At 40.0% G+C, this 72,089-nt stretch overlaps 2 protein-coding genes across 3 annotated transcripts; one reads left to right on the top strand and one right to left on the bottom strand.

The window, feature by feature from the left end:
* Positions 1–14,439: 14,439 nt before the first annotated feature.
* CYLD (CYLD lysine 63 deubiquitinase) lies at positions 14,440–36,154 on the bottom strand. Of its 2 annotated transcripts, none has more exons than XM_066557191.1 (16): positions 35,578–36,154; positions 34,054–34,356; positions 33,078–33,183; positions 31,948–32,043; positions 31,486–31,602; positions 29,589–29,968; positions 28,007–28,172; positions 27,063–27,204; positions 26,442–26,564; positions 25,058–25,149; positions 23,923–23,989; positions 22,440–22,572; positions 21,925–22,033; positions 20,752–20,870; positions 19,932–20,148; positions 14,440–18,485 (listed from the first exon to the last, which is right to left on the bottom strand). In XM_066557191.1, the coding sequence occupies exons 1-16, from the start codon at positions 36,082–36,084 to the stop codon at positions 18,301–18,303; spliced, it is 2,862 nt and encodes a 953-aa protein (XP_066413288.1). In that variant the 5' UTR covers positions 36,085–36,154; the 3' UTR covers positions 14,440–18,300. The 2 variants fall into 2 exon arrangements, with proteins under 2 accessions (XP_066413288.1, XP_066413289.1); XM_066557192.1 differs by having other exon boundaries at positions 34,189–34,356.
* A 9,648-nt stretch (positions 36,155–45,802) lies between these two features.
* Positions 45,803–53,425, top strand: SNX20 (sorting nexin 20). Its single transcript, XM_066557557.1, has 4 exons — positions 45,803–45,924; positions 47,982–48,160; positions 49,779–49,930; positions 52,450–53,425. Exons 2-4 carry the CDS (start codon positions 47,995–47,997, stop codon positions 53,116–53,118), a joined length of 987 nt encoding a protein of 328 aa, XP_066413654.1. The 5' UTR covers positions 45,803–45,924; positions 47,982–47,994; the 3' UTR covers positions 53,119–53,425.
* Positions 53,426–72,089: the final 18,664 nt, after the last annotated feature.

The following is a 72,089-nucleotide window of genomic DNA, read 5'->3' as shown; positions in this document are numbered from 1 at the left end:
GAAGGGGTGCAAGAGGGGCCTGCAAACTCTCCTGGGGAAGCACCAGCCCTCTGCAGTTCTCCAGGAGCTCTAGTGCTGGAGCTGCTGTAAACAGATTCAGCCTCTCTCTGTTTGTAAGAATTGTGGACAACAGTGTTCTCTTCTGTAACCCATTCATACTGCCACAGCTGGACAACAAGCAACAGGGAACTCTGGAGATACACAGGGCAATTTCTTTAAACCCACTATTAATATCCTGTAGTTCCACTATTAAATTGTAGCAGACTTCTCCATTAAGGATGAAGAAATATTTTGGTTTAAATTTTATAATCAATGATCTGCTTAGAGGGCTTCAGTTAGCAGATATGAACTATTTATCACATCAAATCATCAAATCTGGGATCTGGGCAGATTTTGCTGCTTTTTTTTTTTTTTCTAGAAAAGAAACTGAATTTTAAAAAATAGCAGCCTAGGATACTTAGGGCTTGATCCAACCTTTGCTTACTAGGATTTCTCTGCAGTTGATATGGTGATATAACATTAGGAAATTTCTTAGGATCTGGTAAAGCACAAAGCAGTGGCTCTCCTGAAAACATGTGCTCATCATTACAGTGATTTGGACAAACTGAAACTCTGGGTGTTGCTGGGGGATGTTCCAGCAGCAGAGGTCCAGGACAGATGTCCATTGTCCTGTGATTTGTGCCATCACCTGCCCCAGTCAGTGCAGACATAACACAAGAACAGATCCAAGTGGAACAGGGGGCTGTTCCAAAGTGGGCTCTTCGTGTGTGCTTGGGCCCAGGTCAGAGAGGAGCAAATTGTGACTCACCTGTCAGCCAACACCACTTGTGAACCTGCCTTCCCAAGCCCAGCAGAGCCCTCCTGGTTTGTCACAGGTAATGGCAAGTCCATGAGATCAGCAAGTGCTGGAAATTGTTACTCCTCCAGCACCATTCTGGCTCAGGTTCTGCAGGCACAGACATGAAATGGTGAGCTGACATGGAATTCACTGACCTTCCAAAGCAGAGAGGAGTCTGGTAACAGTTACTATTTATTAAGTAATAATTAGCTAGTTTTAAGCCTTGACTATTCCAAAGCTGATCCATAGATTCAAGTCCAGCTCCTATAAATGGCACCTTATTTTAGCCAGACACTGTTTTCCAGTAGGGGAAAAGAATTCTTTTTCAGCTGATCCTTCCTTGGTTTAAAAGAATATTTATTCACAATACTTCTTCCTTTAATTATTTTTTCTTTCTTTTGTTTTTTTTTTGGTGTTTTTGGTAGTTTTTTTTTTTTGTAAAAAGAGGTAATTTTCTCAGTATGACGCTTTTCTGTATTCTTTGTCCTTTGGGAGACAAAATAATTGGAAAGACTTAGCAGAATTATTAATATTCTTCAACTTGTAATTGTTTAACATCTTAGTGTTCAAGATGGAAAATCAATACATTATGATGTGCCCCAAGCCAAATTAATATAATGTTAACATGGTGGCTTGAAACTGTTTGAAATCCTGCATATCTACATCTAGTGATTCAGAAGCTTGTAGCAGAGGCTGGTTGGGTGCTCTATCTTCCTGGATAAATCTGTCTCTTCCTGGCTCTTTGTTGTTTTCAGTCTGTCAGGCAGGCAAAAACTTCTGCTGTGACTCATTTTCCTTCAGTGGCCCAGAGCTTTTCAAAGAATTCTGAAGGAGACGAGAAAACACCATGCTTTGATTAACAGACCACATTCACAACACCTTTTTAAAATTATATTTAGCAGTTTCTTCTGTAATATAAACTTCTTTCAAAAATAGCACTCAGTACAGGATGGGGCATTGGGCCAGACAGTTCAAGCACTATTTTATAACCATAACAATTCCCTGCATCTGACATACTCTCCATGACAGCATCCACATTATCCACTGTACAAAAATTTTGCACAACAGAATTTACACCCAAGACCAACACTTTGAATTTTACTGTAATGTACTACTAATAAAACACTGTCACATTTTTTTTTAAATTTAAAATATGAAGTGCAGCATAGCAGGGGACTTTCAAATGTAATTAGCACTAATGCAGGTCTCTTTGAAATCAAGAAATCTGTTTTCCTATAGATCTGCTTCATCCCTGGTTGTGTTTGTGGACTTTTATAGAATGGAGCAAACGAAGCCCATGTCATGCTTTATATCATTTTCCTACTGCCATCAGGAAGTACAGTTTCATATAGGCTTGTGGACCATCTGTTAGATATGAAATGTGCTGAGGGCTAAAAAATCACTGTTTTTCTTGGCTTCTGTGCTGCTTTCCTTGTAGATAGCAGGCACTGTTGTGTTTTGTGCAATATGCTATAGTACCTTGCAGTAAGAAGAACAATTATTTTCCTCAGATATCATAGCCATGGACCCAAAGTGAAGACTTTTGACATTCCATAATAGGTGTTATGTATAGTGGGTGTCAAGAGCTGCCTAGATATGCTGATAATGAGCCATACTTTTGAGAAGTCATAATCCATCATTCTTCATTTAGAAAGTCAGATCCATCAGCCTGTCATCAAAATGTCATAACCCATTGATCTCACATTGCAATCAAGGAATCTTGACTCTTATTAATGGCATTCAGTTATGCCAAGAACATCAGCAATCATTTTATCTTTTATGATAATTTTATCATTTTAGTGGTATCATTTGAAACACTGAAGTTAGTGACTAAATCCATTCATCCTTTTCTTAATCCCCATTAATAGTTACTACCAACTCTAACATAGCTGTTTTAAAACTTCAAATTATTTTAGATCCAATATGATCTGCATATGGAAATAAATAAGAAAAAGCACCTGTGAGTCAGAAAGGCCTGAGCAGATTAGATTCCCTTCTGGGGGTCATTCTACCTCTGCTCTCATAGTTGGTGATGTCAACACAATCTTTTAAAGAAGTTACTTCCTGTTATCTCAGTGCTGCCCATCTGTTATTCCTGTATCTCCCGATGACATGTCACCAGTGGTAGTGACAATTTCTTATCCACTGCTGTCAGAAAAAGAATAGCTTAGGAGCTTGGAAACAAATTTCAAACTAAAAGTTGCTTTGAAGTTTGATCTGCTATTCAGTGAAGCACAGTGTAGAAGAAATAGTAAACATGTCAAGATAAAGGAAGGAGAAAAAGGGAGTGAGAACAGTAGAGCAGGATAGAGATGAGCTGCATTTGCATACATTGCCAATGTGCCTTTCAGGCACAGATACTTGAGAGATGCATAGCCCTGTTGCCACGTGGGATTTTAATCTGTGGTTTAGGAGCAGGGAACATACATTGTCTGGTTGAAGTAATTGTGGAAGACAGAGACTAATCTTTTTATTTTTGGGACATTTTCTGTGATACAGGATTTTACAGCAAAACTCTTCCAATACATGGGAATAGTCAGGACTCTTCTGTTAATGCTAAAAGGATTTGTTCCCATTTTCACTTTAAATTTTACAAATCTAAAATTACTATATGATTCAGAGGAAAAAAAATGGTAACAGCAGAACACTATACAGCATGTGATTATTTTCAAACACATTATTTTTAATAAAATCAAACAACCCCATGGAAAGTTTCATTTCTGATAAACAGTTATTTCCTAATAGGAAAGTATCCAAATGGGAACTTTTACCTGGTCTAATAATTGAAAATTAACTGGGATCAGGTTTGCAAAATCCTAGGAGCCCACTCTTGGCAGCCAGCTCCCTGCAAGGCTCTTCCTCACAGCAACAAGTTTGTGGAATCAAGCCCTTTCTTTGGATCAGGACTCATCCCTACAGGCAGAGCTAATTGGCTAATTCAATCACACTGGCTATTTAATTAATAAGGAAGCCCAAAATTCCACATGAGATGAAAGGATGAAGAGCCCAGGAATGACCCTTGATAATAATAAAAGATAATTACAACCAAGAATTGCATTATTCAGACTTTGTTATTGACATGATAAGCACTGCCATATGCCACGCAAGCTGTGATATGCACCCTACTGCTCTGAGGTGCCACTGCTCACTGCATTTCCATGAAAATGTGCCTTCAGGTGAGGAACTGAACACTATGAAACCAGAAAAAAACAAAATTTCCCAACAGTAATGAGGGGAAAGCAGCCTGGCCACTTGGTTACCTGTGTTCAGGTAGAGCAGTAGCACTTGCAAGATTCATTTTTCTGTTTAGAAAAAACAGGGATCTGAAATACCAGATACAACTTGAGGGCATCCGGGTGCTGCATGGGGAAAAAGCCCCAGTCTGTTGTATTATTTGTATTATTATGTTATGAAAACTAGGTTCCCTATAGAAAAATAACAGGTGTTTTTGCAGGACCTGCTGGGAAAGGGATGGGGAACTACACTGAAGAGCAGACTCCGAAAATATACAACAGAAGTTTCTGCCAGAATGAAAAATTTCCACAGAAATTAGGTCCTATTTTCTTTACACAGTGCAAAGAAGTGTCTGCTGATCCCAGTAAAGCAAAATGTATGGGGTGCCTGAAAGACACCTGGGCAGAAAGGAAAATAACAAGACTACATCACCTGCAGCACCACTTTCCTCCCAAATCATTATTTTTGTGTGCTAGTTCCTAAAGAAAACCAAGTTCTTGGGAACTTGAATTAGAAAATGTAGATAAGATATGGGCTTGTTTTCTGGCTCCACCTTTCAATTCTTGTGGAACTGGGGCACACATAATGTTGCAGTGGGTCCTGCTCTGTCTCCTGTGATTTATCTCTTCAGACTGTGCATTTCTACCATAGAGACCACGTCCTCATCTGGCTATAGCATAAAAAGTCCCCAGTATGATTAGGCTTTTTCAGTTAAAATTAAAAGTTTTATAAAATCTTCCCCTATTCCTAAAGAGTTCCAGAGTTTTATTGCTTGTTAAAAGTCCGTATCTGAGAAGCAGAAGGTGTTTGATTTGTAATGAATGTAACCCTTCAGTAAGATCACAGCTGTAATGTTACAGAGTCAGTCATGTAAAGAACAGTCACTGGAAGAAAACCTGCCTTCCTTTTTTTTCTCTTTAACCTCAATAGAGCAGTTCTTTTGTTAATTACAGTTACTGCACACTGTGATATTGAAGTGCTCTGTTCTCAAACATATTCTTATTTATTTTAGTCCTTTTTTTCCCAGGTAATGAAATGTCAGAACCCTACTTTTTCTGGTTTTGTAGTATGTTGATCAAAGTGACCTTTGCTTTGCGGCAGACACAAATCAATATCGCGCTCTGCGGTATTTGACAGATAAAGGTGCAACATATAATAAATGGCAATCACTGACGAGGAGAGCAAGAAAATACCTGCCAACTTCAGTTCATACCAGCAATTTTCAGACAATGCCACATGTTATGTTCAAAGTAAAATTCATTCGTCCATCTAATAACAGAGGTGGGGGATATTAAAGGACTCAGTTTTGTTAAAGAAATGTTTCAACTCACAGTAATAATTCAGAGTCCAGTCCAGGTCTGTAGTGGTTGGTTGCAAGTAAAGTTATTACATTTTGAAGACAGGTTAGAAGAGCAATTTTCCTTGCCATAAAGGAAAAGACACACACACACACAGAGCTTTTGCCCAAGAAATGAAATAGTAATTATATACACCCATACGAACACAGTCTCTTATTCTTTCTCACAGAAACATAGACACACACACACACATTGTCTTAATATCCTAAAGCAGCTCTCCAGTGCTGTGTTTCACAGCTGAGTATTTGATTTTCTCATATTCTTTGTAACCTGCTGATAATTTATACACAAATGGAACCAATTTCTATTTAAATGCTTAATTACAAGTAGTGTCAGCAAAGTATCTGCCAGAGATTTGAAGTCAAAAAAGCAGCTGTATTTCCTTCTCCTCACAGGAAACTATTTTTATATTGTAACTGAAAGGCCCTTTTATTTATCTGTTGTTCATAATATATGTAACTTTACAACTTGCATTTAATGTTTATTTTCACATGTGCTTTGCATGAAGCTGTTGATACACTTAAGGCAGAAAAAGGCCAATTCACAACATACTTGTGGCTGACCAGAGCCATTTGATGTGGTTCAGTGAAGACACAGCTAATTTATGAAGCCCAAGTGTCTGTGCAAGTGCCGTGTGTGTCTGTGAGTGCATCCCACCTTACCTGTGCAAAACCTAAGATTGAGATGCTGTGCTAACTTTTGATTAATATTGTCAGGATGTGCCCATTTATTAGTACTAATGGTCAAATTCAGTATTGAAGCTTAGAGCTGAGCCTGAACTGTAAAGCCAGCTGATGTTCCAAAAGCAGAGCGGCCGCAGGAGGGGGATTGCAGACACAGGGTCAGTTCAGGGGGTGACCAGAACACAGCACCTTGTACCAATATCCAACATGGAAAGGCCAGTTCCAGGGAATAAGTAAAGCAGCCCAAAACATTGTAGGAATCTTTTTTATCTGCTCCAGATTCTTTTCAATTTAGTGAACCTTTCATCACTTATCCTGGTCTTTTTCAATAGAAGTATTATATTAAATACTTATATTCTTCTGTGACAAAAATGAGAATTTCCCTCCTTCTGGTTACTACTGTGCAATTTTTTTTTACTATTTTCTCACCCTTTCTTTATGAAAATTGAGTTTATCTTTGCTCTTTTTTTTTTTTTGACAAGATATTGAACAGGAAGCAGATGTTTTTTGTCATTTGTCTGCAATAATGCCAGACCTTTCCCTAAGCTGCTGAATACATGATTAACTTTAAACTGATCCTGCTTCTGCATATCATTTTTCCTATATTCTCTTGTGTTAAACTGTACCCATCATTACCTGCATCTTGTACCCCAGTTCATGTTAACTCATTCTGAATTCCTCACACTCTCAAACTTGTGCAAAACAGATATTTCTATTATCATTATACATTTTGCCACACAATATATTTTCTGAAATCAGTCACTTAGTGCTGGTCTGTAAGGAACTATTGATAGCTGACCTCTCCAGCCTGGAAAATGGTAGTTATATAGTGCAGCAAAACTTTTTCCTCATAGAACATCCTTGTTATTTCAAATGATGATTCCATACTAAGTAATCACAGTGTGGCATGTTGTCAAGTAACTGACAGCTGTGAAAAGACCCAAAGTTGCATGCAGTTGTTCTGCTGCTGTAAAGTGTGGGTTTAGTAAGGACAGAGTCTCTGAACATCATAACTTTGCTGAGGGGGTTGCTACCCCAACTAGCAAAGGCTCAACTTGAGCAACAGATTTATTACCTGACATAATTAATGGCCTAGATAGTGACATTTCCCATATTATAGACAATCATGAATTATGAGCCCAGCTGCTAGCCTTCTCATTCACTGAAATCGGTTGATAAATATGTTTATTCGAGGTCAGCTTGGCCTCATCCATTAGAAATATTGTTTTTCTAAACATTACATTGATTTAATTTAACTCTAATCAATTTAAAATGGTTCTGACAATTAACAAAAGCTTCAAATATGACCTTAAAGTAATAGGATTCATTAGCTATGTTTGGGATTAAACTTATCCTAATAGGGCTATTTTTCTTCTGAGGGCATGTAGTAGGCCGACTGGTGGTCAGTCAAAATGAAATCAATTATTATAAATTATACAGTTTGGGTTGATTATGTCATGCCTGCTAATTTGTATAAATAAGGACCTCAAACAATAGAAGCCATTTATTAATAACTATCTGTGTCCCAACCTGTATCACCCTTTATGCTACAGCTGCAGGATCATCTGTTACCCATGAAGTATTATATTCTCTACTGCTAGGCATATATGCTAATTAAACCCATAATTAATTGTAACAGTTATAGTTAAAGTCAAAATGCTGACAGCCTTTTTGGCCTATTATTCATGGTAATCAACTGATTCAAAAGGCAACGCAATCAACGATTCCTGCACTAGCCAGGGGATCATGACACAATGGCAGCACCAGTGACAGCTGGCACCCACAGCTCTTGGGCTACAATAGGAAATATAAACCTCCAGAGCTGAAATGCCTCGCTATGAACAGTGCCCATTGTTTTTCTGAGGGAAAATAGGAGTGGAAGTCATATTCAAGAATTGCTCCCCAGTGCAGTGGGTAACAGAAGGCACCAGAGCCCCAGAGAGCCCACCCAGCCTTCCTGGGGCACCTGCAGCACTCGGGGCTGGCGCCATCCCTCAGGGTCCTCTGGCTGTACCCCTCACCAAACCCTTCCCCTGCAGGGAAGGCTTAGGTTAGGGATGAGAATTCTGGAAGTGTTTTGGAATACCAAGAAGAGATTTTGCTGGCCCTGTTCTCATTGAACTTGTGCCTGCTGGATAGTGGGCAGGGCCCAAAAGGTGTGTGCTGTCCCTGGGTGTGTTACCTGCAGAAGGAGAGAACATTCTCTCAGCCTGAGCAGGGAACATCTCCTTTCCCACTTACATCTGTCTGTGTAGCACCCTTTGAACCTGTAGGAAATGCCTTTTCTTTTGTTCCAAGACACAGTGGTGGATTCCAGCAGCCCTGAGAGGAGAGGGTGGAGAGAGAATGACAAGGGGACAGTCTGTCAGCAGAGATCCACAAAGACTCTTTTAAGACTTGCTCTGGAGCAAGTGCTCTGTGTGGGCACAACTTGGGGTGCCCCCAGAGTGACCTGAGCTCTTCAGGAGGCCACCAAGGGCAGAAGAGGGAGTAAAGGCCAAAGTAGTGGCCACTTTCAGCAGTGACACTTTGCCCAGATGAGGTGCAGTGCCAGATGGGCCACCTGAACCTGTTGCACCCACAAGGTACCTGTCTCTGTGAAAATCTTGTCTCACTTTCCTCCTCAATTTAATTTTTAGTCTGGTAATCTATTCCTGCATGGGGCCTCAGACCACAGTCTCTTCCTGAGCTGTTCCTTCCATGGTCAGGCCTGCTCGTGGCCCATAGCACTGCCAGGCCAGCAAGTTTATACATACACATCTTGAGATGTGCTTGCTGCTGCTGCTTAAACAAGGTTAGCCAGAGCCTCATTACTAAGATTTACACTGTCACTTACAGAGATGCCCATCCAATCCTATAACACATAAATTTATGGGCATCACAGCGAATTTTTTATTGTTAGAGCTCATATACAATGTGTGCCCTTAGTGACACATTTTTAAATAAAATATATTGTACTAGTGATTTCTAATGCTTAAAATAAAATAAAATAATAATCAACTTTTAGCTACAGTTTCCCCCTGGTTATTGAGCTGAACTTAATGACTGGCTGAAAAGTATTTGTCAACACAACAGCTGGAGAGCAACACTTTCTTGTGGCTTTATGTCACAGCATATGCCAGCCACTCAGAACATGTGATAATTCAACTGGAGCTGGTACTACAATAGCAGATGGGTTGAAGCATTGTTATTCTCACTCTAGCTCCCAGCCCTTGAGGGATCACTAAATAAAATCAAAGCAGATGGACCATTACAAGCTCATTTGTGTTCACTACAAGCACCTCAACCTCCAGTTGTGATATACTGCACCTTTGTATAAAATGACATGTATGGTAACATGGCCTAATGAAAATAGCATCAGACTTGGCAAGTGAGGAATGAGACTGGGAAATATGCACAGATCTATTTATCACTGAGTTCTTACCTTGCAGAAAGGGTTCATTCCTGTCCCTCTCTCCCTGGTGCCCCTCCCCACACCAATGTTTACCATAGTATTTTTCTCCATGTTTATAATTTAATTTGCTCACACTTGTTACAAGAACTCAGAGGTGCCTGTTGGTGCTGGCTGTAGGAGCCAAGCAGGGCCCCCAGCCTGTGCAAAGACAGGATGAGTGCTACTAACCTGGACTGTACAACTCATTCCTACACACCCCTGATGAATGTGCTAATCCAGGTGGCCCACAGGGGTCAAGGCTTTAGCACCTACTGGCACCAATCCCCGCAGGGACCAGGACACCCTGTCCATTTCTCAGCCCGCTCTTGCCATGAGGTGCTCCACAACTCTGCACTTTTGAGCTTATGGGGACTTGGTGCACAGAACCAACTGCTCCACTAAATCCCAGCACTTTTGTCTGTGAGGTCCCATTCAGCATCTCTGAGCAAGCTCCCATGGTATGGAAAGCATCTGCTCCCCAAGGATGAAAGACACTAAAATTGTCAGTTTCCAGAGGGGGATCCTCTGCTGACAGAGTTTGAACTGAAAGTCAGAGTTTGAACTGAAAAATTCTTCTTGTCATCCTCAGCAGCCCAACATAAAATCAAAGGCACATCCAGTGCCTGCTTAAAAAATATCTTCTGAGAACCTTGTACAGCAATACACCAACAAAGTCACCTAAAGGCTTTGTCCTACAGTTCCCACTCAGACCACCCTGATCCAGGGAGCTCCAGCAAGATTAAATATGGCAGGAAAGGTTTTGCTTCCCTTTATGGGTGCTTCTCAACCACACAGACACAAACACACACACAAAATACATGTGTCTGCAGTTAGTGACAATTCCCAAACTGAATTCCTCTCAAATGGGAGCTCTTTATATCTGTGTGTATCTTTTTTTTTTTCTTTTCTGCCAGGTTTTAAACAGCTTCTGCCCTGCTGCAGACACAGCTGCATTCAGTGCTAAGTGGAATATACTGTGAACTTATTCAAGGCTTTGAGGGTTCTGTTTTTTCCTGTATAAACAGGAAAAGTGGGAGTAGACAGTGTCTGAGGAGAGTTAAATGTATTCTGTCTGCATGAAAGACCCATATAAGACTATCAAACTTTAGCAAAAGCTCTGTAGGTCACCTGACTGCCATAGGGTCCCCTCATCCAGCTGCTGCTGGGCTTTAAAGAGCAGAGAGGCGCAGCAGTGGAAAGCCAAAGGAATCGCCTCATTTGGGTTGATAAATACAGCTGAACTTCAGTGACTGCAGCATGCAGTGAAAAGACTTGTCCAGCTTTTTCTGTGAAACAGCCTCTTCCTGAATGTCTGAATTGTATAAAATGATGAATGGAGCAGATAATATTTCTCACCTGACCCAGAAAGTTCAGGGCAGCTGGGCAGTGCAAGGACAGTGTTCCAGGAGCACACTGCCTGCAGCTCGTGCCACATCCTGCTTTGTTTGCTCTTGCTGAGCACTTTCTGCTCAGTGCAGTGACTCATCCTAAACTCAATTGGTGAAACTCTGTCAGAGGTATGTGCAGGTCAGGTCAGGCATCAGCACTGCTCCTTATCTGCTGGCCAGCTTCCTATCAGCCAAACTAATTTGCTAAGATAATTCTGCTTCCTGCCATCTATTACAATAAATCAACCACTGTAGCTCCATTGAATTCTCTGCCAACTGCTGCCCTTGAAAGTCTCAAACTGTGTGAGGGGCTGGGAGGGAAACCTGTACTCTTCTAAATACAAGAAAGCTGTGGATGAACAACTTGGAATCCTGGGCAATGCTGTATCACCTCAGCCCCACATTAATGGTGTGCCAGAGCCAGCTCAGACTGAGGCAAACCCCAATGCATCAATCATTCATTCCTTTGAAAAGAAGTTTTCGAAATTATGTGACCTCGGGTGGTAAAGCACATGTGGGTAAACACAAACAAGTGACACAGAGAGACAGAGAACATGAGCACATGCTCAGGAAAGAGACAGAGTAAAATGACAAGGGATTCACTGTGGTGGCTGTTGAAGAAAAAAATAAAGGTGTTCCAATGAAATGGTAATTCTCTGACAAAATTTGTTTTGAAGAGGAAAAAAATATTGAGGATGGGTGTGAACTGAAGAAACATGAAGCATCCCCAAGCATGCATACTACAGGAAAAGACTTCAGGGGGGAAACTGTATTCTGCTTTTCCTTATAGCAATATCAAATACTGAGAGTAGCAGTGGTATTACAATTCACAGCCATATTTAAAATCAGAAGATCCACTAGTTTATACCCTACTTGTATAGTTTTGTTTAGATTAGATATTTAATAATTCCAATTTGTTAGGTTTTTTTTTTTTTTAAAAACCTCTATCCCTCATGAAATTTCAGCATTTCTTTTGAACTATCCAGAAAATCAACACTGGTTTTGTAGCAGCTCTGCTGGGATAAAGCTCAGCCTGTACCAGTGTGGGTGCTGAAGGGAGCCAGCTCCTTCTTCAGCAGCATGGCTGGGTTCATTCAGTCAATCACTTGGCAGAAGGATGTTTAAGCATAATTGCATATCCCCCCCTGTCTTTAAATATTCAGAGGAAAAGTCACAGAAGAACTGATAATGTAACAATAATAATGGGGCTGAAGAACAGTATTATAGTGTGAACTCATCTATCCCTCGGTTTCATTTACATGTTTAACAGCTGCTTGTTTCTCTATTATAGAAAGATCATTACCTGACTTGTAAGAAGAGAGGGGGAGTCTGTTCACCTTTGGGCAACTAGCTCTGCATTTATTAATAGTTGTTGCCCATCTCATTATACATTTAATTGCTGCATTATAATTTATTTATTCATTGATTTATTGTAATAGATGAGTAGAAACAAAATTACCTTTGCAAATTACTTTGATAGGTGGGAAGTTTGCATAGTTAAAAATACCCCAACATGCAGTGTGGAATGTGAGATGTTACTCAGTGAATAAACATTTTCACACATAAGCACTAGCAGAGTCAAACTGGTCTCATTACAAAGTGAAAGTAAATGCAGCCAACTAACATACTGTTTAAAAAAATATATTATTGTAACTTCTGTACAATTATCCCTACCCTCCCAGATGTCTCTGCTTCATGGAACAGGGAATCAGCTGAAAAATGAAGGACAAAGAGGATGGAAAGCAAAGACTCATGAAAAATTAGAAAGCTCCAGGTGTAGGAAGTTTGCAGAGCGCGTGGTGAAGCCAGGCCTGCCTCGCTGGCAGCACGGGTGGGAGCCGAGCTGGGGCAGCTCAGCCCCAGCAAGCACATGGGGCCATGGGAGTTGGGCACAGCCAGGGACAGAAAATACACACACAGAATTATTCCCATTTTCAGTTATTAATTCATATTAATATAAAGAGTTAGACCCAGAAAGCCTCCAATTTTTTTGGTCAATTAATTAAAAATAATGATTCAATAAAAGTGATTGGTCAATAACAATATCCACTATCGAATTTCTGCATACACAGATCGACCAGGTGCAAAACTTGTCAGTTAGGGCCACAAAACGCAGGTTGATTTTTGGTGGGGTGGTGGATTTTTTCTGTCCTTAGTACCTGGGGGCTGTGGGACTCGTGCTGGCCCGGCTCCCGAGCGGGCAGCGAGCAGGAGAAGCCTGGGGAGAGCCGGGGGGAAGCCGGGGCGGGGGAGGCCGAGCTGCAGCCGCAGCAGCGGCTGGGCCGCTCCCCACGGAGCACCCGGCTCTCCTCTGTGGCACTTCGTTTCGCGTGGAAGCTTTGGGGTCATTACTACATTCGTGTTGTTGATACCATTACTACATTCGTGTTGTTGATACCATTTTTCATCACCTTTCATCAGAGTGCTGCAATCACCCTGCGATTTCCTTGGTATTTTGCATCCGCCAACAGTACCTGCTTCCCTCACTCACACACGGGCAGCACTCGGATCTAGCTTTCCTCGCTGGGCCCACAAGCGGGGTGGCCAGCCTGGCCTGGGGCTGTGGGCACAGAGCCCGCCAGCCCCGGGACAAAGCCGTGGGGACGGAGAGGGACACAGAGGGGGACAGAGGGTCACACAGAGGGAGGACACAGGGGGATAGGTCGGGCCACGGCAGCAGCACCGCGCGGTGAGCGGCGGGCCCGGCGCAGCGGGGCGGGCACTGCCCCCGTGTGGCCGCAGAGCGGCAGCGGCCCCAGCGCCGGCCCCGCCCGGCAGAGTCACACAGAGCAGAGCAGCACCATCGTCCTGCAAAGCTCAGCTTAAACAAACCCACCCTCTGTTTCCTAAAAATAGCTTTTGCACCTATTTTTACAAGCGTTTAAGTATTTTCAGTACGATAAATATTTTTAAATTGCTTAAATTGACATAATTCCTTTTGCATGCTCAGGATTTTATTCGCTATACTTACCGGTTTTTATTTATTTATTATTACTAAAATACTCAGGAAAAATAAATAGAAAGGTAAAGCTACTCCTACTGGATAGGAGTTAGTGTTTTCTAGACAGAAAATGCATAAAAAGTGGCAGCTGTGGATTCAGCACTGAAGCTACAGTATTATTCCAGGAGGAGCTGCTCACTAGGGTTACTAAGTGAGCAGGGTTAGTAAGGTGGTGTACTAAGAATTTAAAAATAAAATCCCCCAAGGAAAACTGCAGGCAGCTATAGCTGCTTTTCAGTGGCTTTCCCTTACAGCATTAGGTGTTAATTGGTAAGATACAAGTAGTATTCTTAGACTTGATTTTATACAATACAACAATTCCTAAGTTTCCTAGAAATGTTGAAGGACTAAAAGAAATATATATTTCTTATATATTTATGTTTATATAAGTATAAACCTAAAAGTGCCTGTAAGGATACAAATCAAGCTGGTTAGTTCACCTCGTCTTCATGCTTTTTCATTACACTCCCACATTTCCAAGCCCCAAAGAAATGCATAGAGCCATAAGAATAATATTTTTAATTAATATTAATACAGAAAGAGCACATAGTACATTCCTTTCCAGCAGCAGCTCATTCAGCCCTACCATTTGAAAAAAAAATAAGTTAAGGCTAGTTGAGGGCAACCTGATCCAATGGTTTGTTTCCCTTATGCCTTCTTGGAGACAGCCTTGTAAGCTTAAGAGACTATTTGAGCACAAAACATGGGATGTTTATTTAGCAAAACATCAAGAACAGATAAAAACATGCTTTGTTACAGTGGTAAAAATACACAGAGCTTTCAAGCTGCTTTTTACACCAGCTCAGTTGGGAAACCACACCAGTCTGGTATGCAGCAGGGTGGTGCCTCGGGATTGGATGGACCTGGCAATTGTCAGGGATCATGGTGACACGCTCAGCTACTCAATGGAGTATAAAGTGCACGAGAAAAATAAGTGCATTGAAATGAACCATTTATGATCAAGAGCAATTCTTGTTACACACAGTACTTGCTTAAAATGGGAATCTCACAGGCTGTTCAGTACAACACAGTACTACAATTTCCAAGAGCACAGAATCAGTATCACATATTAGAAAGACCTTTACTGAACATAGATATTTTTGTATTTTTTCCTCCAATTATCTCCCCTGCCCAACAACAAGCTTTCTGATGTAACTTACAGTGGGTTTGGTTGGGGCTTTCTTGAAGGATTGTGTTTGCTTGAGTAAATCTGTAAGGCATCACCTTTAGCTAATACCTCCTCTTTACCCTCTATGTTCAAAATAAGCAAGGATTTAGTGGCACAGTGATTTGTTCCATTTTGAACCCCTACTTCTAAAAGTGTTTAGCAGAGCAGGCAAGTTGCATGGGATGAAGGTTTTTTCCCCAGTTACAAAAGTTTGTCCTACAAAACTTTACATTTTTTCAGGCTGTCAGGAACCACGTTGTCAATGTATTTTCCTACTCACAGGTTAAGGCCATTGTTAGCAGTACTTATGAGCCAAACCATGAAGAATGATCTAAGTGCTATTAATTTGGGGGGACATTCACCATATTAAAAAAAAAAAGTAAATAATTGATTGGGAGGTTTCCAAATGCATTAAACAACATAAAAGTTGGGTGCTTAGTCACTGGACTCTTTGGGCATTACAGTTAACAGCAGTAGATGCTTAGAATGCAAGCTTCAAAATAGCTTATTCAAATCCCCTACAAATATTTGCTGAAGGCTAAAAAACACTCAGAAAACCCCACCTTTTTTACCCTTGCATATCAGTTATTTTACAAGTTTCCTTTCACAGTGAAATCACTTTTCTGTTTGTGTACTCATTTCTGAGAAAGGAAATAAAATTGGGGTTATTTCTGTAACATTTCATTTACATTGCCAGATCACCTCCAATGCAGTGCAGTACAGAACACAGCAATACATTTTAGATTAAAAGAAGACTCCTTGATTGCCAAAACTATTTTTTTTGCATGCTGTAGAAGATATCTCTGCCCTCTTAATTGGGCAACAAACTAACCATGTAATCATACAGTGCTTGCAAAACTATTTACCATTTTGCAACAATCTATGGTACAAAAGGCAGGCTGCAGAGCAGTGCCTGCCTTTCCCAACACAGTATTTGTCACCAAGAAGCGTGCACAGTAAATATTCCCTATGTGTCCCACAGGAAGAGTCCACATTTCTTTTCCTTTTCCATTGAAAGGCCAGGAGTTTGGAGGCAAGAAGCCAAGTTCATTTACACCCCTGTGTATTAATTCACTTCTGCCAATCGAGTATAGCTCCTGAAAAGCTGGATAGTTTCCAGCTGTATGAAAGAGTGGATATTTTGCTACAAGATTATTCACCTAGTAAACTTGAATATGGCTGCCAATTTCAATTCTCTCCTCTGGCCATAGCAGGTCCAAGGCTGTTCTCCAAGCTCAGGCAGGAAGAGGAAATGAGGCTGGGGGGGGAAGGTTGCAAAGATGACACCAGTGGAAGACACATGACATTAATGCACTAGGAAAGTCAAAAATAAATCTAGGGCTAGGGAAGAGAAAGAATCCAGACATTCAGACTGGTCTCCTGGGTGCAGGTTTGTGCTTGGGCCTGTGTTTGCTCCTTGTTCCAAGGGGTCACTGCTTGGACCTCCTTCCAGGCTGGGACACAAGGGCCTGGTTATAGAATCCATCATCTAAAACCTCACCAATTTTTTTCAGGAGAGGAGGTCAAGAGCTCTGTACTAAAACAAAAGAGAGTTTGGCCAAGGAGCACAGACTGGTTAAATAAGGCAAGGAACAAGAAAGCCAGGAGACTCTTCCAGGCCAAAGCAAGGGTGACACTTCTAACAACCCTGTTGCTCTTGAGAGTGAAAGGTGAGAGCACACTTCATGCAAAGGCTAATGGAACAGATCAACCCCCTCAGCAGCCCCTGCTTCTCACAGATTAGTCCTTCAGGCAGTTTTCAAACTTTCTACCCTCTATGGTAGAGTGTGTCCCAAAGAAAGATTCTAGGTTTTCCAAGAAAAACAAAGTAACCACACTTTCTACATTAAGGGATCAGTCTCCATTGCCTTTAAAACAGTGGCTTTTTCAATGTGGTTTTTCCTCTGTTAAATTTGTTATCTCTTCCCTTCTATAGACCTGATCCCAAAAAGGAAGTTTCCATATAAAACAGTTTGAGTTGAAAATGTACAGTTCATATAGATGCAATTTGTACGACCAGATGTTACTGTATATATAGAGTTGCATGTTTGCCAGTAGTGTAGACAGAAGTAGCTAAAAGGCAACTAAAACAACAGTATGTCATTGCAAACAGGAACCAACAGACTTCAAAGTATAATACTTTACATAAACACAGGTTTTGCAGCTTTTCAAGTTAGTTTTCATCAGGTACTTGGTATACAGTAAAACTCTGATATACCTTTATGTATAGTTTCATCTTTCCAAGCAGAGATTTTTAATATTCTCTTTATAATATTACTAATCCTGAAATGAAGAGTCAGATGTGTAACATTCCCAGGCAGTAGCTTAATGTACTGTAGAAAATTCAGTTCTATTTACCAAGGACTAGAATTCACTTCAGTAACATTCCCTGAGGCAATCCATGATTTTATTGTTTTGTCCTGGAATCATTTGTGTACAGTTGCTGTTCTGTTCCAGACTGCTTTGTTTCTTTAAAAATAGACACTTAGAAAAAGACATCTGTTAATTTTCATTGCTAATTTTATATTTTAGCAATTATGCTTCCCCTTAATGCCCTCTTTTTTTCCTCTCTTTCCCCTCCAGAAGTTGCATGTTAACAACACAGCAAGTCTGACAGGGATTCAGATCTTTAAATGAATGTTAATTTTTAGAACTGAAAAGAATGTAGTAGATAAGAGAACATAATATGCAATGAGCAATCTAAAATTTATCTTACTCAAACTGAAGTTATTCTCTCTTGGAGAGAGAATCTATGGTGCTAAAAAGATCAAGGGTGAGGAGAAAGGGTGGGTGTAGAGAAACAGATGAGAATCATCATCCCTGTCCACAGAAATGCACTGAGTTAGAATACTGAATCCTTACATTCCCAATGGACTAAGGAGATTTCTCCTGATATAATTCCACCTTTAACATTTTAAAAAAGCCTGTGTATCATCAATGCACTTAAAGCTTTTAAGTTTTAGTAACTTAACTTTGTTTATAAAACAAACACACACAAGCACACTTCCTAGAGTGCAAAATGCTTAAATACTTCAGTGACAGAACTCCATATGTAGTTTTTGGAACAGTAAATCCTCTGGATGTCATAGTCAACTTCTTCCATTGCCAGCAACGGTTGCATTGAACTACCCAAAACTGCAGCAAACCCAAGAGTGGGTGACTCTGTACTGTCTCCTCAGTTCTGCAGAGATCCTGGTTCATTTGTATAAACTCATTGTTGGACTTTGATACATGCACATGTAAGCATCACAGAGCAGTCTTCGTGCACAGCCTTGGATTTTCCGGGAATCCAGTGAGTGCAATTCTTCTAGAGACATCTTCAGGTATTCACCAACTTCTGGACACGGGGTAACTTGTGGAATGTTAAAGCCATTCTGACCTCCTTTTAAACCATTAGGAAAGAAGGGGAAACAGATTAGGAGAACATCTACATATATTTGCTATTCAAAATGTACTTTTATTATGACAGCCTCACCAGTTCTTGAAAACACCTTCTAAAAAACTTAAACATGCCAGACTGGACTGCTGCAGGGTAAACACCTATGAGAAGTGTATTGTTCAAGAAATCACTATTAGAATCAGAATATCCTGTAATGTTTACCAACAAACCACACCCACGTAAACACCACACAAAACCAGGGGGAACTCTGGGTTTTCATTAACACTAAAAATTCTGTGTGACTTTAGGAAAGTGACCTGAATACATACCTCACATGCACTGAATCTGTTAATAATATGACAACTGGTAACAGCTGATGAATTTACAAACCATGTCTGTACCTGACTTGCAAGACTAAGGCACTGTTTGCTCCTGGCCATTTTCATAAAATTGAGCAAATTCAAACAACACAAGTATGGACATCCTGCTGTTCCCAGCAGAGATTTTCAGCTTATGAAGAAAAGCTGAAGAAAAATATTTGCAATACTAAACCCCCCCCCAAAGATCAGCAGGAGATATTTCCAGCAACTCATATGATCTAAATTCCTGAAATAAAGTGGTTCTTTACAAACATCAGTCATACGTATTTCAAGCACTCTGAAACGAAGCTTGATTGTCTTCAGGTCGTTGTAAGAAACTGACTTTACTTCTGTAGCAGTACAATTTTCAACATGAGGCAAGACTCTTCTCTCCCTGCCCACTCAGACTGTAACAGAGGGGTTCAAGAATACTTCATGCAAAAACTGTTACTATGTGTCTGACACGTCATCTATTACTCTTTTTCTTAGGCACCAGAACTACAGAGTCCATATTTAAATGGGATCTGTATAAAAAGCAGCATCTAACAGTTGTTTTACTGACATTTGTATTATTACAAATGGGTAACAATTTTCCACTGATAACTCTAAAGGGATTCAAAGGAATAGGATAGATGTTGTAATGTGTGACTACTTCCTTTATCCTAAAGACAGCTACCATAAGTCATTTAAGTAATAAAAATACTTGTATGCTAACTAATAATCATGTACATCAACTTAAATATAAATGGAAAGTACACTCCTGCAGTTGATTATTTAAAATTAATTGTCTCTGCCTAATTTGCAAAGCATAGAAAAATGATAGGGAGTCCTACTAGGAAGCTTCTGCAGTTACCTCTGTACCATCTGATTAACAAGGTACCAAAGTGAGGTGAAATTCAGAATACTCAAATCAGCAGCTGCCATGATATCAATGCGCTACAGTAAGACCGAGCCAAGATCAGTATCCCAGCATTGAACACATCAAGTTCAACTACACTAATATCCCCAAAACTTCAGGGAAAGAGTCCCTGAAATCTAAACCACAGATACAAAACCGTAAGAGGAAGTGAAGGAGTGAAGGAGAGGTTACCATCCCGATCTGCCATGCTGTCGAAGAAGAGCCAGGCGGAGTCGTCGCGGCCGTACTTGACGAAGGCCACGTAGTGGCTGGTCTCGATGCACAGCACCGCAAACAGCTCCATCTTCTGCGAGGGGATGCAGCCGTGCCGCCAGTCCCAGTCCGGCAGGTCCTTCGGAAGCGACAGCGGGTTGAATTTATGACTCTGTCTCTTGGGATGAAGATGAACCTACAGGTGAAGTGATATTTCAGAAAAGAAAAAACACCCCATAAGATTATTTGTTTCAGTGGCAGACAAAGCTAAAAAGGACATTACTGCTGAACAGAAGATTAATGGTGTTAGAGAAGGAGCTGCAATAACAGCAGCTGACTAAATGTTTCTTCTGTTTTTCCCCACCAGTGTAGTTCAATATTGCCCAGAAAATTCAAATCTAAGGTTAGAAGGGAGGTCAGGTTTAAGGCAACAGATTTCTACTATGCTCAGATTTGAAAACAAGCCATGATTGACATCTTCATGCAATTGCCAAAGAGCAAAACATAGCATTTCTGTCTTGAATTTATCAATTGTAACAAGGTAGCATGAACATGAAATTAGATTTAAAACACATGGTTACTACTTCTCCACTGGGTCCAATCCTGGATTTGGCAGTTGCCATGCTGATGAACACATTGCAGGAGTCTGATCTGTCACCAAAGGAGACACTTCACTTAGTGGGTGGCAGCTACACTGGCGCTGGTGAAGAAGCCTCACTATCTCTTCTGCCTTTCTTTCAGCTACCACACATTAACCATTTGGGTAAAACCCATGTGAATACTAAAGACAAGCACTGACCTGTGTATTGCACGTTTTGCAGAACTGCTTGATTTTGCCAGCAGAAATATCAGTGTCTTCATAACACTCCCTGCACTCGTACATAGCGAGCCCTCTGCAGATACGGCACTGCCTGGGAGCTGCAGTGGCAACAAAGGTGTCATTGTTAACAAAAGGAATATGGAAATGAAGGATAACTATTACTTTACATGGAGAATGACACTACCTGAAAAAAAAGTTAAAATGAGATTGCTAATCAAAGAGAAAGGTACCACTCTATTTAACTTTGGTGCAACGTGGATTAAGAGAAAAACATTTACACTGGTAAGTGGCAAAACACGATGATAAAAATCTAGTGCATGAACAAGCAAAAACAGGCTTTTAAATCATGTTAGCTCTCTCTCATCATAGTGGTCTTAGCTCCTACAGCTGTTAACACCAGCAAAAAAAAAACAAACAAAAAAACCCAACCAAAACCAAACAAACAAAACCCCCAAAAAACAAAACAAAAAAAACCAAACAAACAAAAAAAACCCCCAAAAAACAACAAACAAAAAAAAAAAAAACCACCAAAAAAAAAACCCCTGCATAAGCTGATGGCCAAGACAGTGAGAGAAAAGGCCATGGCAACTTCAGAGATTATTATTCTAAGAAATTTTGGCAGTTTTATTAATTCTTAACTCAAATTTTAAACGAGGTGTCCTTCCTTAGGATAATGCAATAAAAAATTCAGTGGATGACCAATGGCAGAAACTTGGGTCACAAAAAGAAGTGATATAATTATGGTTAAAAAATGTACAACCACAATATACCACAGGTGCACATCCTCATCTCAGGCTCCCTTCTAGTCTAATGAACTAATGAGCAGCAATATTAATGAACTACTTTGCTGCTAATAACTTAATTTTAAAAACAGTCCTGAAATAAGTTCAGTTGTACAGGTACTCAAAACTTAAATAAACAAAAAAAGAAGTTGTAATCTATATATTCTTCTGAAATTAGAGCTTCTAATTTACATGAGGAAAAAAAGCCTTCTACTCAGTAAAATTTCATTTCTCCTCAGCCCAAGCATCTCACACTATCTTGGTAAATATTCAACAGAAAAAAAACCCAACAAGCCACCAGAAGTATCAGGAATACTTAGTTGGTCTCAGCAACTCTCTTTCATTATACAATGCAAAGTTATATACTTACTGTCCTCAAGTAAGTCTGTTATATTTAATTCCAAGGATGGAAAAATTTTATTGAACATTTTGAAGTCTTTTCCAAACCGGGGCATCTGGATAATCAGGCAAGAGGGTGCCTAGGTAAAATGCCAGAATATAATGTAATGAACCTGACATAAATAATTATCTAACTTTGTAGACATTCTTCTAATGCCATAAATATATTCATCTTTTTTAAACTCACAGCCCACTGACAGAGGTATCTCAAAGTATTAGTCCTTTAAACAACTCAATGGCAGCAGCTAAGAAGTTTTCTTTTAGTAATTCTTTACCTAAATCACTTTGATCTGTTCAACCAAAGAATACATCTCATTAAGTGAACCTTAAAATGCCTTTGCTATGTAGGCATCTGGATCACTCACACAATATTCCCATTTCCAACATGTCTGCATGTTTTTGCACCAAATCCTACTTTTCTCCCATTGCTGAATGGACAGATATTTAGGTATGATCACTTCTAACAAGGCAACTGCTGTCACCAACCTCTGCAAACTTCAAGTTGCTGTTGATGAATGACCACTCCAGTAACTGCTGAATTGTTGGGACTCCAACTTTCTCATTTTTGTCCATAAAAATTTGATAGAAGTAACAGTCTTGTACTTTCTGACCAGCTGATCTAAAAACAGTTTCAAGGAAAAAAAAAACCAAAAAACAGATTCTGAAGCTCTACTGTAATGATGACTGTATCTTCTAGGAAAAGAACATCTACATGAAAATAGTGACAAGACATCCTCTCTGCATTGAAATATATTGTGCTTTAAAAAAAAACCCAAACAAACAGCAAAGCCTGACAAAGCCCAGCCCTCTGCCCCCAACAACGAAGTGCCAGGCAGTTTGAATTGATTATGGAAAAATTTAAAGAAACCAAACCAATGCAAATTTCAGAGCATGTTTTAAAAACATATGTCTGTGCATGGCTGAACTACCAACTAAGCATCTGCATCAAAAACTCCAAGACAATAAAGCAGCTTTCATTGGAGACAATTAAGAGTTTCAGTAATAAAATATCAAATGAAACAACACTGATTATCTTCAGTATGAGGGGTTTAATGAAACATTTCCTCTAAATCAGGGAGATATTTACACTGCTTCCTGCAGTGGAAGTCTCACACAGATGGCTAATGCTGCTAGACTTGCTCTGTAGTTAGCAGAGAACTCTCCAAAAGGATAATCCAAATTCAAGGCTGTCCAGCTGTAATTGTTAAGACTCCTTCACACCTAGGCCAGCTCTGAGGAAGATTACCACACAAACTGCCAATGCAAGCCATAGGAAGTAGTCTGGAGAAACTTCTTTATCCTCAGCATAAGGAGAAAAAAAGAACCACAAAACCACAACACATTTTTTATAGCTAGGGAGAGGGACACAGGACTAAGCTACCAAATTAAGTATGTTTTGAGGTCAGATGTTCAAAACATAAAGTATCAAATATCAATGTTCTCAGATCATGTTTCTGTTAAATAAACATAACTCTGATATATTTGGGAGGAGATCTTCAGATAAACAATTCAACCTCCTCTGGAAGTACAAAAGAAAGGATATAAAAGATGATGCTCAGGTTGAAGAAATGTTTTTTGCTACTGTAGAGAAAAATCATACAGGACTAACTAGCCTCTAACAGCAAAAGAAAACCATTGGGTTGGAGCTGTTTAATCTCAGTATCAAAAGTTCCTGGGAACTTTCATCAAATTTGCTATAAACTGTAACCTCCTCCAATCCAGCCAGCATTTAAGCCAAAGTTGCTTTTCAGAGTATTCAGGTGTTGAGAGGATTCTAAATGCATGATGCTCAGTGTTACCACTATTTAGAAAGAAAGAAAGAAGATTTCTGCATTGTCCTTGAGGAGTTCAGGTATGTGCACACTACACGCAAACTCTGCTGCTAAAGCTGAATGGTGGAACATGAGTGATGTTCTGTGTATGGCACAGACACACCAAAGCCCTTGAAGGTCAAAGAAATAAGATTCACCTTATTTTCAACAGTGGCTCAACTCTCAGAATATGGTGAAATAAAATATTCAAAAATTCTTCCGGATCTGGATGCAGGAGAGAAAAAAAGTTTTGTCAGCACATAAAACCAGACACATTATTCAAGACTCATTGAAACTGAAGGTTTTCAAAATTTTCATAGGAACAAAGTAACAGCTAATTGTTACAGCTTAATTATTACCCCAATAAGATTATGACAAACTAGGAATATTTTGATGACAAACCTCTATTTATTCTTTTAGTGTTAAAAGGCCCTAATAAAAGGTACAGGCTCAACAGGGTAACAAGACTTTCCAGTAAAGTTAAAAAAGATGCTCTGTATTTCAGAGGAATCATTTAGCACCACACATCTTTTGAAATGAAAGAAATAAAAGCTTTCAAAACAGTGACTCTGCAGAGAGGCAGTGAGGAGCAGTGACAGTAACACAACACCTACACCATAGTCCCAAGTTCAACTCAACCAGAGACCAAGTTCTCTAACCAAGAATGCAGCCAACAGCACTTCCCAGAGGGCTGTTCTCCCCCACCACAGTTTCCTGGTGTATTTCTCTCCCTGCCACTAACTGCAGTTAATACTGGTTCCAGCATTCAGTATTTACAAAGAAAGTAGGATTCTCTTGAATAAAAGCAAAACAGGTACATAATACAATGCTAATTAATCAATATATGCAGCAGATGATCAAAAAGTTGGGAACTGATTTTTCTAACATGATTTGAACATTTTATTTCTTAAAATACTACATAACCAATGTAACAATGAAATGTTGAAGTGCAAAATTTATTCCTCATGGATCAAAGTGACAATGAGAAAGAGGACAAACATCCCAGCCTTATCAGTCTTCTCCACTAACTGCTAGAAGGGAGTTCCAGGGGCACAGGAAGGCACTAAAAGAAATCCAGGTAGTGGAAGACTCCAGAAATTGTTCAGCTGGGGTTCCTTACATAGCTGAGGAAACAGAAAAGACCTTTCTAGCAGCCAATGGTCACTCAGATCTCTGCTCAAGACACCACTGCCACAGAGAAATATCTGGGTGCTTTTTTCTGGTTAATTATGTAGCAAGGTTCCTCAGTTCCTTCATTTTAGATGAAAAAGAAAAGCAAACCTCCCCCATTACCTTTTTCCTCTGAAGTGAATCCTGATGCAGCCTCAACTTTTTCAAGTATTTTCCTCAGTTTCATTATTTTTGTAGCACATACATATCCATATCTAAGATAAATGGGTTTAATAAGCTATTAGCTAGTTTTTGATCAAGTCAGAGCAGTAAAAAAAAAAAAGCCAAAACCAATCACTTAAAAACTGAAATACAGGTTCTCAAAACCTTTTTTAACTGCATACAGTATTTCTTCAAAACTACATACTGATTTCTCATATTTAATCAGATTCCTAGTTTTCTTAATGTAGTATAAATTTAATGTAGTGCTCAATGCTTTTACAACCTTCAAGAGCATTTTAATCATCAACTTACCAGGATAACTATTTTTGGATTTGTCAGTTAATTACTTTTCATTTGTTTTCACTCTAATTTACACAGCTTACTTAATACATCATTTCAGAATGTCACATAACAGCACTGTGGGAGTTGTTAACAAAAAAAAAAATCAATATTTCAGAAAGACACAGAGCTGTACCGCTGACCTAAGAAGCTGAGGCTTTGAGCATTCAGACTTTTCTCCTAAAGTTTTAAAGCCTGATCAAAGGACAGTAAGGCATTCAGCCACCTCAGGCACCTGGATTTCTGCTACTCAGTGTGCATCCTGCTATCCTGCCTGTTTCACTGACCCTGGAACACAGCAGGCCAAGCACACACTCCCTGACAAGAACAAGGCTTCAGGGGCAAACATTTCTATTTATCAAAATAAAATCTTTGTCAGAAATTGTTCAGTGACAGCCCACAGAATTTTGGAACTACAACTGTATTATTCACTTGTTTGAAAAAAATTAAGCTTAAGAACAACAACTTTTCATGAAGATTTTTGTTGCACCTCTTTTGCTCATTGTGCCTGAGAAATTACAAAGGTCATATTAAGTTATTTTAATAAAAGCATTTTGGCCACTTGCAGACCACATGTAAAAAGTAATGAAACTTTTAAAGCCCTGCTAAATCTATCAAATTCTGAAACTCCATATAAGATAACACAAATAATTTTCTTTTCAAGTACAATAGCATTAAAACCATGTAAAGAAGGATGCTGTAAACAAACATAACTTGTATTTATCAGTACTTTTGTATTATTGTATAATACTTGTACAAATTTTACAATAGCTTTGTGCTGATCCATTTCCAAGTAAGAAACTAGTGAAAATAGTTCTCACCAAACAATGAATAACTCTTTCCAGTTATCACTGATTAAATTTGCTATGAAGAAAAAGTAAAAATACTTTAAAAAATTACACTGAGTAGCAGCAGATAGCCAAACTTCTCAGATTTGCAGTAGGAATGCAAACACTGCAGGATCTCTCTAATTCATGTTAAGACTAGAGACCAGTTCTTCACTTACATTCTCAGAGGATTCACAATCTCTGTCCTCAGCAGCTCCTGAGTCTCACTATAATACTCTACATCATTAATTTCTTTAGGTCTGAGTAGCACAGTGTCCAAAACAGAGCTAAAAGAAAACAGGCTACAAAGAAAAAAGGAAAAGGTTTGTTTTGACCATTCAGATGCCTGAGCAACATAAGACAAACCAAGCAAAGCCACAGAAGAATTAAAGAACTAAACAAACTGAAAAAGAGGCAGTTATGGACAGGGGACACAGCTGTACCAAACAGCAAAGTCCACTCCAACCCAGTATCCTTTCTGCAGCAAAGTGCAGAACCAGTTACCCAGGCAGGATTCTGCCAAGAGCTCTAAGAGGCATTTCCCTCCCTCCACCCCCTGGCCTGTGCTCTCCTGATCCTTCAAACATTGACAGGCCAGGGACTCCCTCTGTCCAAACAAGCAGATCCACAAGGGCCAGTCCAGAGTGGGCACAAGCAACACTGCACTGCTGGCATTGGGAGAGCACAGGGACTGCAGAACAGCACACTGGCAGCTGCACAGGAATACACAGTCACTCAAGCAAAGATCACATCTTCTGCATTTCTAGCAAGGGATGCCACTATACAAATGATGAACTTACCAGAATAAGGTGGAGTCTAAGTAACAGGAGTTGTAATGACCCTGGATACCTTTCTTCTTTCCAATCATTGTCTCTAAACCTTCTTTTTCCATTTTTGGAGGAGTGTTTTCTTCTACCACTTCACTTAAGTAACCTCCAAAGGCTGAAATTTTTTTTTAAAAGTCACTTTAAAGCCTCAAATTTTATCCCCCTTGAGATTTTCCTAGTAATATTTTATAGCTAAGTTGCTGCCTTAGTGTAAGCATTCCTTCTCTGGACTAAAATAGCATTTTATTATAGCTGAGACTCACTGTCTTCCAGAGAGTGAACAAGGTCTTACATTCCACACCAGAGTGCTTCAGAAAGCCTGCAGCACTGAATTAATTTTATCCAGTAGGAATGAAGTTCTCTTTTCATTACAAATGCCCTGTTCACACTATCTTACAAGTATCAGACACTTTTCTTTGCTGTTGTCCCAGACAATACAATGTGACCCAAGAAATCTAAAATACTTGAAGTTAGTTTTCGCCACTAACTTCCATCATAAAAATACATGCTTTTCTTTGTTAACATTTAGAGGCTAAAATAATTTGATGCTATAGATTATAGAAAAATAACTGCCTTTCTTTCTTTTAATGTAATCATACAGTGCTAGAGTTACAAATACCATTTTCAGCAAGATTGTTCATGTATTTAAAGAAATGTCATAAAATCACGGTAATTTTTTATGCCGTACCCTTTTTACATTAGCAGTTGTAAAACATTGTCTTGTTTTAAAGCATAAAGGAATAATTCAAGAATCACTGCATTCTGTACGGGCTGATCTGCTATTTATTCATCTCAATTAAGTAATACCTGTACAGATTTCCAAGTGCTCAATAAAAGAACTTATTGCAGGAATGAATGAAAGCAAAGCCCTGGCCAGTTCCCAGCTGATACACAGGAAATAAGCAGAAGCTCAGTACCTAGAGAGTTGCAGCGCTCGATCTGGTTGGAAACAGGCTGGAGTGAGGCAAACCTGGAGTCTGGCCTGCAGCTTTTGAGTTTTACAAAAAGAGCTTTCTTTGGAGCACATGTGAAGTAGCGAGTTCCTTTAAATGTGCCATCCGTGCAGCCTGCACATTCATCTTCCTGAAAATCCAAGGGAGAAGGATTCAGCATTTTTCTTATTTCTACAATTCTGCAGTAAGATATTTGATAAAGTATCTACCCATATGTCACCCTTCTGCTACTCTGAAGCATGATATACTCTGTTTCTGTAATTTAGTATCCAAAGCCTCCACTGAGGTGCTGTTTGAGTGGATTTATTGAGAAAATTAAGACTTGTGTGTTTCTTCTTTCTTCATGCCTAAACTTTCACTACATCCAAAATAAAAAAAAAGCCCACCAGAAGCAGCTTAGGGGAGGTAGGAGGAGAGACTGTGAATTTAACCTGGTCCAGACTCCTTCTGTAGTTAGAAAGAGCACTTTTTACCAATTAATTGAAACCACTGAGCATGGGATGCTGTGAACAATTTCAGCGTGATTTGGCTGCACAAGAAAAATGCCTGCTCCAAAACTCACAAAAGGAACATCAAAGAGAGAACACAAACTAGGAGTAAACAACAACAAGCTGTTATCTTTGAGAACAGGATTTAAGGTACATTGCCTGCTTAGTAACAACAGCTAGGCTTTAATGCAGAAATGCAGGAGTGGGACCCAGGGTAATGCATGACACCCTAAGGAGCAGGCTCAGAATGCCTGTGGCAAGCTATGGCTTCAACTTCATGCTAAACACCCACAAGGATCAGGACTTCTTTGTAACAGCTGGAATTCCAGTCACATTCTCACATACCTTGCTTATGTTTTACATAATTTTACACTGCTTTATGTAATTTTATTGAACATTATCCCAAAATAAAGAACCCCATCTCCCTAACTGTGTACACGTTAATTTAACCAATACCCCATCACAACCTTGGCAGCAGCTGCCAGGGAGGAAATGTCAGTACACAACAGCAATTCATGTTTGAGGCAACTGTGGGGGTTTTTTTACAAAGGGCCCACAGAAACACATAAAGCACATGGCTGTCAAATCAACAATATCACTACTGTCAATTATCAAAACCAGCCTTACAGCTCTGACAGTCATCACTCTGACTGCCTGCTTGCTGATCTGCAAATAACAAACAAAAATTACATTCAACAAAGACTACTACAGCTAGAGAATTTTATATAAATTTCACTTAAAGGACCTTTAGATTTCATTTTTCAATTACAATCTCTACAATATAAGCAAAGGACACTCCTCCAAAGCAAGGAATAGATCAGCCCTACAAAATCCTTTGCCCACTGTGATACACATGCATTTCAGAGCCTACTAACAGGGCAAGGTGTGGGGCAGCCATAAAAGTCAGATCTTATCAAAGAACTTAGCACTAAGCAAATCACTTGGCAACCTGTTTGGGCAAATCCCCCAGACTGGCTGCTTTTGCAGAGTGTAAAGGCACCAGCTCTGAGAAACAAAACTAGTAATTAGCATTAATGTGAACTAGAATTTATATTTACCAGTTCCAGTCCTGCTAACACTTCATTTACTCCAGGGGGCTGGCCAATCCAGCGGATTACTCCATAGAAAGGAGGATTTTCTTTAACTTCAGCCAAGGAACCTGCTTCAAGACCATGTGAGTTTCCAATTGGGCTTGCTGCTGATGGACTCTCCTGGGTAGCTGTAGTATTCACATCACCCATGACAGACTGAACAGATAAAGAGAGAGGACTATGTCCCATAGTACCATTAGTACTTGTTGTTTTTGTCAAGCTAAAGGGGAGGGAATGAAATCTGTTTTCTGTAGACACAGAGTTTGTTAAAGGTGGCTGCAGTGGTGGTGAAGAATGCCCAAATCCAGAAGAAGAATCAGTAAGTGACTTTGAAGGGTCTTCAGCAGCTGTTAAAATCAAAACCAAGATGTTAGTAAGTGTTGGGATTTTTTTTCTCCTTCTATTAAAAAAGGAAAGACTTGGCTCTCAAACCAGCAACATCTGATGTAACAGGTGGGAAGCACTAACAGCTGGGGACATTTCATTTAGGAAAACTTTTGTCACTTGGCAACACTGGAGACATAGAACTGACTGAGCAGACACTGCTGCAGTCGCACCACTTTTACCACAAGCAACAGAAATGAACAGCACAGAGAAAGGAGATGTTAGAAACTACAGAAACGTTTGGATTGAAATCTTTTTTTTCATCATCACATGAGGCTTTTTCTTTGAACATGAGTTAACAGCCCCAAAGATTATGACTGTAGGGGGCAAAACTAGAAAGAGCTCACTGGTCATTGTGACTGAGGAAATTGGTTCACAGCTTATAAATACATAAATAATTCCTTGCAGATATGATTTGCAAATGGAAAAGTGCTTATTCCACTGACTTCATCACAACATACTTTGGTTCTAAAACAGGGAATCTATCAGTGTCTACAAAGAACAAAAGACTTAAACATGTCATGAGCAATGCAGTGCCTGATAAAAGAGATCACAACTACATGGAACAGCACAAGCACTGTGTCTTCTCTCATCTCTCTACATAGACATAGAATACCCTGAATTGGAAGGGTCTCTAATACACAATTGGTATTCACAGAACAAAAGACTCATCTTCACCCATTCTCTCCATGCTGTTTCATTAAATGAAGTTAATGTCTTAAAAACATTAAAAAGACATCTGTTACAGAACCAAGAACAATTTTAACCCATTTCCTTTTGTGCTTCAAAGAATTCAGATGCTACTGCTGCTACAGGTTTCTGGTGTAAGTTGAGAGTTTAGTATTCTTAATGACCCTTCAGTCATTAAGCCAGTTAGCCACACTTTTCTAAAGTTTACCAGGAAAAAGAAAAATAGGTCTGCAAGGAAATCAAGATATATAGATCCTTCAAGTACATGCACTCATACTTTTAAAAACAAAAAGAGAGATTTTAGAGAAATAACTTCTTAAAAATACAGAAAAATCCCACATATACTTAGATCATTTCCCCACTCCCACTTCTAGACTGATTAGCTGGCATGGCACAATATTACAGTTCCCTTGGATCTGTAACACAGCTACAAAGACAGACAAAATACAATTACTGTGTACACTCAGCTACAAGGAATACTTCTTGTCCTCCATCCCAGCCTCAGCTTTTATTTTGCCTGTGAGACACGAGCATTCCCACAGAGCTGCACATGAATGCCAAGAACAATTTCCTACATGCAGAATAAAACCACAGGTCACACCAAGACAGAGTACATTTTCACAGGGCTTTCAAGATGCTTTTTATGATGTAATATGTATTCCACTAAGACAACACAGTCCAATTGTTTTACATTTAATCTCATCCTTGTTTTATCTGAAAAACATAATACACTCCAGTTTTGTTTTGTGGGTTTTAAAAATAAATATATAAAAAACTATCCTCTCTTTACCTTCATCAATATACCATGGGGATTTTGTTTTTGTTTGAGGCTGAGAGTCAACTGAGGAGCCATTTAATGTGTAGAAGACTTCAGATCTGCTTCTATTTCCAGGTTCAGAGGTAGATCCTGGAAAACAACATATTTTATTGAAGAGATTAATCACTATTTACAAAAGGTCATCTAAACTCTTATTTAATTGTACAAATTTGTTAGTACACTTTCAAGAAGACACAGCTTCCACAAAGGAGCAAACACAGGCTAACACAGTTCTAGGCTTACAACAAGGCAGAAATCTACACCAAACCAACACACACTCTGAGTTGAAATCGCAGCCACCAAGCTGAAAAGAAGGCAGAAAAATCCCTCTGAAGTGCAAATTTTTCATGACTATAAATTATGAATATAAGAAGGCATTTGCAATACAGTTACAGTAATGTTACAAAAGTAAAGAAAATCCTTTCCCATACATACCTATAGCCTTTGGCTTACTATGATTGAACAAGCCTTTGTCTCCACTTCTTGAGGTATAGGCAAGCTTGGGAGGTCTCCTGTCCTGTGACACAGTCTCTAAGATATGACACATGAAGAGAGTATTAGCTTCCCTTTGCTATGTTTTCACTATGCTCACAAAGCTCACCTCAAAACTGAACAAAGCTCTGCTATCACAAACTTTAACACTGAGCAGAACAAAGCCTTGTTTGGCACAAGAACAACATTTTATGTGTATACAATCTGCTTTTATCACATCAGCAATTGCTTGCTGCAAAGTCTACCATTACTTCTTGAACACATCAAATAGGTTGACTTCACATCCTTTAATGTAGGTATGTATTTCCATTATGGGAAACAGGTTTTTCTACAAACACATCTACAATAAATGCTCTTTTCAAAAAATGGAGAAGTCCCTGTGAGTTCTCCAGAGAAGAGCAGAATATTCATTCAAAAACATGCATATCAAGTAAACCAGTAAGTAGGAGGCAGACATAAGAAAAGTCAGTCCAACTGAAGTGTGAGAGCAACAATTACAGACTACAGACTCATTAGAACCTGCCTAGAGACAGTGCCCAAACAAAAGTCTCATACAAACTTTTCTTTCTTCAGAAAAGGAATCAGGGAACTGTAGTTGTTACAAGTTAACACTATTCAGTGAATTACTGCAGTGAAGTTTTTTCACAGTCTTGACAGGCATTTCCAAGTATTTATTTCCAGAATGCATACATAATCCTGTCAACACCTTTCAAGCACAGAAAGAACAACTTTCTGATCAAGATATTTGAAACCCTGGAGTAAACTGAACAACAGTCCACAGAAAAGATTCCCACTACAGACACTCACATATTCAAGAAGATTACACACTGCATAGTATTGTAAATACTATACAATTTCACAGGAATGTTGTTCAGTATTAAAGCTTTTCTGCTAGTGAGACTGTAACCCAAAGGAGGGCAATACTGAAGAGAAATATAACAGAGAATGTAATTCAAGTGAACTTAGGAAATGAATTCTGCAGTATTGTTTTAATCATATAACTGTGCCTAGGTGGAGGATGTTATCCTAGATGTTATCAAAGTCTGCCTTCTGGTTAAGAAAGCAAGGCATACCTGGAATAACATCATTGATATGCAAAAGAAGTGTACTTTCAACACTTGCAAAACTGCACAGCTGTATTCCATTATATCTTCCATCCCAGTTTCCAATCGGATTATCCTAAAAATAGAAAAACGCATTACATGTATCCCAAAAGAAGATTTACATCATACTGAGTACACACATATGTCTTTAGGAATATAAAAAAAATAGGAGAATCAAAACATTTGACAACATCTACTTTTTCCTGTAACTAATTTTGTATTTAGAAAAGCCAAACATTACAGTCTTTAAAGGCAAAAGCTTAAAACATTATCTCTTGAGAAACAGCTCCTACTTTAACAAGCATTTTTCTTCTAAAAAACATTGATAAACAAGCTAGAGCAATTCCAGTGCATTTTAAGGAAACAGGTAATGCAACCAAGAAAATGGAAGCATCTAAGCTACAAAACCAGAAAAATCTTGAAATATCAAAAATTTTAAAGCTGTTCGTTTAAAAAAAATTATATTGCTAGAAATAATTTTTCACTACAAGCTTCGCATTTTCTTGAATGATCAACTTTTGTCCTTGAAACTCACACTTTTAAGGTAGAACTAAGCCAAACAAAACAGTTACATGAAAAAAAGCTTTTTAAAATGGCTAACAAAAGAAAAAGACATCCAGCCTACTTTTTTAACAGGCAGAACAAAGCCAGTCTCACAAGACAAACACTTGACTCCATGACTGACACCTAACATGGCAAGTAGCTCAGTGGAGGCTCCTCAGAGTATGCAGAGTATTTTGCCTGAACTGTTCAGCATCAAATACAACACCATTTACCTGATGCCAAGAAAATTACTACCAAATCCATCTTTGAACACAGTGTTTATTTCCCATTTTAGGTCAGCCTCCACTGAAGTAGCTTGTGGATAATATTTCTTCTTCTACGTGCATGTCATTCACTAGCTAACACACATGCAGAAGTTATTAAAGTCAGATTATTTTCTTACCATGTCCACTCCAACAACGTATCCTAAACTTTCGTTTCCTGGTAAGACATCACAGAATATAACTGTGCCATACTCTATACTCTCTCCTATCTTCAGAGAAACCCTGGAGTTGATCTCCAGAGGAGGAAGTTCTACCTGCATTGTGTCAACTGGAGCTGCATAGTCACTTTCCAGTTCATTGTCATCATCTTCCACCAGCTCCAGTTTGTCCAAAGCAACAAAAACCCCACAATCCTCATCACATCTGAAAAGCTGCTTGCCTTGGTACTGTCCATCAGTAAAGCCCTGACCACGACCTTCTTCCTAAGGGTCAGAGGAGAAGGAAGAGGAAGGAAAAAAAAGAGATAAAAAAACCAATCATGTATTTTGTGAAAAACAGACTACTAATAAAGCACTAACATAATCAGTTATTATAATAGTGTTCTGGATAAATTGCACTAAGAATTTGCCTGATGCACTATCATTACTGAGAGAATTCTGTTGTCAGAATCTGTGGTAAATGTACAAACTGTCTATCTTCAGGGAATAAAGAGCAAGATGTCACTAGATTAGAGAGTAGCTGCAGGCAGAAGCCTTTAAACTCAGAGAGGCTTGTTTTCTTCAGGTGCACATTTTGCTTCAATCATCAAATTCTTGCCATATCAAGACAAGACTACTTCATACTAGACATAAGGCTAAGCATTCAAAAATTCCACTTATATGCCATATAAAGTGAGATGATTTTCAGAAACACTTGGGCCTGATATTCCCTGAGGTTCTCAGGGGGAATTACGAAGAGTTCAGGAAAAGTTTACAGAGTACTTTGAAAATTATACTTCTACAACAAGAGAAGAACTCTCCTCAACCTAATTCTTCAATAGCTAATGGTTAGCATTAATTTTGCAGAAATATCTTACAAGGAGCACGGAACAGATACATTTTCTATTTTAACTAGTTGCCATTGGACTTTTAGGGTTCACCAAAAACAGCAGCCCTAAAATCCAACCCTTCATTTACTGACTGTATCCTGACACAGGCAAACAAAGTACTCAACAGAAATCTGAGAGTCAGACATCCACCACGAGAGGGCTGTAAATATTTTTGCCCAGGGAAGTTGTGGATGCTCCATCCATGGCAGTGTTCCAGGCCAGGATGGATGGAGCTCTGGGGAACCTGGTCTACTGGAAAGTGTCCCTGATCTAACAAGGGGTTTGGGACTAGGTGATATTTAAGGTCTCTTCCAAGCCAAACCATTCCACGATTCTATGAACTAAATTTTTCTGGGCTAGAGGACTCAGAGTATGTTCAAGTCTTTTTGCCAGCCCATGTACCACATCAAGCTTCACTTAACATGGAGATTACAAGGCTGATGTGATATGGCACATTCACATAAAAGTACTTATGAGAAGACTAAAAGTAATGGATTTTAGGGGTAATATGCTTCCAGAAAAAAAAAAAATTATTAGGACTTTCTCTTTTTACTGAAGACATATTTAGCTCACCTCATAAAGTATATCTGATACCACCCCTTAGCAAGTAACTTACCAGCAACTCTACTCCAAAGTATATTCCTGTTAGGGACCTTTCTTGCATTAAGGGTCCCCTGAAGCGAACAACTCCAGGATATTTCTCATCCCCTGATCTCAGCTGTACTCTAACAGGAGAGCCAATATCTATCTGCACTCCTTTAGCTAACCTGCTTTTGCTCTTAAACAAACTGTATCTTTCCTCACAGTTAGTAATAGCCAGAAGCAACTCAGCTAGTTTTTCATTTATTTCTATAACATCCTTCTCATCCACAAACAAGATTGCATGAGGTTGTTCCAGAATCTTTAATCCAATCTGCAGTTTCTTGCCTTTACATGGAATATTTCTGGAGTGTGCCACAGAAGAACGGTCTTGAAAAAATTGCCCAATGCTACCTTTGGGCACTTTCAAGAGCTTTTGAGTCTGCTTGTCTATGACACTGCACTCTTGGAGAAGCAAGTAAAAGATCCTCTCTTCCCAATAGGATGAACTTGCTTTTTCTTGACTCCATAAGCCTGAATTCATTGTGATTAGAACTTTAAAAGCTGTACAGAAGTCTTCAAGAAAAATAAGTTCTTTATTTAGATGCAGTGATCTTTTCAAATTCTACTGGAGGGTCCAATCTCTTTGAAACAATGCAATACTCATTTTTCAAAGAAACACATTCAGAGCAGGAAGCCTAGAATAAAAAATAAAAGAAAAAAAAAGATAAAATGGAATTGGGTAAGCACAGCTAGCCTTAAGTAAAACATAAAACAATTTAAATCTGTGAGCAACTCATTCCTCATACAGATCAGAGTCCAGCAAAATGCAAGGCAGTGACCACAGTCCCAGAACAGCCACTGCACTGCTGATCATGGACACACCCATTTATCCATTTCTGCTCCTTATTGCAGTGTCTTTCATTTCCTTCTTCAGTTCCTTGTGACAAAAGGGTTGTGGAAAACATGTAATGAAATGCAGAAAACACAGGAAGGACACATAAGTGAAAGCAAAAAGAAAACTTAAGTGCAAATGAACATAAATAAACAACCTGTTCTATTTACAAACAGCATTTCAATGAAACTTTCCACTATAAAGGTCTCGTCCCATGCTTAGTGACTACTTATTTCTGACAAAGTGTACTGCATCTGTCATCCTGCATAACATTTTGATCTACTGAAGCAGAAAATTGTGTTGACAAAATAGAGCAGCACAAAATGGGAACTTTAGTAACTTATAACAGCCATTTCTTTAATAGAAATGGACAGTTCCAGTAATATACAATATATGAAGACTAAATTGTGCCAGCATTGCAACATGCAATTCTCAGGAAAAAAAATGGAGGCTCTTATTTTTATCATTCTAGAAAGATAATTCACTTCAACAAAGTAAGAAATACTTTCAGTTATTAAAATACCATGGAGCAAACATCTTAGTTAAACATCATCTTTAGAAAACTACAGCTCACAACTAATAAAATGGAAAAGAACAACTTGAAAATACTTCTTTGAGCATGTGTGTCTATAGTTTTGATCACAGTGGATACATGAAGAAAGATGTGCAGTACCTTAGCAGGATTTGTTCTTCTAAAGATGACAGCAAAGGGCAGTGTACAAGTTCAGAATGTATTGTCATGTAAATGCTCCTGTTCCCAACCTGTGATGCCACAGTTTAATTCAGTTAAAGGACAATCTCAATGACTATTTATACCTAAAGGCAAATGATCTTTGTCCTTGTGCCTAGGTACCCTATTTCTCCACCACTTTTCTCTGATGTCATTCAAATAGCACAAAATCTATTTCTCCTACCCTGTGAACCCAGTTTCAGAAGTGATTGGAAAGCAATGAAATCCAGCAGTCCTGTAATTATTTCCCTCATCTTTTTAAACAGACTATTTAACAAAACTCAAAGAAAAGCAGTAACTAGAGACAAAAAGTGGTGTGAGCATGGGATTGAAATAGTTTATGTGGAAACTGAAGAACACAGCAAGATTCCCCCCTCCTGCCCCACATGGAAACGTGATTAAATGACCATTAGTTTTAATAAGTGTACTCAGATGGTAAAATAAGAGTTACATACAAGTTCTGAGTAGTTTTCTCCCTTTACTTTTTTCACACAATAGGGGAAAAAAACCCTATCTTGTTTTTCATAACTCCATTTTATGTTCTCAAGAACATTTATGTTCTTTCAAGAACTGACACATTTCACTTTCCTTTTTTTTTTTTTGAGCCATTCACAAAGTTTCTTAATCCCCAGGAGACTGCAAACAAGTATCTCCAACATTACAGGGATCCTAATTTTCCCTACCTCATTTACACAAATAATTAATTTTAATAAGTATGCATGGAATAATATATTAAAAGAGAAAGTCAGTTCAACAGCTTAAAAAAGATTAATTATTTTTTTAAAATAAGCTTTATCATACCTATCTTATAATAAGTATATCTTGTTTGCAAGTATATCTTGTTTCCATGGCTGCAACAATACAATCTTCACATGTTTAGTAATAAAGAATTCAGTCTAAAAACTTGTCAGGAGCTGCATTTAGATTATATAATAACTTTATGTGGTGTGTGGTCAGTCTTTCAAAGCCCTAGTCACCCACAGAAATGTTACTAAACCCACTGGCTACAGTACCAAAAGGCTTTTCTTTATTAAAGGGTTCATTATCACTATTTAAAAACGCCTTCCTTTAAAAACACATCTACAACCACTGTCTCATACAACTTTAAAAGCCAAATACTCTTCTTTTAGAATAATACAAGTGATAAATTAGTTCTTTTAAGAGCACAGAAAAGCTTGTTAAAAGGACATTAAGTTTTGGCAATATATCAAAAATACCTTTATATACACTACTGACTTAAGGATTATTCTTACAGCCATTTTCCATGGAATTCTGTGAGTAAAGAAAAATCTCTGCTGCACAGACAGCATAGTCATAGCAGACTATGATCAGAACAAACTATTAGACCACTGTATGATTAACTTGGGAACCAAGCACCCTAATCCTTACCACAAAGCCGTCACTGCACTACACACCAGCAGCTACGAGACTTGTGCAAACCCAAGAGAACTTGGCCACCAACAAGGACAATTTAAGTGTCAGAGCCTGTTCAGCTGCAAACTTCTATTCCACCCACTATCTGAATTTTTTCATGCTCAAAAGACTTTAGGGGAGAAACAGGAAAAACACAATTATGACTGCAACACTACATACTTTGGAAGAAAAAAACATTTTAAAAATTGTCAGGAATAGGCCATAAGCTACCTGACTTCAAAGCTTCCCTAATTTCCTTTATTCCTCGGTTGTGAGTCACTGTTGTCGCTACCGAGACATCCCATCAGAATAACAGTTTGCTCTGAAATTCAAGACCTCTGTTCCTACCCTGCAGGAGCCTTAGATGAACTATATTAAGATGATGAAACCAGCTATCAAGTTTCAGAATGAGCACACGTCTGTGGCTCTGATTCAGAGTATAAAATGAAAAGGCTAAAATAAACTGCACAGTTTCTTTTAAAACCTGACACTTTAATACCAAAAATAATTAAACCAGCTGAGATGCAAAGTTCTGTTCTTCAACAGCCCAAAACCAATTTTCATGGGAAGGTTAAAACTAGGAGCAAGGAAATTTATGTGCATCTCAATGCACAGAATTACATGCCGGCAATACAAGCCATGAGTGGAAGAAATAGAAACTGTTTCTCAAAACAGCGGTGGAACCAATGTAATACAAAGATTTTCATACTGGCAGCATTATTCCTAAAAGAAAATAGGTTGTGTTCGGCATTATAAATCTGATACAAATAATCCTCCTGAGAGGAAGAACAGGAATCATTCTCACAGGCCAGAATGCTGTGGCGTTACGAGATTTACCAATGCGGCCGCTCTGCAGACACCCCGGGCCAGCCCTCCCCAAAACTGAAACACGTGTGCTCAGTCTCCGAATTGATACCGAATATCGCATTTCGCCGCTTCTCTCACGGAGTGCTCCATGGCAGGGCACGGCCGTGCGACCCGCCAGGCTCCGTGCAAGGCTCAGCTCTGGAGGATAATGATCCTCCCCCGTCCAACCTGAGCATCTTCTCCGCTCCCCGGGCGGCTCCGCGCAGGACGGGCCAGGAAAGTCCCGAAACTCCTCTGGAGCGGCCAAGGCGCCGCTCGGGGATGGAGGCTGTGGTGGCGGAAAGGCCCACCAGGGCCCGCCAAGAGCGGAGCCACCGCCAGCCCCGGCCTAGCCCAGCCCGGCCCCGCCGGTGGGCCCGGCTCCCCCAACACCGCAGGGGCGGCGGCGGCGGCCCGCGGGGACAGCTCACGGAACCGCCCGGAGCGCGGCCTGAGCAGGCGGCCGCGACAGCCGCGCCCCTGCCTGACGGCGCCGAGCGACGTCCCACGGCCCCGCTCGCTCCTCACCTCCTCCTGCCCGGCCCGGGCTGGGCTGGGCCTCCCGCCCGCCCGCGGGTCCGCCCCGGGGCCTCAGGCGCCGGGAGCCGCGCCGGCCCGGCCCTCTCCGCGCTGCCCCATCGCCGCCACGGCCGCGCAGTGAGCGTCCGCACCCGCTCCTGCTGCCCCGGCGCTCCGCCGCGCCCTCAGCCAATCACAGCGCGCCGGCCCCACCGCTGCGCAGCGCTATTGGTGAAAAGCGCCGCCAGTCACCAGCGAATTCGGGGGTTTCCAGCGCATCGCGCTTGTATGAGCCGCAGGGGAGGGGGCGGATGGCGGAACACTCCCCCTGGGGGGCGCTGATTGGTCGCACAGGGCGAGGGGGCGGGACTTCTGGAACACCGGAGGCGCTGATTGGATGGCGCGCGCGTGCCCCCAGGGGCGGGGCGGGAGCTGCGCGCCGATGTTGGTGCGCGTGCCACGCCCCGCTCCCGGCCCCGCGCGGGGGCGGTGCTGCCTGAGGGCTCTGCTGCCCTGGGCTCCGGTGTTCGAGGCCGCTCCGCCCCGACCGAGCCCGCCCTGGGAAGGGACACGCCCGCCTCCTGCGCCGAGTCCTGAGCCGGAGTCGCTGGTCGTTGTCCCCGGTGCGCGGAGCACGTGGGGCGGGACAAACGCTCCTCGGAGGCGGCACAGACATTCCGGTGCAGTCCGGAGCCTCCCTGGGCCGGGAGCGCAGCACCGGCGGGATTAGCGGCAGACCCTCCGTGTGCGCTGAGGGGAGCCAGGAGCGGTTCAGCCCTGCCGGGGCACGAGGGGCCGCTGCCCCTGCACAGCCCGGACCGTGCCGTGAGCCCGGCGTGGTTCCGAGCGTCCCGCTGCAGCCGCGGCCGCTCCGGCCCCAGAGCCGCCTCACGGATGTCAGGCTTCGGTCTGGCCTCAATACCCGCTCCTGAAATATTTTTACTCCCAAGAAATTGAAGTAATGCTGCTGAATATTTCATGTAATAAAAGCCAAATGTGTTCCTCTTTATCCGACCTACTTTTGATTGTGCCTGTCATCTGAATGCTGCGCTATTCTATCCACTTAGCAACTTCCACTGCTCCACTTATTCTATCTGCTGCTGTTTATAGATAGTGAGCTCTGCTTAAATTATGAATGAGAGAATGAGCTCTGCTATAGAAGGGAGTTTCTCAACAGGACAGTCAGGTTTAAAAACTCCATTTACACATTCAGCATTTCAGAAAAACATTTATTTTAGAGAAGACATGGTTTTATTCATGTAGGATTCTAAACTAGTGCTTTAAATTTCATTTAAAAATATTTCTAAAGTTTTGCACTTTTAGAAGTGGACTTCCTACAAAGAAATATCTTTTAAGGATATAGAATTTGATGATGTACCTCAGGAGGTTACACTAATATTGGCATATAAATAAACACTTTCCTGGTTTCTTAGCACCTGTAGCATTCCCTTAACATATGTTTTTATGTAATTTAGTAACGTGTGCAGTTCAGCATTAGCTAAAGGCTGTTCCAGTTTCCCTGTTCCCTATAGCTCTCAGAATCCAGAGACAGCAGATCCAATGCACCCCAGATCAGGCTGGAGTGCCCATTTCTAAGCTCTGAAGCACTCTGAGTCACTACCGAGGCTTTTGCTAGGAAGATGGGAGGGCAGAACAGGGGGTTTTATTTGTTTGGGTATGTGCAGGATGGAAAGGACACAGACACCAGCAGGATTTTTTTGGGAACTCCCAAGGAAGCAATGAGATTCCATCTGCTGTGGAATGAATGGTCACACTAATCATTCCCCCTAGTTCCTTAAAAGAAAAATTGCATTTCAAAGTCTCGTTTAATTTTTAAACAATAAATTACATTGAAAATATATTATACTAAACAATATACTAAGATTTATGCCTTCCTGATTTTGCAGAAGAGCACAGAGTAACCCCAAGTCATGCTCTGCTGATCCTCAAGGTGGCTATCTACACACAGCTGCTGCAGCCTCCTCTCCTGGAGCTGCCTTTGTGCTACTGCAAACTGCATTAACATGTCTGCTAGAAGTCCTGTTTATCCCAAATTTCATTATGTTTACACATTGGGTAAAAATAAATCACATGTGGAACATGACTGTAAGTATTAGCCAAAGTACACCATAATTATATGTGAGAAGAAAAGGGGACAGATACATTGATACATAAATATCAGACTTCTTGATAGGAATGACTACATGTAGTGGTTCTAATAAATCAGAACCAACATTTTAAAATATTTTAAAATACTTAAAATATTTTAATATTTAATATTTAAAATTATTTTAATATTTTTAAATCTTCTGTATTCCATGTAATTATGCACTTAATTCAGTAGGAAAAATGACCAACATGGCCCATTGACAAACCTGTCATTCTGCAGACAGAGCAGTGCTTGTGACATTCAACCCAAGTTAAAATCCTATTGACCCACTGGGCTTGCACACAGCTCCGTGTCACTGCCAGACCACAGATGAAAGGCAGGCCCAGACTGCTGTTTACTCTAAAGCTCCTTCATACTCCTTTAGAAGTATGAAGGAGCTGTAAAGTGATAACAGGACTTTGGCAGTGTACAGTGGGCCTGCTACATCTCTTTTATGTTGAAAACCCTGTCAGTAACACCAGCACGAGACATTTGCCATTAAACAGCAAATGATTTCTTTAAACCACACTCTTGTTAAGAGAGACATGTTTTGTAATAATGAAGTATGGTAAACAAATTCCACTTCCAAATGACACAACACTGTGCAATTACATATTATAGCATAGCATGGAACAGAATTTTGTGCTGTGCCAGGATAGGAGTATGGTATTCATTTATCACAGCATTGCCCCAAAAGTGCAGAATATTCATCAAAACAGATGATTTTTTTTCTGCTAATTCAAACATGGAAATGGTTGGTATTTATCCAGCTGCATTAAAAAAAACAGAGAGGAAAGGTTCTTGCAGAAGCATCAAAGACAATATGACTGCATTTTCTAAATATTAGTTATATGATAAAAAGAGGCTTGGATAAATATGTCAGGTATTTCTGCCTTCTCTTGTTTGTTTAGGGCTTTTTGTCATTATCTACTGTTCTAATGAATGATTTTAGTAAAATAAATCATGTTTAGCTAAATAGTTTGGGGCTTGAGATGGAAAAACAGCACAGGCAAAGTCGCCTGAAGCTGCACTTCTCAGGACAGAAGCTGAAGAGTATTTTGTAATAGGGATATTACAGCAACATTCTTTAACAAGAATAAGACCTTTCTCTGCGTGTGATAAAATGCCAATAAAATCTGCCAGAAAACTGCAGTTCATGTATGACATTGATTTAACTCTTAAGTTTTCCAGCTGATACCAGCTTTGTAATCTATGGTTAAATATTGTATCTGTCAGGGTTTGTGTAATCTGTCTGATTGGGAAAATGGGAACTGCCCAGATCAGGGTATAAATCAAGGCAGAATGTTTGACACTGGGGCAGCAGTCCCATTTGGTTCTTTGACTATCAAAAGCACACAGCCTTTCAATAGTGACAGGCATCCTATACATGGCATCACAATGCTGGCTCATCTCTTGGCTGCTCACCAAGTTTTGCCCATAAACTTTCCAGTTATTCTTCTTAAAATGAGTCATTTCATCTTAAATGGGTATGGAGGACATAATTCACATGACAGCCACCTTTTATGCACTGCACTGTTATGATTTTAACCTTGCCTCTCTCCTGCATTATTGCAGAGCACATTTCCCATATCCCCTGGTAGGTGCATTATAACACCGTGGTCTTTATGTCTGACAAAGTCAGTGCTCTCACAGAATACAAACTCTGAATGAGCCACTGCATCAGGATCCCTTTTCCATCCCTGAAAATGATAGAAAATGCTTTTCCATTAAAATTTACCACAGTTTTATGAGTATCAAGGTAAATTGATAGTGTAAGTGCACTTGCCTGTCTCTCAGAATGCTTTGCTGCCATTGTGAAAATTTTCTTTTCAACTGCTTAACCCTTACATAATATTTGACTGTTAGAAGCATAGCTGAGAATATAAAAAGAAATATTAGTTATGCATTCTGCTAGCAAACAACACTGTGTACTGCAGTGTGTTTTGCATGTGCTGATCAAGCAGACACTTAGGAAAGTAAAATGCTGCCAGACTAACAGCACTGGGTCCCAGTGAAGGACGAGCTGCTGTTTGCACCCAACCTGAGCTCCTGGGAGCAAGATGAGGAGTAGCAGCAGCCTGCCAAACTTGCTGTGGATGTCACAGCTCCTGGGCATGAGGAACACCCTCAGGAACCAGCTGTGACCATAATAGCTGCCTCTATTCAGGCAGGCTGAAGTCTTGTGGAACACCCTTGATTTGTAAATATAATAACACATTTCATTTCTTTTAATCATCCAGGTTAATTTTAGTAGAACTTACTTATTCTGAAAAATTGAAAGTAGAGGTCACACTTAATATACTGAAAAATGTACTTCTTTTCTTTTCGCTCTACCAAGAGCAAGACAATAGCATTAAACATCACAAAATAATACACTGCTTTTTGGCAACACATAAATTAACTGTTTCCAAATTCAAAGTTTAGATACATCTGTAAACTGTCAGCATGAGTGAAATACACTGAAATCCCCCTCGGTTTTTGCTCACAATTGTAACCAAACCCATAAATCTAGCTTTAAAGGAATGAGAGTAGTGCCAGGAACCCACGCCTTGTCTGCACTTAAAAGAGTTGGCTGGTACAGCTACACCTTAGAGCTGAATTGGCAAGCACAGATTTCTTTTCGGGTGTAATTTAAATCACTTTTCTCATGGAATGGGCTAAAGTGGCTGAAGGACTCTGCCAATATAACAGCATCCACTCCAGGGCTTTTGCCAGTGGGGCTGTAGCTGCATGCAAGGGATTTTTCATCATTCTGACAGCTATTTTGGCAAAACTCCTACATTTAGACCAAGTCCAAGTTAAAGCTGGCATCGTTTTATGTTGCAAATAAAGCAGAAGAGAAGTATTATCAGTTTATGGCCCTGATTTTATGTAATTTTAAATTGTTTGTTCTAAAGGAATGTGTGGGGCAGGATCCATGTGGTCCTTTGGAGGCTTGCCTCCCACATTTGTGCTGCATTAAAATTGCTTGGTTTTTCAGTGGCTGAACTTTGGCAGAGGGGAAACTTACCTTACTAAAAAAAGATAATGTCCATATTACTTACCCCAGGAATAGCTATCCTGATGGTTTAAAGCAAATTTCCAAACTGAAGTGAACTCCAAAAGGAAGCATCTGGGCCAAAGGATATGTGGATTAATACATTATTCTTCTTCATCTTGTCCTCGGTTCAACAGTGAATTTAAACACATATAGGATTAATTTTAGGCACACTCGTAAGCCCATCTCAAGTTTATTAATCATGTCAGATATGATAATGCTCCTATTTGAAATTTAATTGAGCAGATATTTGAAATTAATCATGTGTTCTGCACTATACAGAATCGGGATTTCTCTCAGAAGTGCAAGTTGACACTTGGAGCAAGGCTGTTTGTTGTGATGCCACGTGCATTTTTTTCCTGAACTGGATGTTAAGCCTGTATTTTAAAGACATCCCAAGGGGCATTATTTTTCCGCATAAATACATTTTACGTGCTTAGCTCTTTCCCCCCCTAATCTCCCTTTTGCTAGGAGTGGTTTTTTGGCTTCTCTGCAGGGTAGTTTGCAGGGCCTGTGCTGATGGCACGGTTTGCTGTGGGGGTCTCTCCGGCACCGGGGCCGCTGCGCTGGCTCGGAGCGGGGCCGGAGGGTTCATGCGCAATGGCGCCAGTGGCACTGGGGGAAGCGTGATCTAACCGAGCCGTCTTCCTTCCTTTTTGCAACACCCAGAATGTGCCCGCCACAAGGAGGCACAGACATCTTCTTTTCGTGCGCTTTGGAAAGGCCGGGTGGGCTGTGCGGGGCCCCGCTCGCAGCTCAGGTGTGCCACGAGTGAAAGAACTCCGCGATTCCCAGGTGGGTGCTGCGGGGTTTGTGCTGCTTCAAAGCCAGGGCAGGAGCTGGAGCAGCACTCACTCCGACACGGAACAGGATGAGCGTCTGCTCAAGATAACATCGTGTGATTTATTGCAGAAGGGTTGTGCTGGGTTGGATTTTTTTTTTTCTTTTTTAATACGGAAAAATAAGTAGTAGCTTAGATAAAAGAGCTTGCCATGAGTTTTAGCTGTGAAAATGAAACTGTTGGCATGAAGTGCAGGTAGTATTCAAGGTACATATATTCAAGGCAGAAAACTTGTATGTCATAACACCCACTTCTGCATTCTTCTGTTCACAAGTGTGTTAGGTATCCTGGTAAAAAATGTTTTAAAACAGCACAAATAAATAAATGTGTATGTATGTGTATATGTATATATACACATATATACTCATATATATATTTATGAATATAAAACGATGCACATACAAGGGGTTTTTTTCAATGTAAACACAATTTTTCTTTAAGGTTATCCCAACTCATATCCAAGAAAAAAGTTGTCATTTAAATCTGTTTGGCCTTTTTCAGATTCCTCATTTAATCTACTATATATGCTCTTGTGATATATGCTCTTTTGTGATTTTCCAAAGACTGAGCAGTTAAACAATAAGTGTCTATTCTTCACATTCAAAAAGCAGATCATAAGGAGGACTGAAGAACAGTAAGAACTTTTCAAGCTTCCATGATGCTTTCATTAAGGAGGATGACAACATCTGTATACTTACTTGTGCAAGCCAGCCAAAGGATAGGTTTCTGTTAGAGGAAAGTGGTTTGCACTTCCATTATTTCCAGTGAAGAAAGTAATTTCTTTTCTTTTTATGGCCTTGCAACTTGCCAGAAATCAATAAGTCTGCTGAAGGAGTTTCCTCACCTCTGTATCCAGCATTGCATAACTGTGTGGTAGACGAGTAGAGGCAAAATGATATGCAGCAACAACCCTCCTAAACCCTCCCATTGCTTAATAACTACTGCTTGGGCATTATATTCTTGTAAAACTCTATTGTTCTGTTATTTGGTTTTCACTTGTTGCCTGAACTGGAAGCAACACTTACTCATGCTAAGGGAACACAGCCCCTTGGCAAAGTTGTTAGGATGTTCTTAGAGCTTTTTCAACTTCTCGTGTAACACAGTGGTGTAACAGGCAGGTTTTTGTTTGTTTGTTTAAAAAAACCCCAACAAATCAAAGACTATCATTAAATGTGGAGATATTTAAGCAGCAGAATGGCCAACGTGGTCTATAGAGTAGGAGTATATTGTATTAAGCATTTTGTCAGTATATGGTAAAATAGTGGTGCTAGCAGAACAGATCTAAAATAGAACAGTATATCTAGGGTAAAAGAATAAGTAAAAGGAGAATACTTCTGTATAATAATTAGAAAATTCAGATCTCCTTCCACCAAGCCATTGTCAAAGTCAGTTGTTTTGTTTTCACAGTACAGAGACAAGTCTCTGGAGAGAACCTAAAACTGTGAAATATGATAAATACTTTATACTATTTTAGATATCACCCTATTTTTTTCCTGCAGGTTGTGATTAAGAACAGACAATAAGCTTTTGAGTCCTGAGAACAGTAAATTTTAGCGGTGTAAGAGAACCAGGCTGCTGGTTATACTAATTATCTCAAAGATATTTAGTTCATCTGAGCTCATACGTGCAAGCTTGAGGGCAAAATAAAAGGAGGAAGAAATCTGCCCACACTGAAGTTCATGATAAAATTCTCATAGGTAAGAACTGAGTTCCCCATCTAATCTTATTCAACATAACTTCTTACGGTTTTCTTATTTGATTTTAAGCTGAGAGAAAAACATCCAAACACTTTCACTGGCAACAGTAATAGGGATGGTTCTGTGCTGTGTAGATATTTCTGTTTATTACTTTAGTTTTATAAAGTTGCACTGATACAAGTTCACAGAGAACAAAGAATGAGAAATGAATTAATAGAATGACAACAACAGAATGAATAATACAAGAAAATTGCCAAAGTGGATCCCCTAAAGGTGTGGTACTAAGAAATCTCATGGGGTTTGTAATCTTTCAGTGCTAGCAAAGCAATGGACCAAGATTCACACTGCACAGCAGAAAGGGAACTGTTGGAAGCTGTAAGCAGAATTACTACATCTTCTACCACAAGTCCATCCGATGAGGAAGAAAATGAACCCAAAGCTGAAATTTCATGTCAAGTGAGAAAAGAAAACCCAGAAAAAGATGACACGCAAGGTTGATGCTATCCTTTAATTTCATTTTTCATCTAGCTGTTTATGGTGTTAATCTTTTGTATTAAAATTCTGCTTCTTTATTGCAGCAGTGGTTCAAAGCTGTACTGCCATACTCCACTGAAAATAGCCTTGAGTACACTTGTAGTGACAATGGAGCAATAGTAAAGCCAATGCTCATCGTGGTGTGTATATACGCACTCAGATGTTTCCTTTGAAATGCCTCCTGCTTAAAATGTATCACAGCTTTAATTTACACACCAGGAGTGAAAGCAGTGATCCCCAGATGGCTGGTCTTGGGAGTGCACTTTCTGTGCATCACCAATCTGAGTTCCTTGGCACTTTCAGCAAGGACACCAAACTGAGGCCAAGCTCAAACAGGCAGCTCTCACATGCCTTTAAAGAGGCTGCCCTGAGCATTCACCATACCTAAGATTACTCTCATCTGTTATTAAATAAAATGTTATCTATAACCTTAAATATATATAATCTCATCAAGATTTTAAATCTGGAAGGATGTCATAAAAACTACCTCTCCTAGGAAATAGATGCTTTGAGCCAAACCCCCATGGCCTTGATAATTGAAACTGTATGGTCAAATGATTAAGAACTTGTAAAAGGGAGGCCACTGAAAGAGTACTGTGGTGCCTCTACAAGTCTATTTCTGCATATTCCATTTCTTTTAACCACATATCTAGCCTATATGGCACCTGATGATATCTATTGTCAGTAGATTTCAAAGACAGAGAAATCGCCTTTTTGAAATTCTACATCAAATTCTCCTGTAAGCAAACTTTCCAGCCAGCTGTCCCATATTTTTTATATATGCACACACACACACATATATATATATATACATATATATATACATATATATATATATGTGTGTGTGTGTGTGTTTATGACTGTGCGAAGAGAGAAAGGGGAAAGGAGGAGGTATATATACACAGATATAGATATATAGATACATAAAAATAAAATTATATATTTTATATATGTGTATATATATATATATATAAAACATATATAACTGAACTGTGCCATCAGTTCAGCTACAGGGAAAAAAAAAAAAGAATGTGGGAAATCCTCCTTCAGCTGAGCTGGTTATCCAACTTTGACGTTAGGATATTCATGTTTCCTCAGCTTCCTTCTATTACTGCACAAACTCCATATTTGAGTAGGGTCGGGTTTTGAATATATGTCTGAGTTTGCAGCTGCATTGTATTATCTCATCCATTTAGCAACAAAGAAGCCTGGAGAAACATCTGACTCAAAAAACTCAGTCAATGTTTCTTAGGGCTACTTCTGGGATGATGAAGAAAATCTCCTGCTCAGATTGTGCCCTAGGTTACAACCTTGACATACAATATTTCGTGGCAGTATGTTCTCTACAATTTTGTATTCTGCAGTTGATATCTTTTCTTTCAAAATTTCAGACCCTAATAGCTCTCCTCAAAGCATCTGTTCCTGTCTATTAGCAGTGATATCACTTATTTTATCAGTCTTTAGGTCTTGCTCTACAGCAACAGAAAATCTAGGCTGTCCTTTCATAACAAATACATAAGAATTTTCTTTCCAAATGCAAAGAATATAATCCTAAATACTAAATATATTGGTTTTAGATTCCAGTGCAACCCTAAGTCCCAACTCTTCGATGACCACTAAGGAGCTTCAGGAATACTGGAGGAATGAAAAACGCCAGTGCAAACAAATCAAACTCCTTTTTGAAATCCCATCAACCAGAATTGTAGAGCACCACTTATCTAAATACGTGGTAAGCTAAGAAATGAATATGTAAGAAGATCATTAATTTTCATTCACTCTGCAGGGGTCTGCACAGCACACAGCAGGCCTCACTACATGAAAGCCTCAGCAAGGGTCAAGTTTTGCAAACCAGGATTACACTGAGTAGAACCTGTTCTCACGGATTGTATGGGCCTGCCTGGTGGAATCTGCATCTAAAAAACCCCTCTGACAGTCAGTTCACAAAATCTGCTGTAGTGGAAAAGTGTTATCAAATAAATTAGTATCTTGAGTATCCTTAAAACACAGAGTTTTGTCAACATTAAGGAAATTCACACAAATGTAAAAATATCTGCATATTTACACTTCCACTGAGCTAGCCAGCTGTAGCAGCTGCAGTGCATTTGTATAACTTCCACATCAGAGATTTCGCTTAGCACAAGTGCAGGATTCTTTGATGTTGACAAAATCTAAGGCATCCTCCAGCTAGATGACTTGGGATTGTTCCCCTTCCCTATTTGGAGCTCCCTTAGGTGGCATATTTCTGTCATATTTTTAAGATGAAACATGAGTATGAGGAGTGGGAACAACCAAGTAGGTTGGATTTTTGTATCTTTTTCCCAGTACTGACACTTAGCTTTTATTCCTGATTCTGCTCCTGGCCTTCAGAAGGAGATCTAGACTGAGTGCCTTTTAGTACTCCTGTGAAATTCAGATAGGGATGATTTCCTTGTTTGCTACAGTCTGTGAGATCTGTATATGAAAAATGCCAAGAAGCAGCATTGCTGGTACTGGGTGATCCAGTCTGGTAGAATTTGAAGCAAGTAAATGTTTTGGAGACTGTCCTTACATCTTGTTGCATGCTGGACACACCTACTTAGCTGATGCTTTTCTTGCATACACCCCTGAATATTCAGCTTCTAAATAGCTAGAAATTGATTTTGTTTAACTGCATAGAGCAAGAGTATCATTCAGCATTTGTGCAAATAAACTTAGTCATAAGTCACAAGCCTAGGCAAAAAGATTTACATTACAACAAAACTGAGCCAATTTGAATGACAGTCTAATTAAGTGCTACTTCTTACCTTTTTCATGCACACTCCACAAATGAAAAAGCAAGTACTTGTAAATTATTCACTTAGCTGCCCTTGATAAAATGATAGCTTAAAAAAATTGCTCTTATGATTGTTTTAGAATGCATCAGGCATATATACACTTTTCAGCAGGGAGCAGGACAAAGTATAGGAAAATGTCACAGTGCTTACAAATGAAAAGAGATCAGAGAAGTCAGCTCAAATTTAAAAACCTTTCAAGAAGTGCCTGTAAAGATCATTTATGAAGATTAAAAGAGAGAATTTCTCTTTAAGGAAAAACAAGGAAGAGAATCAGACAGGCATAATGCAAGTACTGGTTTGCAGCCTTCCACAGCAGCAGAGAAAACAACTGGCATGAGCAAAACCCCTCCAGCTCCTGTGTAAATTAATGGGCACAGGGTGAAGTTGGATGTGAACATGGTCATCATCCAAGAGGCCAACAGTCTGTGTCCCTAGCTGGTGTCTGGTGACACAGTTAAACTGGCCCCCGTGGAGCCACCATGGTTTACACACGTTAGGGACTGGCCCTTCCTCAGCATCACTGTGAGAAGAGATTATTTGGGCAGCACAGCACAGAATTTTGCAGCTATTTGCCCAATAACACATTTATTATGGTCTTTTTGGGGCTAGCGAAGAGCTGAGGAAGACATGCTCTCAAGCTGAGGAAGACATGCTCCTGTTAAGTGGGGCAGCACAGTTGCTAGCTGCTAGTGAAGGGCTTTGGATAGCAGATTGCTGTAGAAATGTTACTTTTTTGGTATTATTTAAATGTGAATTAAGTTTGAATACAGGACAATGATTTGGAGGAGAGAAAAGTATTTGGAGTTGCTCCATCTTATTTTTGCACACACCAGATATATTGTGAAATACTCCCTCTTCTTTCACAGCATTACTAACACCCCAAATCCCTAGGAATGTCTTATACAAAGAGCATTTCTGAATATTATGTCCGATGTAAAATAGATTACATTCAATATTAAGTCTGGGAAATCGATTCAGTTCACTGAAGATGATTGATTGCAGCAGCCATGGCTGGTATAAACAAAGTACAGCTACAGAAATGCTTTGTGAGTGTTTTCATGTGCTTCAGTCTGCTGCTAGTTTGCTTCCCAGCACCTTGCAGGATGGGATCTGTTCGTGCTCTCTTTATGTACAACTTACTTACGTGCTAAGCCTAAGCCTGGTGACAGAAGTACAGAACAGCAGGAGGAGGGAATTTTTAGTTTGATGGCTGCAGATCTTTCAGGTCTACACTGAGCATGCACCATAATCCCAGGCAGTAATTGATTTAGCAGCACTGCCATGGTACATGAGATTACACACAGAGAATTGGTGCAGGAGTGTTTCAGCTGGAGGACTGAACAAACACAAAGTCCGCTTTGCTGACAAAATCTGACTGCACTGGGGCTAGAATGGTCCCTTCTCATGCTTATTTTTTCTCTTTGATTGTGTTTAGATGTATAAAATCATCATTTTGCAAACAGGGAGTTTTGACAGCAACAAGTCCATAATTGAACGGCGTTATTCAGATTTTGAGAAACTGCACAGAAATCTGCTGGAAGAATTTAGCGAAGAACTGGAAGATGTAACCTTTCCCAAAAAAACTCTAACAGGAAACTTCACAGAAGAAATAATCAATGAAAGAAAATTAGCCTTCAAGGACTACCTGAGACTCCTATATTCTATGAAATACATCAGAAGATCAAAAAAATTTATTGACTTTTTAACAAGGCCAGAGCTTCAGGAAGCATATGGTTGCCTGCGGGGTGGCCAGTACACCAAAGCTTTGGAAATCCTATTAGAAGTCATTGGGCTGCAGGAAAGGCTGACGAGAGGGAACCCTGTTGCAATTGTCCCTACCCTCTGTGCCATCGTGGTGTGCCACAAGGACCTGGAAAACCCAGCCAGTGCCTTTGAATATGGAGAAAAAGCTCTGTCACGCCTTTGTGTGCACACCAGCCACAGGTATTATATGCCACTGTTAGAAACAATGATCGCTCTGGCATATGAACTTGGCAAGGATTTTCTGTCTTTGCAAGAAAAACTGGAAGAATGGAAGACAAAGAAAGATCCCATTCGGGTTTTTACCCTGAAAGAACTTGCAGTTCGGGAGTACGTACGGTGAACACAAGAAAAATTTACTGAAAGAGCAAACTCTTGAAAGAAAGAGAACTGGGAATTACCTGATTGGGTTGCATAACATTGTATTAATAGGAAAAAAAAAGTAAATATCCTCTGTGTTCAATGGGACATTAACATCTATGTTGGAATAAATTGCATCTACTGTACAGATATGAGGAGTTCCTGAGGAGCACTTTAAGGTTTCTTGAAGGAAATGTGCAAGAAAATAATCATTTATGATTTGGTTATTTTGAACATAGCTTATTTTGTGTGAAAAGTCAGAATAAGAAAATACAATTAATAAAGCACTTGAAAATCTACAGAATGAGGCATTACTTGTTCATGTGGAAACTACTTCCTTTCAAGAAAGGAAAGTCATCCTGTCATCCTCAGACACTGAATGTAGTTTTTCACTCCTCCAGCTGAGGCCTGGTCAAATGGCACTTTGCCATTTCTGAGGATGATGGCGTTGGTGCTGTTCCCACTGAATTCAGCTGCTGTGGGCAGAAGGAGGGGGAAAGTTTACGGTCAGCTTGGGTGGCAGCAAAAAATACAAGTGATGGTCATTCCATCCCAGATGGGGGAATACATGTCCCTTTTGGAACTAACACAATTTTTTTATTTTCTGCATTGAAGGCACATTCTGGTTTGCTTGCCTGCCTTGGTAATTTCCCTCCACTTTAAGGTCTCTCCCATACACTTACTTTAACAATCTGGTAAATTAATTCTCATAAATATTGTAATTAGCTTGTCATTATCTAGCATGGGTCATTATTCTCTGCTGAACATAGTCCACCAAGTACTTTCAGCCCTGTACTTCTGTTACAGATACTACCTGCACCACAATGACATCGTGTATAAATTAGGAATAACTGTATTAATTTATCTCCCCAAGACATGAAAGATTGAGCTAATTGGAAGTGCACTGAAGCTGAAAAACTTTGTTGTGTACGGTTACAAGAAGGATGTCTTGAAAAAAATGCAGAATAATAGGACTGTCTAGGGTGGAAAGTTAATATTTTAAGTAGCTATTAACAGCTAGGCATTAAACACAAAATACATGGATTATTTGTTATTTGACAATTATTATTTTTGCTAGTTATACAGAAGTAATAGAATTAAGAGTAATTAATTAATAGACTTAAGGGCTAATCTTCTCACAACATAGCATATTGCAGGACAGTTAAAACGGATCAAAGGTAACACCTTCTTAGAGGATGTGTGAATCAGTAACAAAGCGGTGAGGAAAAAAGCATGTCTGGGGTCTGCATCACACCCAGGCAAGAGGAAGCGTGGCCTTCACACTGCTGTAACTCCACAACAGATTGTGATGAAAAACCAAAAGAATTGGAAAAAATTATTTCCTCCCTTTTGCCCCCTCCCATCCTTGTGTGCAGCATCCCAGGCACAGTTTTCTTGGATTCTCCTCAGTGTCTATGGGATGGTCCATGAATATCTACCAGCCTCCTTAAAGGCATGTGAGAGCTGCCTGCTTGAGATTGGCCTCAGTTTGGTGTCCTTGCTGATAATTGCCAAGGAGTTCAGATTGGTGATGCACAGAAAGGGCACTCCCAAGTGATCACTACTTTCATTCCTGGTGTATAAATTAAATCTGTGGTATATTTTAGGCACAAGGCATTTGAAAGGAAACGTCTGAGTGTGTATATACACACCAGGATGAGCATCGGCAGGTTAGGGTGAGGACTGGGTTAGGGTGAGGGTTGGGGTTAGAGTTTGGACTGGGCTTAGGGTTAGGCCATGAGGGTTAGGGTTAGGGTGAGACCTTTCAGGTTAGTGTTAGGGTTAGGCCATGAGGGTTAGGGTGAGACCTTTCAGGTTAGTGTTAGGGTTAGGCCGTTAGGGTTAGGGTTATGGTTAGGGTTAGGGCCATTGGGGTTAAGGTTAGCATTACAGTTGGTGTCAGGTTTAGGGTTAGGCCATTAGGATTAGGTGGTTAGCGTTAGGATTAGGCAATTAGGACTAGTCTGTTAGGGTTAGAGTTAAGTTGTTATGGTTTCCTGAACCCAAACCCTAAGGATAACCCTAACCCTAGGCAGTAAACACAGCCTTGGGCTAAGGCTGGATCCAAGGAAAAAGCTGTGGAGGCAGCCAGGTTGTGGCAGGTTTGGGTTCCCCTTGAGATATCTTTTGCAGCTGCAGTGTGCCTGGAGCTCTGGGCTTTGTGGTTTTTGGAACCCTAAGCCTAGCTGGAACCCTAACTCTAGGCAGAGCAGTAAAATCTGTCCTGGCTGCTGTTTCCAAAGAGAAATCTGTTGAAGTGGCCATGTTTTGGCATTTTGTGTTCCCCTTGGCATGCCTTTTGTAGCTGCACTGTTCCTGGAATTTACCTAGATTTTATCTGCCACAGACTTTGTCTTTAGTCAGAAGAAGGAACTTAATCTCTGTGCCCCTATTTCCTCCCAGTGTACTTCCCCATCAAGTTTCCTGATTCAGGTTCCCCGTACTCATGGAGGGTGGCTGGAGTCAGTCTCCAGCTGAAGGTCTTGAGACCCAAGCTCTGCTCTTGGCAGTGTCCCAAGCCCACTGAGTGACTTTGATCAACTAATCAAATCTCAGATTTCTTTTGAATACCAATATTACTTTGTCTTCTTCTATAAAGCTATATTTTGTTGATATTTTAGCAGTACATTGCAACGTATCATTTTCCCCATTTTACAGGTAGGGAAATTGTGGTGAAAGTAAGAGAAGTGATTTTTCCCAAAGTCTAATGCAGTGGTCTGGAGACCACACTAACTGCCTGAAGAAATACTGAAGCACAACTGGCATCCCAGTTTTGCAAAAAGAGATGTGCCACAGTTGTGTTTTCTTAAGCACTTCTTGCATGAACAGCTACATGTTCACCTGTGCCTGCTGTCATACCCCTGACGAAACTGAGGTGTCAATGCCTCAGTTTTCTCAAGAAATGTTTCCCAAGAGAAAACATTTCTGACTAATTAATATATTTGAAGAACTAATAAGCGGTTGAATAGCAAAAATATTTTAACCACTACTTTATAAAAATAAAAAAAGCAGAAGTTTTGCCAAAGAGATTCTTAGAATATATAAAAAACCTACAGACTTCTGTATCATTTTCCGCAAGAAGGAACAGAAAAATATTTTCAAATACATTTTTTTTCAGTTGTAAGTATTTCTTAGAACTTTGGAATTTCTTTCCAGCGCTCCCTTAGCCTAAACAAGAAGAATCCCACAACCACTAAAGAGTACTGTATACATCAGCAATCTGTTACTATCCACTTTTCTCAACAACAGCACACAGTACATCAGAGCTTTGCAGTATGCTCTTACTTTTCCAATTGCTATTGACATCTCTGAAGTATACCTACAACAGATACCAATCCAAGTAGAAATTCACGTTTAACTTTTTCCCAGGAAAAAAGATAAAAAAAAATGCTGTCCAACCAACATCTGCCTAGCATGTCTAACAAACCACAGGCTGCATCTAAGTGAGAAAAAAATTTAAATAAAATCTGGGCAGATCATCTCCAAGAGTCCATGGAGAGTTGCATTACGATCTATTGAGCTTTGCCCCATTTCCATATCAATTATTATATCATTTGGGGCATTAAGTAGATAATACTGTTTACACAACTTTCTAAAATAACTAAAGAAGCCCATGAGGATGCCTAGTTACTTATGAAACATATGCAGACAAGATGCTCTCTGTGCAATGCAGCATCTTGTTTACAGGGAATCCTGTGATCTTTATCACATACTTGTTATTAACTCCTGTTATCTGCTGCATCACTGGAGGATAATATTTGCTTTCCTGAATCTTAATAAGGCTAAATACATTTATTGAATTCAACAGATTTGTACAATCAGCATGGGAGTCGAGTTCAGGACACAAGATGAAATCTAGGTTTTGTGGCTGAGACAGCAGCTGAGCTGAGCAAATCAAATCAAGAATGTTTATTTTTTTTATTAGATCAAAGGCAGGAGCAAGATGTGTTGAAAAACTAAACACAGTTGCAATGGTGTAAAATACTGAATGTCAATTCCTATCTGGATGAGGTGAGAACCCCCAAGAACCAACCTATTTACATTCAGATCCCATTACAACATATGTTCATCACACTTTGTGAATATGTATATGCTCCGTAGATGCACAAGACACAAATTTTCATGTCAGACCAGTAAGAGCTTAGAGTAGCTACACTGAAATAAATTAGGTTATAATGTAGTTGAGGACAGAATAAGTTCTACTGTCTATATAAACAATCTCTATACTCGGTGGATGTGTGGAGGGACAGATGGTTGATGAGGGGAAAGAGCAAGCAAATTTGAATGTCTTGATGCTTAATAAATGCTTTCCAAGTGTTTAGAAAATTCAGATCAAAGTTACTTTTACAAGAACGTCATGCTTTTATATATATATATATATATATATATAGAGAGAGAGAGAGAGAGAGAGAGTGCTAGTTTTAAACATACAACCTTCTTTTATTAGAAATAGGAATACATATGTAACTGTGATTATTCAGAAAAATGCTGCAGAGAAATACACTGGATGATCCTCCATATACTAATCTCTCTAAACTAGTGTAATTTAAATATTTTTCATTCCAGACAGTGCGAGATTCTGTGATAACCGATAGGAAACATTAAAGAATTTTACTGAAAATGCAGGACTTAAATCCGCACTGTTTTTCCCGGGTGGCAGCGATTGCTTTATGTGCCCTGGCAGGGCTGCAGTGCCACTAGATGGAGCCGCAGCATTTTGAGGAGCTCGGGACCCTGCAAGCTCAAGGGAATGGAGCAGAGAACTTTTTTTAATGACTTGAATTTTATTTAAAAAAAAAATCTACTCTAAAGTCTAACATTTAAATTTTAATATGATTAAACTAAATATATATCTCTCAGCCCCATTGTGGGTTCAGACTGTAGCGCCTTGCTTTCCAGCTGTCCTTCAGGACAATTTACCACAGCCCTTTATCAGGCAGAGCTCTAGGAGCTGGCTGGAAAGCTGAAAGAGAAAATGTTCTTGCAGGCTTTTAGACCTGGTGAGTTCAAAGCCAGAATCACTGCAGCGTCTCAGTTCCTACAGTACCTTTTCCTTCTGATCAAAAGGAACCAAGTAAAACTCACAACTCTTAAAAGAACTATCAAATAATGGGGGGAGGGAAGTAAAAATAAATGGGCCCATAATGCCTTCTGAATAGTGCTGGGGAAAGTTCAATGACTCCATTTCAAAAAGCTGCACTCCCAAGTATGAAAATGAGATCTGATTCTGTTTTGAGTGCAACTACTATAAAATACATCTGTCAATTTGTGTACAGGCAGAAATATACTGCAAACAGTATCCATAGCCATGTTTTGATATTGAGCATTGTCCTCTGGTTGATAACATAGAAGGGGAAGAAATGGTGACTAAACCCAGACCATAGTTCCCAGTCATCTCCTTTATCTGTGCTTTAAGCTGCAAAACACCAAAATTTGGTTTTGGAAGCAGCCCCTGATCCCCCAACAGATCCAGCATAGGCCTGCAGTTCCTTGAGTCGTGCTAATGATTTTTATCAAGTTGCTGGGATGGCCTGGATTTGGAGAGTGGCTTCTCCCCCCACTGAGTGCCAGCTGCAGACCAGAGTTTGAAAGCAGCCTCCCCCTGCATCAAGATATTTTTTTTCCAAAAGGTTTCTGCAGAATCTGCTAGCTTTTAGAAACAGCATGAGGGAACCGGGCAGTCCAGAGGCAGTAAAAAGCAGGAAGACTTTGCCAAAGTCTTTGAAAGAATAGTCTCAGGAGGTGAAATCTTTGAAGGGGTGTCTGCCTTCTTCCTATTCAGTTTCTTCCAAAAATCATGGAAGGAAAAGAAAAAAAAAAAGGAAAAAAGAGTGCTTTTATAGTGATTCATATGTTCAGAACATTTTATAAATACTGGGCAAGATTAATCCAGGCTTTAAATCTGCATAAACCTTGGCAAAGGGCTCTGGTGCCCATGAGATTATAAAGTCTGCCATGAAACTAAATTGTGATCATCAAAAAAGGAGACTCAAAAAGGTGTAGCCAGGAAAAAAAGATTATTTTTGAAACAAGAAGACAGAAAAAAATCTAAGAAGAGAAACCAATGGTTGGTCACTTGCAGTAGGGTGTAAGTTTTCATTCATTTCATCTCCTTTGGAGAGCAAAGAGTCATGCAGGTCTTTATGTGAAAAACAGTACCCCAGAGAGACTGATGGTGAAAACTGGTTTTTGTTTATGCATTTATACTTTTCTTATCCTAAGAAGATAGCAGTGAGGATACTTGGCTATAAGTAAACATAAACAGCAGTGTTAATTATAGTCTTCACAAGCAGCAGTAAGCCCAACTAACTTATTCCTTGATTATTATGCTCCATGTTCATCTGAGTGGTCCACGTAGCAACTGTAAGAGGCTTGATTTCTACTGCATCAGAATGTATTTTACACATACTTAGATTTGAAATGTATTTAAAATTATGATTTGTCCTGCTGTGCAGCAGCTTAATGATAACTGACCTAATTTGCCATATAAATCTTCTGTATAGGAAAGGAATTCATTTTCCTTCTGGAAGGCAGAGCACTCTGAAACAACCTTTGTTTGCTGCTGCCACCCCAAGCCCCTTCAAAACTAAGGTAAGAGGCAGAGGATGAGGGCAGAAGGATTCTAAGGTAAGAGGCAGAGGATGAGGGCAGAAGGATTCTAAGGTAAGAGGCAGAGGATGAGAGCAGAAGGATTCTTGATCTCAGCGCGTTTTCCTTGTGCTGGCCACCAATGCTCACAATAGAGAGGATGAGGGAGCAGTAAACACAGCAAAAGCATCAAGTGGAAAGTTGAGACAAAGCACAATTCCACAGCTAGAGGAACCACTGCCAGAGGAACCAAGTGCTAGAGCTGGGCAGACTGTGCCACTCCAGAGGTTCAGTCATTCCCCTGGATGCATTTGTAGCTGCTACTTTGCATTTGTAGCTGCTACTTTGCATTTGTAGCTGCTATTTTGCATTTGTTTCACAACATCACTGTGTGGCTCCAGAGACCTCTCTGCTCCCTCCTCCATCCCATTCTCTCTGCCTCAGACACTGCAATTATATTTGGAGCAAAATAGATTTACTAGCTATGGGAAGGTCTCTAAATCTAGAACATTGACCATCTCTCCCCCCACCACTGCCTAATTTGACAATTGATTCACTACAGCACACAGACAGGACTGGCTGCAACAGGACAAGCCCCAGAGGTGCCCTTAGCTTCCCAGCTGACCTGTCCTCAGGCCCAGATGGAATTTATAGGCTGAATGCATTCCCTCTCCACATTTTTTCTTCTTGTTTTGCTAAACTTCTTAATTTCAAAACAGCACACACAGCCTTAGAAACTCAAAAAGCTCAGCCTCTGAGCTTTTTTCACACATACAGGCTCCCTGCCCATCCTGCAGTACAGCTCAGCTGCACCCTGCAGTAAGTGTTCAGCCACAGTCTGGGCCATAAAGTATTGAAAGCACATCTCTACAGAAAACTCAGCTTGCTTGATCTATTAGCTATGCTTACAAGGGCTTATGTCTCCTTGTACTGATGCATTTAAAAATCTGACTTTACATATTTTAACATTCTTCCTTGTAACAAATGCCAAACTTCAAATACTGTCTTTCCTAACAGTGCAGCTGTAAAATGTCTCTTCTTCACTGCCACTTAAGGTTTTCCTGCCCCTTGAAGATGACCCTGAAGCATCTGCACTGTTCATGCAGTGGCCATGATTGGAGGTTGCCACTGATAGCCTTTGTCTCACTGCTCAGAAAGCAGCAGGGACAAGCCATGGAGGTGGAATTCCACCAGTCTGACCTCCAGGACAGGCAGAGCTGTTACCAAACATTCAGGACCACTCTGAGTAAGAGCAGTGACTCTGATTCATTTCCCTTCATGTTAGTCTAGATCACCAGCACCTATTTCAGGCACCGTCTCTCTTCTATTTTGATGTATCTTCACAACCTACAGTTCTCTTCCATGTAGACACATAGTGATGATCAAATTACTGCCTTAAAGAGACATTCTACTTATTGAAAAGGATCAAAGGAATTCTTGGAACAATAAAAGAGGTCAGATGCTAGTCTGATTTTCATTAGGATCTCCAGGTCTAGCCAAAAAAAAAAAAAAAAAAGTAACTCTTTTCCTTCTTCCTCAGCGTGTCACCCTGTCCCTCCTGACAGCTTCTGGCAACAATCTTCTTTTTTCAATCCTGAGAAACCAATTGAAGTTTCCTTTATCTCCAAACCCCTTGCTCTGCAAAAACATTTGTATCATTTTGGATCCATGAGTCATGTCCCTCAAAGCTATTTGTTTATTTCTCCCACTGTCTTCCTTAGGGACGACTGAGGCCATGTATCACCAAGAGTTGTGTGGCTTTCCCTCTCCTTATCAGAGGCAGCAAAGGTTAGAACAATGTGTACATAAAGGGAGCTCTGATAACCCACCCATGTATTGCTTCACCTGCCACCTCCAGGTCATTCCCAGCACTCGAGCAATTCATTCAGGCCAGCAGAGTCAGTGGAGGGCATTGCTCTGCTTGGAGAATCACACCCCAGGCTTGCTAGAAAGCAAAACCTTGAGTTACTTCATCCTTTCCCTGGACTAAGAGAGAATTTGCCCCTCTGCCTGTCTTATCTTCAAACTTCATAAACTTCTGCATTCTCTTTACCAGTTGGTGGGGTTTTTTAGTTGTTGTTTTGGCTTTTTTTTTTTTTAATGAATCTTTCTGGAATTTGTATGGAGTTCAGAGCTAATTTTAGCTTGATCAGAAAGTGTTCTGGGATGCTTGCACAAAAGGTGCTGTAGAAATGCATTGAATTACACTGCATCCAAATCAAGATCAACACAGTTAAAAATTAGCTCTGGTAGTAAAAAATGCTGCAGGGACAAGGCTGGAACAGAGTCCATGCTGAAAAAAATGCCTAAAGAGTTGTGATCTCTGCATTTTCACAGGTTGAGAAATCGACTTTCAAGGGCAATTTGAATCTGATGCTTTGAGATATGAGCTGACCACCCTATAGAAATTCAGAAGGGATTTTTAATCAGTGGAAAACTGAGCTGCAGCCACACAGAAACACACCAGTGGATCTGGAGTACATAATGCTCATTAGCTCTGGGTGGGAAGGTAGATTCACTTGTCTTTGTTGTCAATGCCCTGTTGGTAATGATGCAAGGCACAAGACAGGGACATCGTGGTAGGTGAATCAATACTCAGAACCACTGAAAAAGTCCTATTTTCTCCATAGAATGAAGAAGCAGCAGCACTGAGGTCAGAGCTAGGCAGTCAGGTATACACAGATAATTGCAAGCATTGCAGTTCCTACATGCAGTCTTCACAAACATGCATTGATCCACCACAGAATGCCTCCTAAAGAAAAGGAATTCTTAAGATTTCTTAACATTCTCCCATGAGAGCAAGTTTCTTTTCCAATCCATTGTGCTACCGTTACAACCTTATTTTTATTTTCAAGAATTTTCATTGAATCACAGAACTCCTCTCTGACACAGCTCACCTTTTAGAGGTATTTTTCAATTGATCTAATCCATCTATTCTACCTAAGAACTCCTTTGCCTGTTAAAAAAAACAACAAATGAAAACAAAAAAACAAAGACCTAAGGATGCATGTAAAATGTAGCATCATTAACAATTCTTTAATATATACAAGCAAATCTGGCAACTTTAAATCTTGTTACTACTTTGAAACATGCCACAGACTGTCTTTTCCACTTTCTACTTAGTGAATCTTCATAGGGTTTTTAATACTCTTTCTACTTTTGCCATGATCAAAGGAATTGCTCTCCGTTTGCTTGTTCCTCTGATAAGTGATAAAAGATGTCAGTGAGACTAATGAGAACTGCCTCCAGCTTCCTTCATAAAGCCCTGTAGAAAAGAAATCACAATGCATCCTCAAACCTGCTAGTCTTTTAGGAAATAAAGTGTGGAAAAATACTAGGCACAAAGACAACAGGGGGATGGGAGCAGGGGAGGAGGGGGGAAAAAGCTTTTACAAAAGAAACAAGGATATTGGTGTGTAAGCAGAAATGTTACTCCCATCAATTGTCTGTATTGGGGTAAATCCTGAAACAACTGCACGTGCAAATGTGGAACTTCTGTTCTTTGCACAACAGTATTTGCCTTTTCACACACACACACACACACATTGCACATGTTGGAAAAGTCACATAACAGCTTCCCCCCAGCCCATGGTACAGCAGTGTTAAAAATCAGAACCAAATCCAGATTAGGCCTTTACTCTGCAGTGCCCAATGTCAGTTCGCTTTACTTTTACCAGGACCTGCCAGGATCTTTTCAGTTCCAAAATGAATTTTACCTGCTAGTGCAAAGGCTGTCAGTGAGGCCTGAAGGCAGATTGAGCACATCTCCAGGTCCCACAGCCATGGATGTGTTTCCATTTACTGACACTGAAAACAACTCAAACTCAATGGATCACATACAGTATTCATGCATCAGGACCTGCCCCAAATAAATGCTGATTTATGACAAAGTATAGCCATTTCATTTTGCCTGCAGACAGGGATTTCTAACTATACACATCTATTAAAGCAACTATAGAAGGTAACAGTGTACAAAAATGTGGATTATAATTCAATATTTATAAATGAATGTTAATCCAAGGGGAAAATATACAGTTATCTCACTACATCTTCCTTTTCAAATTATTGTTTTAATCAACAAAGGAAGGCTTGAGTTGCAATGGTTGTTTCCAACCATTGTGCTTATAGTAAACAAGCATCCTGCTTTTTGAAAGACTCAGTGACAGACATGGCAAAATGGATATATTCAATTTTGAGACAAAACTGCAATATCATTATCTTTTTTAGGAAGATAATGGAAGAGTACACGATGAAAACATCTCTTAATGTTCTGCATATTGACTTTAATCACTGAATGAAATGGAGTAAATGGAACACGGGAGGACTGTGTTCTTTTCACTGGTAACAAGTAGTGATTCACTGACCTGATGTGAGTACCTTCCCAACAACACGTTTGGGGTTTTTCTTTTTTTTTTTTTTTTTTTTTTGTTTTGTTTTTGTTTTTTTTGGTTTTTTTTTAACTTTGAATTACTTAATGCATCAGAATAAATTGGACTCAGTGTGGGTTTAAAACTTAATTTTAAAGTTTCACTCAAGAAAGACTTTAAAACTGAAATTAAAAGCCCAATTTATTTTTAAGTCATTGATTTTTTATCTGTCCTGCTGTTTCTCTTCATTAAGGGAAGAATGACTCTGATGCCTCAACAGAACAGAAACTCTGATCTTTCTCCTGGGGCTCTGTTTCCTCTTTATACTAATACTAAATATGAAGGGTCTACAGAATCTTAAATGAGGAGAAGAAATGCATTTCTAAGCTGGATAGGGGAGGGATTAAGTCGGGGAAGTAGCCTAGGGGAGAGTGGAGCTACATAAACAGGCGGACACCCCGAGGCAGCTCCATCACCATTGGCTTCACCGGCTGAGCCGCCCTTAACAGCGGCCCCGAGCCCGGGCCGCGCCTCCACAGCCGCGATCACGGCCGCTCTCGGGGCTGCATCCTTCTGCAGGAGGGCAGTCACAGGCCTGGAGTTCGATTCTGTTGGGGTTACTGTCACCTTGTGAGACAGCCAGGGAATGCCCTCATTAGCATGGGAATTAGCTGATGCCTGAATTCAGTTTCCTTCGTGATCGCATTCACTGTCAGGACCACTGGTGGGGGAAGATACACAGTTCTGTACTCATTATTTAAGCTGACAAATGCTACCCTTGCAGCTTTCCCTCATGCAAACACCTGCAGAGGAACAGTGCCTCTTGTATTCAAAACAAAAGCTCTTTTATGGCTTTTGTCACATGAACTGTCCGTTTTGTGCATTTTACTAAAAAAAAAAAACAAAACAAAACAAAAAAAAAAAAACAACCAAAAAAAAAAAAAAAACACCAAGACACATTTTTGGCCTATTTTTACAAATTTCAAAGTTAAGTATTGAAAAGGGCGTTTAGCAGCAACTTGCTGGTAGAGACTGAAATTCACAAAGAATTTCAGGAACACAAGGTGATTGTAACATCCAGTCCTGCAACCAAACAGAGCCTTGGAGATTCCACAGGTGCCTGCCTGTGCAGGAGGCAGTGATGACTTTAAGGGCTGTAGCCTCAAGAGACTGATCTGGGCTGCCAGCACAGTCTCTCCACTATTTCTCCTCCACTGCAAAAGAAAAGTGTACAGATTGAAGAATTTTTTAAAAAGGAACTTATGAGAAAAAAAAATTATGGAAGAAGAAATGAAAGAAAGGAGGAGGATAAAGACAAGAGGGAAAAATGAAGGAAAGCAGTGAAATAAATCTAGCAAGATTTAAAACTATGAGGGAAGAAGGAAGGGATTTAAAATAATAATGAAATACTGACATGGAGATAAAAATTAACAAATAAAATGCATGGAGAAAGGAAAAAGAAGCTGGCAGTTATTGAATTTTTTTTAAGGTGAAAAATAAAAGAAAATAAGGAAGATGAACATAAGATACACACATCTCAGTTACTGTCACATTATAGGCAGAAATCCAGAATAGCTTTCTTAAAGATGCACTGTTAATCAAAAACTGGATCTCAATCTCTATTCATTTTCAGCAAGAAAATGATTACTCTTTTCATTTTACTCTTCTTCCAAAAAAATCGGACTGGAGCCTTCCAAGTATCCTACCAACTGCAAGAATTTTTAACTTGAACATGAAATTTTACAAATGAAAATTTTACTACAGCTCCACATCAAAATATTTTGGACATCTCTAAGAATACTATCAACCTTCATTGGGCAAAGGAAAACAAAAAAAATCTCAAAAGGTTTGCTTGGAAAATGCTTAAAACTTATAGGGAAAGCTGGCACTTTTCCAAAGATGTTTTTGTTACCCTCTCACAGAAAATGTAAAGGCAGCTGAAAGATCGCATTTCAAGTCTAGTAGAAATTAGATCCTAGATGTTTGCACCATCTGCTCAGCATATTTTGCTTGTTATTCATTCAGGTAACATCTTCTTCCTTCAGTGGTTTCTGTAAAAACTATTCCAAAAAGCCATTCCTGAAATGATATTAAACCTAGAGAAACATGCTGAGGAGTTGCTGCAGAGGCAAGCATTAGAGTTTTTCCAGGGAAATCGATTTATTTAAATTTTGTTGTATCACTTCTGGGAAACATCTTAGCCAAAGCAACTTTTATACTGGATCATTTTTTATGGTATTCCTTTCACTTAGTAGCTTTTTCAATATGTGCAAAGGACTGGGGATTTACCTGTGTTATTTTCAGGATATAGAGGATGGGAGTTCAAGGAAAAATATTGGTGGTGAGGGCTTCTAGCAGGAATGTCATAGAAATGCTTATTCTTGTGATCAGTTCCATTTCAGGGCTGCTAGCCAGACCTCTTGTAATAAATATAGGCTTTCCTAAACAGGAAACCTCAGAAAAATTCATTTGAATGAACTGTAGCTGTGAATTAATGTTCCCAAGTGCCTTTCCACAGACATGCACTTAAGGGTTTAACAGACCACAGTGCAGCAGAGTTTGGGGATGTGTCTGATAGAGCTTGGAGATACCACAACCTCAGCAGTAATTATTTTTTAACAACGTTATTCAAATTGGAAGACTCATACTGCTTTTAGTATCTTCAGTGCTTCAATTTCACTTAAATTGTACTTGTTTTTATCCTTGAGAGACCCAAGGTAATGAAGTGGAGAAATGGTTTTTCCTAGTACTGCTTGGAAACAAGGAAAAAGACTCCATTACCATAAAAACCACCAATGCAAAACCTGGAGGATGGAATCCTTGTCCCTCAGTGCTGTCCCCAGAATGAGGAGCATTCTGTGAGCATTTCTTTGTTTTGGGGCTGCCTGGACAGACACAGGAAGCCCCAGGGACAGAGGCTCGGTGTGGACTCAGGGTCAGTCACAGATGCTGTGGCCAGGGCTCCACGGAGCCCATGCTTGGCTTTCCTTGCTGCTCAGGGCCTTCATGTCCCCAGTTTTTGGCATCATTTTACAGACCTGCTGCTGGAGCTGCAGTCCCTGTGCCCCCCAGAAGTGCTGGGCACAGAGGTGAATGCCCTCTCCAGTGCCACTCTGCTCACACTGTGCCCCCAGTGACTGCCCCATCCCAGCACCCACAGGGTCCCACAGGATCTGCTCTCACAGCACCACTCCTGTAATCACCAGGCCCAGATCATACCCCCTGCTGCTTCAGTTCTTACTTTGCTTCTGGTTTTAACAAGAGGTTTTATTTTTCTGGTTGCAGCCCTACTTTGCCACCCAAGTCACCTGCAAGGACAGGTGCCTGGGCCTGGAATCCTGCCACCAGCAGTGTCACAGCAGTGATGCTGCAGTGACAAACACTGCCCGATGACAGTCTGCACACTGATGCATGCCATTCCTGCAAACTCCTACTTGGTGAAATTTTCTTTTGACAACTATTTCAAGATAAATCCATAAGTTTTTAATTATTTAATGTTTTCTATAGATTAGAATATTATTTATGTAATAGTCACAAAATTTACAGAAGCCTAAACAGATTCAATCTTTGGGTATACAAACATCTTCATTCACTTCACTGGACTGATACATAAAAATCAGTAGGTGCAGGAGCAGCTTGTGGTATATTCTGATTTCAGATACTTAGATTCCAGTTTGAAACATCTTCAAAATGATAGTTGCTACAGAATGAAAACATTTGAGACTGCTGTAGAAGCCAACATTACAGAGCACAGAGGCCAGAGTTATTTAGGTCAGCATTCAAGTGTAACATTCTGGAAGTACCACCTCCCCATCCCAGAATGAGCACGAACCCAGCATTGCCTAAAATGGGAACGATCAGCATAAATCTGGAGGTTGTGCTCTGTCACTTCTTGTGTATACAGGCATTTAGATCCAGTATCTTTTTCTTGTCCATCTAATTTATAATCTCATATGTGAAAATGACTCCTAAAATGTTTTAAAAGCTGATCTTGGCTGAAGTTTGGTTTAGGTGTGTTTAGTGCTGTTCAGCTCAACAGCAAAATTCCTACTGATGGAGAGGATAATTCTTAGCAAGCTTTTCAAAGGGAAGAGTTGTTTTGGGCTTTTTTTTTAATGGCTGATAAGGCACTGATCTCAGCTGTGAGAACCAGGGTTTATTTCTCACTATCCATCACCCTCAGAGCAAAGCAAAAAAGAATTTAGGCCTTTCAAAACATTCACTGAACAGAAGCTCTAGAGAGCAGAAACACACAGAGAACAGCAAGGCAAAAGCCTGGTGTGCAAAAGCTGTGTCTTGTCCATCTGTACCTTCTGCACAAATTCCTCCAGAAAAATTAATACCCTCCATCTGGCAAAGGAGGGTGCTTTGAGCACTTTGGAGCAAAAAGACCATTATAGCTTTAAGCTCATTATATAAAATAAAACATATTTTTTGAATTTATAAATAAACTTAATATGCTCAGAAAAGAGAGCAAATTATTAAATATTAGGAACAGATGGGGAAATGTCAGACCACGGCTACTTGTATTTCCTGCATTTCACAGCTGGTTTGCAAGTATGAAGCATGCAAAGCCTTAAGCCACTCAGATCAAATGATCACAGTGGACCAAATTCTGTGTCCTTTACTCAGGCTATTTATTCTGCATTTGATTCAAGTGTTGTTTTGCCTGAAAGCTACACCTTCTTCTGCAAAGTGCTTTCACTTAGGACTGATTTTAAACCTCTTTAAGATGGTTCAGTAACTAAACCAAGTTTCTGAACCCCTTCAGACCCTTTGCTTTCAACTGTACATTGACAGGACTGTCAGGGGCATTCCCAGTGCCACCTAAAAATCCCATAACTTTCCCTAAAAAAATGGTAGTTACAGCAGGTCTCTTCCTTCTTTCCTTCAATTTATCATGTATCTTAGCCTCTTCTACACTGTCAGTCTCAGAAAATATGAAAGGCATCTTTATTTCTTTGGAGAAGAAAAACAAGAGCTGTTTAGTACTAAGAATATTTTCTCCTTGTTTAGGCTGTTGTAAACACAGTTCCTATAAAATAAAAACAAAAAAAAAGGAAACAAAAAAACCCCCCTATAACAAAAAAAAAAAAAAATCCAACAACGAAACACAAGTCAAAATCCTCCCCAAGAACAAATGGCTGGTGTCATTATATTTAAAACAAAAAGACCTGGATGATAGATGCAGCCAGACACTATGTTCCTTTTAACCTGAATCTCTGCCTGTGGGCCATGTCATCCTAAAAACTCTTTGATACAAGCTAGGAACTAATGCTAGGGGCGTATCCAGAGCTGCACACAGGTACCTGCTGATTTGCCAACTCACAGGTTTCAAAAGTCTCGTAGGCTGCTCCTGGCACCTCCTGTCAGTCACTGACAGGAAGATCTTCCTTGTGAAGGGCGATTTGCACAGCAGGGGCCCTGCAAAGCAGCTGCCGCAGGTATTGAAGAGAAAATATAAGAAGCAAATTATATAAAAATGATTTTTTTTTTTCCCAAGGATCAGGAGAGAGAGGGGAGGAATTTGCTCTCATGAAAAATGGGGCACAGAGCAAAGAAGGCGGAGGAGAAGGCAGACATGAAAATGTCATAAAAGCCTCAGAGTGCAATTGGTGGAGGCAGTGACAGCTATTGCCTGTCCCCTGGTGAGGGGTGGCATGGCACACAGAGGCCACGTGTGTCCGTGCAGCACAGCTCACACAGACTCACACCTGCCTGGGTGTCCTGCCCGTGCTCCCCACGGCCCCAGAGCCTCTGCAGCCCCTGCTCCCAGGGCTCCCCATCACTGACACACAGCTCTGGGCTTGGCAGCGTGGCAGAGCCCTGCAATCCTGTCAGCTCGCAATGCTCTGGAGAACATTTCCATGGTGAGCAGAGGGACCATTTGCACATCTGCTATATTCCCCTCAGAGACAAGCCTGAATTATTTAAAGGTGTAAGAGGGAATACTTAAGCTTCAGCTTGTCATATAGGGAAAGGAAAAAAATATAAAATTGTACATTTAGTCTTTACAAGCCACAAATCTAAAACCAAACACAGGATTAATTTAGGTTTTCTGCTTTACAGAGCAATATTAGAGGTTTGTCCAGAACACGGCTTCTCTCTCCCATCCCCAAGCCCTGTTTTTTTCTGTTCAATAGCAACAATCAATCTCATCAGCACTTATCTCTTTTCCTGCCTCTTTCCTCTTCCCTAAATCTGCTGTCACAAAGAATTCTTCTCACACCCGCAAAAAAAAGCCTGAAAAATCTATTGTAACAATCATATTTCATACTTTCTTCCTTAAGCACTTAAAGATAGAAAAACTGGTTTTGTTATGCCACTGTACAATATAAGCAGAAGATGAACAGAGTAAATTAAATAATAAAAAATACACACAGAGATAAAAAGCTAAGTAACAACTTTCTTTTTTTTTTTTTTTTCTTCCCCAGTTATTTCAGACTGCAGGATTGTAAAACGTTTGCCAGCTCCTGCTAGCTGGGGTGTTCATAGCTGTGACTTGTGAGGTCCCTAGAAATTCATTGAAATCCTATTTTGGGTAGGAAAAGATATTGTTTACCTCCCGCACAAATATAATCAGAAATATTATTTACAGGACAGTTTTTATCTAAATGCATAATTCCAAGGATTAGCCCAAGGTAACCCAGACTTTCAAATCTGCAAATGCATAGATTTTGCAATATGCAGGACCTAGATCCAGCCTTGACATTTGCAGTTTTAAAATCTGAATTTCTGGCCAGAAATTTTGAAATTTCAATCCAGAGCTGCAGCTTCAGGCATGCCAAATAGCAGGCAGATTCAAACAAGATCTTCATCTTTTGCTATAAGTTCAAGTACAGGACTGACAAGAGCTAGAAAAGGAATCATACAAATTTGATATTTTAAAGAAAAAGCAGAGCACCTGCAGGTTTTTTTACATGGCTATCCTCAGCTGTCTACAGTAATGTGTACTAACAGCTTAAACCTGAGGCTTTGTAATTTCTTACAACTACAGCTGTGTGCCAGCACTTTAAACAATTCACCTAAACAGCTCTAGTTAAAGAGACCCAATTTTCTAAATCAGCTGGGAAAGATATTTCATAGCAATATGGAATTAATATTGTCCAACTTGTTAGAATTAGTCATGAGTGTAATTAAGAGCATACACAGGAGTAGCCATGGGAAAAACAGATCTCTGAAAAGCATTTTTGGAGATAAAATTACATATTGATCCCTAGTGATAATGGGATAATGCTTCAAGCTTGCAGGCAGAACGACAGTTCTTTTGAACCATGAAAAATGAACACACCAGAAGCTAAGTGAGAAAGTTAATAAATTACAGGTGAAGCTGAATATTTTTCTAGGTGGTAGAAGGACATCTTCTATGATAATTTTTTTTTTACAAAAAAATAATTTGCCTTTACTTTGCACTAAATAAGTGAAGAAGGCAAAGTTTTATGTCAAAAGTTTTATTCTGAGGGATTGGATGGTCTGCTAGTAAGGAGGAGGATGCTAAAACTAAAATGAGTCATTAAAAATAGGTCATTTGCCTAGCTGTATGAGGTGCCTTAAACTAGGCATTCTAAATGATCAAAAAAGGAAGCAAGAAGTAAAACAGAGGTGGAACACATGTCTGTCACTGGCTGTCGTGGTGACAAAAAAGAAACCAAAAAATCAGGCACACTAGGAAAGAAAAAAGGAGTCCAGAGTATCATAAAGTCAAGAGCCCTCAAAGAGCAGGATTGTTTTCTAGCAGGAATTCCAGTGCTGCCAAACACGTGTTTTCATTAGGACCAGGAGAGATTGACTGCACACATTTCAAACCCACTCAGACTTGTGGGCTTAAAAATGTGCTCCTGTAATCCAGCCCTCTGCATTCCAGAGAGAAGCAGAGCTCTCATGTTTCCAGAAGCATTGGAGGTTGGAGTTGACCTGGTAAACCCATTTATTGTCATAGTTGTGTACCAGAAGTTATGCATGGCAATTCCCAACCCTACCATCACTTGGCACCTCATGG

Source organism: Molothrus aeneus, chromosome 11 (genome assembly GCF_037042795.1).
Source record: "Molothrus aeneus isolate 106 chromosome 11, BPBGC_Maene_1.0, whole genome shotgun sequence".
Classification (NCBI taxonomy): Eukaryota; Metazoa; Chordata; class Aves; order Passeriformes; family Icteridae; genus Molothrus; species Molothrus aeneus.
This window is presented reverse-complemented; position numbering and strand designations above follow the sequence as displayed.

Excerpts from the sequence above, each read along its gene's own strand:
- CYLD (XM_066557191.1), bottom strand. The coding sequence starts at position 36,084 with ATGAATTCAGGCTTATGGAGTCAAGAAAAAGCAAGTTCATCCTATTGG. Across the intron at positions 28,173-29,588 it reads TGTTAGCAGGACTGGAACTG|GAAGATGAATGTGCAGGCTG; the intron begins GTAAATATAAAT and ends TTGGATTTTCAG. Across the intron at positions 22,034-22,439 it reads GCAACTTGAAGTTTGCAGAG|GCACCCTCTTGCCTGATTAT; the intron begins GTTGGTGACAGC and ends CATTTTACCTAG.
- SNX20 (XM_066557557.1), top strand. The coding sequence starts at position 47,995 with ATGGACCAAGATTCACACTGCACAGCAGAAAGGGAACTGTTGGAAGCT. Across the intron at positions 48,161-49,778 it reads AGAAAAAGATGACACGCAAG|ATTCCAGTGCAACCCTAAGT; the intron begins GTTGATGCTATC and ends TATTGGTTTTAG. Across the intron at positions 49,931-52,449 it reads ACCACTTATCTAAATACGTG|ATGTATAAAATCATCATTTT; the intron begins GTAAGCTAAGAA and ends GATTGTGTTTAG.